Below are 63,671 nucleotides of genomic sequence, written 5' to 3'. Positions count from 1 at the left end.
CCCCTTCGATTTCGTCACCGTAGACTGTCGCACCACCGCTTGAGAGAACCATTTCTCTTGTCCTGGATTCGTCGTCACTTGTGGTTGGTTGATACAATATTATGCCCGCCATTATATTGTGATGTTATGCTCTATGTTTTCCTGTCTCCTTTCCGAGTTTTGTTTGCAGGGCTAAAGTTGAGCACAGCCCTGTTGCATTGTTGTTTTGCATCATGTGTTCTTGGCATTGCTGACTTTTTTCTAGTCTGGAACAGAGTTTTGTTTAGTTTGGTTGGATTTGATAGAGAAGTAGTCTCTACCCAGCATGCATGATGACACACATCACTTGACATGCATATGAAAACACTGGATTAAAGATCTGGTGCTGGTTACTGGTGTCCATGTGTTGTGTATGTTCATGCTCACAGTTGTTTACATTGGACTTGCCAAATTTTCTTATGAGGGCTAGGTGTGTGCTTTTGCTGGTGTGCAAATGAGATAGATATTTTCTTGTTCCTGCAAACTTCAAGTCCCACATAGTTCCAATGTAGTACTAGATCATATCTATTTGCAGATTAGTAGATGTTCCTTTGTTTGTTTCTTCAACCTGCAATTTCTCAGGGCCATGTCTTTCCTGAACCATGCATATGTAGAATCTGAACTTCCAAACCACTGATAAGAGTTGTGGCAGCAGATCTAGACACTGCTAGCAACAATGGCACAACAGAATCAGTTCTTCAGCTTGCTGGGGCAAGTCAAATAGTACAATGGGATGTATGGACTGGCTGCAGGAAACAATCCTGCTGCAAGCATCAGCCCCTTGATAGTGCACCCTTGACAGTGCAGACTACTTCTTTTCATACCTATGCAGCTTTATCTCGCCTCATAATTTGAGTTTATTTGTTTTACTGACAAGATATCCAGTTTTTGTGGTTAGATATCTGAATTGAGAAAAAACATAGCTTTTGCGGTCTCTGAGGCAAAACTTGCTTCCATGCTCTGCTTCAGATAGCACACAGACAAGATACTACTCCATATACTACTAATACTACTACTGTATTTCATTTCAAAGTTCAAAATGCTGGTACTGAGATTTTCATTTCCAATGAGTGGTATTTTTCCTCACAGTAGAAAAAACATAGCAACTTCTCTGATTTTATAAAGTTTTTCTTATATGGGTGAAACTTCACTTGTTTTTAGGCTAGTGCAGGGTGTTGCTTCTTATGTATGGGCCAACTATGTCACAAATAAATTGTTCCTTCTTCCGTATTTGACAAGTAATGACTTGCAAAGATGATGATCATCTTGCTAGTTTGCTGGGTTTTGTCTCCGACCATTGTGTCGTGATGATATTGCAGGTACCCCGAGAGGACCTTGAGTTTGCCGGAATGTCGATTAACTTCAGTTCCGGCAAATTCGGTACTCCATATGTCCTATTTTCAGCAAAGGTCATGCTGAAATTTTCCGTGAATTTTAGCATGACTTTGCTAAAAATAGGACATATGGGGTACTTGCGACTAATGCATGGGTCGGGGTATCTTAGTACTTAGTTAAGTAGGATCAACTGCCCCGCCATTCTTGCTGCATTAAACCATAGGTGGCAATAGAGCCAAGTGATTAGGCCCAACTTAGAATTCTCCTTAGCATTGATAAACCCTAGATGATAAACCCAACATAGCAGGTGGCAATAGAGCCAAGTGATTAGTGCCAAGTGATTAGGCCCAACCTAGGGTGCCTCGGCATCGATAAACCCTAAATGATGAAAACTTAACTTGGCTGCCCCGGATGCCTCGGTGTCGATGAGAACCTAAATGATGTACGCTTAGGCTTTTAGGGTGCCTCGGCGTCGACAAACCCTAAATGATAAAAGCTTAGCTTTTAGGATGCCTCGGTGTCGACAAACCCTAAATGATGAGACCATGATCTTGTTCCTTGACAATAACCAACTTTTTGACAAAACTTTTTTCCTATTTAGAGCGAAACATGGCCCACAACGATGAGGCCGGTGGTTCGGGCGGCAAGCAATTCTGGGAGCTGTCCCAGGAGTTGGAGAAAGAACATCACAGCTATGAGGACGCCGCGAAAGACACCGATCCTGACTACACAAAACCTAGTGGCGTCGGGGATGACACCACTGATGGCGCCGCCGAGGATGCCACCACTGATGATGGCAGCGCACGCACAGATGGCAGCCAACCAAAGAGGCAACGGAAGGACCGGCGCCCGAGCGTGCTCGGCACCATCAGGGAGGAATTTACTAAAGTGGACTCCGACGGGAATCCAACGACGCCCAAACAAGTAGTCAAGGGGTACTCGGTTCAGCTGGGGTGCATTCTACGGAGCACCGTCTCGATCAACACCGAGAACCTAAGGCATAAGGACCACGGGAATTTGCGCAGCCTCCTCTTCACGAAGCTGCACGAACAATACAAGTTCCCCGCTGAGTTTGCAAACACACGCCTCTCAGGGAATAAAGTGAACAGTACCGCCCTCACGAGGATGAGCACGGCCCTGTCTACTTGGAGAAGCACGGTGAAGGCAATGATTGAAAAAGGTGGTAGTTATGACAAGATCAAGGCGAAATATCCTTTGATGAGCGAAGATGAGTACAAGGAGTTCAAGATCAAGTGCGAGAGCAGCGCAACCTCCGAATCAAGTCAGTGGGGGAAAGAAATGCGGAAGTTGAACTTAGGGGTCCACCAACTCGGTCCCGGCGGTTACAGAGTGGCGGAGCCTATATGGGACAAGGAGGACGCGGAGCGTGCCGAGCAAGGCCTACCGCCCCGCTTCGAGAAATACCGTGACAAGCAGACCAGGAACTTTCTCAGGGCCCGGTACAAGGAGGACCCGGTAACAAAGGAGCTTACCACGGATCCGAAGATCAGGGCGCTCGAGCTTGTTCTTGTAAGGAATACACCCTCGCGTAATTAGCTCCATATGGTTGCATTCTAATTAATCCCCAATATTTCTAAATGGTTCACGTTCCTTCCGCAGGACACTGAAAGCAGTAGCGCGGGGTCGTCTCAGAGCTCCCCTTTTGACACCCCTTTAAATAGGGCATTGAACGTAATGAAAAACAAGGATAAGCTCAGTAAGCCGACGTCAGCTGGTCGTGTGGCTGGCAAAGGCTTGTCCACAAAATGGTCGTCATACTATACCGCTGGTGGGCAAAAGGAGAAAAAGACCAGCTCGGAAAGCCAGTCGCGCGAGGTTGAAGCACTCAAGGCACAAGTGGCGCGGTTTCCGGAGCTTGTCCAAGAGCAAGTGGAACAACAACTAGGAACGAAGCTCAACGCCATGGTGCCTACGTTGATTCATGGGCTGACGACGTGGATTGTGGGCGGCTAACAACGGCCTCCCCCGGTTCCCAGCTTCACGGCCAGCAACTCGCACAGCGCGTAGGCGGCGCCATTGGTGTCTCCGGCGGCGCCATTGGTGTCTCCGGCGGAGGCGGTATTCATGTCTCCGGCGCAGGCACAGGCATTGGAGCTTAATGCACCCGGTGTACGCCGGCCGACACCTCGCCAGCAAGCGGCCCCTCCGTCGGTTGCACGCCCGCTGTTGGCGGTGCCTCGACATTAGCCGAGCTCGACGGCATCACGGTAACTAAGCCTCTCGGCCGATGACTTCATCTCCTTGCCTTTGACTGGGTATCCTTGACGCCCTACATGTTTTCGCAGGGCGCCGTCGACGTTCCTTGCACTCTTCTGCACTTTGTGGGCGGTGAGTTGGTCGATGTCGCCAAGGGCAGAATCATTCAACCGAGCAACCCCGTGTTCCACGGTAATCCGATGCCACCCACAGTGTATAGGGTTGAAGTGGTTCGGGTGCTGCCGGACTGCGACGAGCTGTTACCTCCGATTCGACTCGCTGGGGCCGACGAAGAAGATGAGATGACCCTCAGCGCCTGCGTAAGCTGGCCCCTGCTTTGGCCGAAGAGCCAGATTCGTTGGGGGGCGGGGGACACCACCCCACAAACAAGACCGACAGTCGTGCCGGCGCCAAGCCATGGCAAGAACGCCGCAATGCTACCGGACCTGCCGGACATCCCTATGCCGGACATCCCTATGGCACAGGATCCAGACGACGACGACAACGATGACGGTACATTTACCAACGTCGATAAGTACTTTGTCGAACATGGGTACGCTGACGAGTTCTGTGGGCCTCTTTCTCAAGAACCCAACCAAGACGACCGCGATCTAGCTGGTATGGCGGAGAAATCCAATTGCAACAGGCGTCGTCTGGCATTCAGTTCTCAGGAGATGCCTCCAGCTCCCACCTTCACCGAGCCTCAGATAGCTGAGGTGCGAAATATTATCAGCCCCAACACGCTCAAGAAGGCGGTCTGTGAGCAGAACTCGGTCCCATTACAGCAGATCAAGAAGAAGGGACAGAAACGAAAGACTAACAAGGGCGCCGGTGCGAGCCAGCCGGCACCGAGTTTGATCCGTGCTCAGGACGGGCCACCTTCACCTAAGGATATCTCGAGGAGGGTGCATGTGGCGGGTAGGGAGATGCTACCGACAAATATGCTCAATGCTGCAACCGGTGCTATGCGGAGTCTGCATGACAATGTTCTTTCTTTGGAGAAGCGGCATCTCAGAGAGAATGATGTGGCATACCCGGTTTTCGTGGCGACATCGGGGGTACGATCGTCCTGCGGTTTGATGACATCTTTGCTATGTTTAACCTTCATCCGCTGCACTACACCTTTGTTCGGCTGTTTTGGCTGAGTATGGAGATGCAGATCATTAGAGACAAGACCCCGGACATCGTGATAGTCGACCCCTTCTACATGTGTGCCAAGCTCTTGAGCAGCGCTGGGGACCGCCAAGTCGCGAGTCTAAGGATAACTTCCTTATGGCTTACTTTCCCGAGTAAGTCATCCCTTAACTGCCCCGTAACATATGATTTCTTAGATTTCGATCGTTCTTTTTTTTTCTAACATTCTGTGTTCTGTGCAGTGACACACATTGCACACTCATCCTCTTAAGCCCGAAATATTCCATGGCCACGTATTTCGACCCGAACCGTGACTCCAAGATAGACTACACAAATATCAAGAAAGTTCTTGACGATGTTCTCCCCGGCTACGCCAAATCTGGAGGCACCTTCACCAGGGCAGTTCGTAAGTACGACAAGCACATATTCTCCCACAATACAAAGTTCTGCTGCGTCAAGCAGCCGCCTGGCGGTCAGAAGGATGCCTACTATGCCCTCCATCACATGTGGGCGATCGTAAGGGACCATCATCACCTTCTGCTACCAGATAATCTCAAAGATTGGGCCGCAAGCTTGTCGGCAATCCAGGACGCGGACATCAGACAAGAATTCTTTCGCATCCAGTCGGAGTTTGTGGACATCATCCATCAAGATGTCCTTCATACCTCAGGGCAGTTCTTTCTCAGATATCAACCGTCCAACAGTGAGATAGACGGAACGCTACAAATGCAGGCTGACAACGACCGCGATTTCATGACCATCATGACAGATGGCGGCTTCATCCACGCTCCTGTCCCATGAGTCGAGTCGAAAGTAGTGATGTGTAGTTCTAAAACATTGGTTGGCTCATGTTGTAATTAAACTTTAATGAATTCGTATGTCTCTTTGGTTTGGACAGTTGTTCAACTTAGATGTAATCGATGCTATTTATTAGTAGGACCATGAATCATGCTATTAATGTCTTGCTTTTCTCTTCCGATCCTTTTGTTGCATACTTACATATTGCTTATGTATTGTCTGTTGTTTGGCTTGTGCATAGAGATGCCGTCGTATGTCGTGTACAAGGGTAAGGTTCCCGGAGTCTATGACGACTGGGAGGAGTGTCAGAGACAGGTTCACCGTTTCAGCGGTTACAGTTACAAAGGGTACACCACTAGGGCGAAGGCGGAATCTAGATACGCCCGCTATCTAGCGGGAGAGAGGAGGGAGCGTTGGAGGAACCGGATGAAGACCAGTTTGATCACGATGATGCTCATCGTGATGACCGCAGCTCTTTTCTATGTGATGGTAGTTTAGATGATCGATATCGACTTGTAATGTGAAGACAAACTCGATACTCGCGGTCTTGAGACTTGTAATGTTTTATCTTTGTTCGGTCTTTTGAATTCGGAGACTAATATGATGAATTGTATTCGGAGACTAATCTTCTATTGTATTCGATGAATCTGCTGTTGCTGTGTGCTGCTGTCTATATTCTGTCCAATAATATATTTTGTAACCTGTGCAAAAATCAGAAAAGTAAAAAAAAACCTAATATTCATACTAATGGCGCATCACCTCAAGGTGCGCCATTAGTATGCCAAAGGATACTAATGGCGCATCACTACAGAGTGCGCCATTAGTATGACAAAGCACATGGTTATGTATGCCCCCCTGTGAGGCATACTAATGGCGCATGGTGTTCCATACTAATGGCGCACTACGTGGTGCGCCATTAGTATACCAGATACTAATGGCGCACCAGTGGTGCGCCATTAGTAAAATATACTAGTGGCGTGATACTAATGGCGCACCAGCAGTGCGCCATTAGTAGGCAAAACTGGTGCGCCATTAGTAGGCCTTTTCCTAGTAGTGCTTTACATTCTTGCAAGTTGCATGCTTTACTTTTCGCTGCTCATATACTCTTTCCATGCTTGCTTGTTATGTATTGTGAATGTTAAACTTGTGCCTAAACTCCATTTAAACTTAAAGAACTTAAAAACTGCAACTTTGGTACTTAGTGTCTAATCATCCCCCCTCTAGACACCTCTTCTCAAGGTCCTACACACTTCCGCGATGATAATTTTGGTAATGTCATGGAACACTTCTACGACAACACAAGTATGACTATCTTGATTCTGTCATAAAATCGTCATGGATGTACATGCATGACAAAAAACGCGACCTACTGTGACAAACACGTATCATCACGAAAGTGTATTTTTTTTTGTAGTGCTTCTAGTGAACCTGTTGTAGACACACCTGAGAGCCCCAATGATATTTCTATTTCTGATGCTGAAACACAATCTGGTGATGAACATGAACCTAGTGATAATGTTAATGATGATGTTCATGTTGATGCTCAACCTAGCAATAATAATGATGTAGAGGTTGAACCTACTGTTGATCTTGATAACCCACAATCAAAGAATCAACGTTGTGATAAGAAAGACTTCGTTGCTAGGAAGCACGGTAAAGAAAGAGAACCATGGGTTCAAAAACCCATGCCTTTCCTCCTAAACCATCCAAGAAAAAGGATAACAAGGATTTTGAGCGCTTTGCTGAAATAATTAGACCTATCTTTTTGCGTATGCGTTTGACCGATATGATTAAAATGAATCCTTATTCTAAGTACATGAAAGATATTGTTACAAATAAAAGAAAGATACCGAAAGCTGAAATTTCCACCATGCTTGCTAATTATACTTTTAAGGGTGGAATACCAAAGAAACTTGGAGATCCAGGAGTACCAACCATACCATGCTCCATTAAAAGAAACTATGTTAAAACTGCTTTATGTGATCTCGGAGCCGGTGTTAGTGTTATGCCTCTCTCTTTATATCCTAGACTTGATTTGAATAATTTGACACCTACTAAAATTATCTTTGCAAATGACCGATAAATCAATTGCTACCTGTCGGTATTTATGAGGATGTGCCTGTTGTGGTTGCAAACATTACTATTTTAATGAACTTTGTTATTCTTAATATTTCCGAGGACGATAGTATGTCGATTATCCTTGGTAGACCCTTTTTGAATACTGCAGGGGCTGTTATTGATTGCAACAAAGGCAATGTCACTTTTCATGTTAATGGTAATGAGCATACGTTACACTTTCCGAGGAAACAACCTCAAGTTAACAGTATCAATTCTACTGGAAAAATTCCATCGATTACTATTGGAGGTTTTGAATTTCCCCTTCCTACTGTCAAGAAGAAATATGATATTCTTATTATTGGGGATGTACATATTCCCATTGAGGTAACCTACTGCTACTCGAAATTTCTCCGGTTCCATGCGATTCGGAATGAGTTTGTTAACAAGACTTGATCAACCTTGTTAGTGGATTCCTTTTGATGAGCATGAGATGGATGAAATTAGAAAGCACAACCTTCTGTACCCTCCTTTTACTTTCTGTTATTTAGATTAAATAAAGCAAAAATAGTATTTTCTGTCTGTTTTCTGATTTATCCATGCAATAAAAAATACCCCAAAAATAAAAGTTCTCCAAATGCCCTGAAAATGAAATATGATTTTTTCTAGAATATTTGAGAATATCTGGCACTGAGAACACACCAGAGGGGGCAAGCACCTGGCCACGAGGGTCGAGGGCGCGCCCCTGCCTCGTGGGCCCCTGGTGCCCCCCTCCACTTATTCCTGTGCCCACACACTTCTTCTTCCTCCCAAAAAAAATCACTAACCAGCTCAAGCACGAGTTCTAGCTCATCTTGCTGCCATTTTCGATCTCCTTGCTCAAAACTCCACTCACAAAACTGCTTTGGGGGATTGTTCTTTGGTATGTGACTTCTTCAATGGTCCAATTAGTTTTTGTTCTAGTGATTTATTCATTGCAAATTTTTACTACCTAGGTGCCCATGTTCTTGAGCTTGCATGTCAAATTTATATGGTCCCAAGTAGTTCTAATGCATGATATAGTCTCTAGGCACTTGTTGGAGTAGTTGCTATCAATTTTGTTGAGTTTGGTTCATTTTTATTTTGAGTTACTAAAAATTTCAGAATTTTCAGAAAATGATGAAGAGATTTTTGTGGGGCTCTTCGAGTCGAAGCTCGAAGGATAAGCAGAGTGAAGAGAGCAAAAATCCCAAATTTAATCTTCCTCGCACCGCAGAGGTCCGACCGTGTGAATGGCCTTGTGATGAGTTCTTGAGAGCAGCCGGGATTCATGATGATTTTTATCATTTGGCTGAGAATGCAGGCCTCACCGACTTCCTCCACGACCAGCTCGATCAGTATCTCCTACTCACTGATACTTTCGTGCAAAATTTTTACTTTCATGCTAGGAAATCACCACCTTCAGTGAAGTTTCATTTATATGATGAGGTTAAGGAGATGTCACTATGTGATTTTTGTGCGGTCTGCAAGATACCCTTCGCGAGCAGTATAGGGGAACCACATCGTAGTGATGTGGATGGATTTATTGATATGGTTGCTGTAGGGGAAACGAGAAAGGTTTTCGATGCAAGAATCACTAGCATTCACTTCCCTGTTCTACGTTACTTTGCAATATTTGCTAGTAGATGCTTAATTGGTCGCGGGAACTGTGGAAACTTTAGTGCCCCTGATAGTTATTTTGTGCCATGCTTTGTTTCGCGATAACACTTTTAGTTTAGGCGCTATTATTGCTAAACGGTTAAGTCTGAATCGTACAAAGGGCCCCACCTTTGGAGGCATCTTTGCTTCACGCCTTGCTAAACACTTTAGGATACCTATTAGGCATTATGAGAAAGAGGAAAAGTTGCTACCCCCTATTTCTCTAGATTATAAGAGTATGGTAGCACATTAATTTATTGTTAAAAATAATGAGATGATGCTTAAGTATAATTTGAGATTTAATAAAACTCACAGTGCGACTATTATCTTGCCTGCACCCTCTTTGTTTGATTTATCTTCAGGCACGTACCTCATCTTGCCGGAGGTCGTTTACACATACCGGAGCCAGACACCAGCTCCAGAGCCTGAGCCGGAACCACCACTTGACCCTTATCGACAGTCCTTTTATTAGTAGGATCTGGAGGAGATCGCCAACCAGTGGCACTCGGATGACACTCCCTAGTACACCGGAGAGAGTAGCTCTAATCCATGGGGATAGACCAACTTAGACCAAAAGGCTAAGCTTGCGGGAGTACGTATTTCTCACCGACATTATATTCATGTTTACACACTCATTCTAGCTGTCGGTGCTCATACTTTTTCATTGTACTATCCATGTTAATTTATTTCCTTTTATTGCTTTCTTCTTGTGTGTCTGAAAAACCTTAAGAAAAAACAAAAAAAATAGAACAACCTCTCGATCCGCACCTGCTCCAATCGTCTAGATTTAGTTGCTGGTGAATACGTTCAACTGGTGTCCAGAACGAGAGCTCCACTACCATCTTAGTGGCTACTGATTGTCATCACTTTCGCCCATTGTGTTACTGAACAATGTTGGACCAACATTAGTGATGCTCGGCCACACATGCGACCGGAACAAGGGTATCACGACTAAAGGGCATGGCCGCTAGGTTTGTTATGGCTAGGTGCCCGTGAAACAGGGGTAGATATGTGACATTTGCTTGAGGTGAGTATTTTCTTTAAGTAATACTAGCAAAAAATGCCCGTGCGTTGCAACGGGAGAGATTTTTTTTTGCATGTGTGTACTTCATAAAGTATGGCTCAAGACCTCCGTAGGTCCACACCATCTTTCCTAACATCATGCCCACCTATGTCACCTCTTAACCTCCTGCTCTCATCGACAGTGGTCACAGTGTGCAAGACAATGCACGCGAGTAACACAAATACTGATAGAAATGAGTAGAGTGTGTTTTTTCACATAACTTCATTAAAAATAATAATAAATAGCACATAGGTAATCATAGTATATACCATCAAAATTCACAGCCTTTAATATTGTGTAACCGTTTTCTCTGGCTATCAAATCACTTTGATATTATTTTAAAAGCTACATCCTTTTGATCGATGTATGTGTACAATTGAAAACCCTTAAGAAATCCCATAAAAAAACCTTAAGAAATTATTGACATTTGTCAATGTTAATACTTTTCCCTAATAAAGAATCGAATCATTGCACGACCGGCAAATTATATGTATATAATATATGATTGAATTAATGTTTTATTACTCATACCATTATTATTTACTCTGAAATATAAAATTAAGTTATTAAATTTTGATCTATCTATAATTTTTTTGATTTTTTTATAATCAAACTGCATGGTCATGTGCAATTTTCTTTTTTGAGAAGGACCATGTGCAAATTAGTACTCTAGCAATCCAACCACGTAATTTGAATTGACCCCGTACACTTAGAATTTTTTAAGCAAACACCATACATTTGGATGTTTTTTTTAGATAAAGTACACTTGGATGTGTTACCACGGGCCAGCTACTTGGGCCTGACTAACCTCGCAGGAAGCCGAGCTAACACCCACCTATGGCCCAGCCGCCCCACCGCTTGGGTACACACGACAGCGTGCACGCCTTATCCCCTGATTCCCCCCACCGCTGAAATCTTATCCTGTCGTCCTCTCGTCTCGATTCTTCCTCTCCCTCTCACTGTCCTCATCTTCATTCGCCACCGCTGGGTCCTGCCGCGAAGCTTCCCGCCGTCCGTGCGCTTCGATGCTGCGCTGGAGGAGGCACTGTCGTGCTCGCCTGTGCAAGGTGCGGGCTTTGCCAGGCAGGGCTCGCTGCTCTCCAAGGGGCGGCAGGCGACAGCCACCGGTGACACCGTGTGTCACGCATTTTCAACTTGTACACTGGTAAATTTGTTTGAGGAGTGTGGCCGGTGATCCAAGCCGGCTAGCTTCATACTGTATTGACGGATTTTCTATTCCTCAAGGGGCCGTCGTCCTCCTGACGATTGGATTGTACTTCTTCCTGCTGTTCCCTTCCTCTGGTTGTTGATGCCTCAAAGCAGCCGCTGCTTGTGTGCTTAAGTTGTTCCTTTAGCCTTCCATTGAGTTTAATCTGTTCCCTTCTCTGCTTGTTGCTGCATCAAGCAACCGCCGTATATAAATTGATTCGATTGATTACAAAGGAGCGAGGTGGTACTATTTATTCTGATAATAAACATATTTCTTCTTCTTACAGCAAAAGCACGCAACCGCACTCGTTTCTATCCCCCCCTTCGCAAATCCCCCCTTTTTGCCACTCCAGTAGCCCGGCCTCCCTGCCTCCGACCGCGCCTGGAGAGGAGCTCCAGCTGTGCCACGAGCAGGCCAACCCAGGAGCTGTCACTTCCCCCTCTCTCCTTCTCTCTCTCGACTTTTACCTTCTTCTTCTCTCTGTTTCTAATCTTTGTTTTCTATAGGGAAGTCACCATGGAACAACCCCGCCGCCTTGGAGCTCGGCCCGCCTCCGGCCGGCCACCTCTCCGTCGGCCTCGTGCTCCTCCGCCTCGATCCGTCCGCCCCATCGCCGTATCCGCGCCGGAGCAGCCGGATCCGCTGCCCAGACCACAACCAAGAGCCGCCTCTTGCCTGTCCTACGGTCGAGAGGAGGACGACCGAGAGGAGCGCCCATTGATCCGCCGCCTGGGCCGCCTTGGAGCACGCCCTGCCTCCGGCCGCCACCTCTCCGTCAGCCTCGCGCTACTCCGACATGATCCGTCTGCCCCACCGCCGGATCCGCCGCCCAGACCACCAACCAAGCATCGGCCCTTCCCTTTCCTGCGGTCGTGGGTTGAATAATATAAACTGCAGGGTCCTTTTTTAAGAACAAATCGTTTTTTAGATTAGCCACTTTTTTGCAAAATCGCCGACGACGTACCACCAGAAGCAATCGCTGCTTTATTAGTAGGGAAAGATATGTCGCTATTATTCGTATCTGTTTTGAATCTTGTATAAACATATGATATATATTTATATTGGAGTAACACATCCGATCAGCATATGTATTTGTATTCATATTTTTTCAGGCTATTCGTATTTGTTTAGAAAAGATGAAAATTGAAGTGGTGAGAGCACTATCCAAGGCCGTTTCTGGGCCATTGTACCTTCGTGCGGACTGATCGAGCCCAACATATAAGCCCGGCCCACCCGACGAGTCCTCTGTCCTCTCCATCTCCGTCTACAACACTTCTCCGTTCGTCTCCTTTTCCGCGAGACGATTCGAGGCAGCCCGCACGCCACCTCCTCGCCGTGTCCCCCCGGAAAAAAAAAAGAACCTCCTCGCCGGCGGGACCGCTTCGCGCCCCTCGCTTCCCCACCTCCGCTCGCCGGCCGTTCCCCCGGCCGTCCATGGCGGCGGCGGCCGTCGGCATCAGCAGGACCAGCGCGGCGGGGGCGGGAAGCAGCAACAGCAGCGAGTTCCGCTTCTTCCTCTCCTGCGACATCAGCCTCCCCCTCACCTTCCGCGTCCTCCAGGCCCCCATCCCGCCTCCCGCTCAAGGCGCTCACTCTCGCTCCCTCCCCTGCCCCCTCTCCCCTCATCCCCAAATCTCTCTTGTGTTCTCTTCTGACCTTCCCTTTTCTTGCTTCCTCGCAGATGGTCTCGACAAGAAGGTCTCGGAGCTCTTCGTCGAGTGCAAGCTCTACATCGACGGCATCCAGTTCGGCCTTCCCGTCAACACAAGGTACTCTCGCTCTGTCCCGTCTCCCCATACGATCTGTATATCTACTAGACTAGATGGTCTGCAGAAACCTATGGATGAATGAACTTTGTTAAATGTGAGGTTGCAATCTAAGATAAATTCTCCTGGAATAAATTTGGTAAACTGAAATAGCCAAGGCCTGTAAAATAGCCAAGGTGTTCAGAAAGCACAAATGAAAAGTCAGTACGTTATGTCTAGATAGCACAGCTGAAGACAACCGTGTTGAAGTAAATGGAACGGGGAATAAGTTTACTTTTGCCTAATTACGATGCGAGCTCATTAAGCAAAACTTGGGCAATTCCATGTGTCAGCAATGGGAAGTGTTGATTCAGAACATCACAATTTGGAAGGAAAAGAATCTGCAAATTCAATCTTTTAAGCTAAAAAATTCGCACAAAAAAGATCTTTTAAGCTAAAAAGGGAGTTAATAAAAGATTTAACTGGGAAGTGACGAAAGCATTGGAGTGATTGCACACTGAAGCGTGCTAAAAGTACATCTAGAGGTCACTGAGGAGAGAATTTCATACCTTAACATTTTTAATCAACTTGTGATTTCTTCTTCCTAGATGTAGACATAAAAAAACATAGGTAATTATGTGAGTATGGATAAATTAATACATTTCAGGCAATGAAAGTGTTTCAATAAGAGGTGAGCAGTAAGCATTTTTAGCAAAAACAATTAAAAGGATTTGGAATGGCATATGTTTCATATAATATTGAAGAGGACAGCAGCCAGCAGGTTATGTTACTGTTGTACTGTAGCAACCCAGAAACTACAGATCTAATATGATATCGTCATTATTCCGTTACTTAACAACCAGAAGTATGCGATTAGCTCTTATTCACATCGCCACCATTAGTAACTTCTTGTAACCTTGGTGCCAGGCTCGAATCGTCAGGACCGCCGTACTGCTGGAACGAACTCATCACGCTGTGCACCAAATACAGGGACCTAACCTCGCTCGCGCAGCTCGCTTTCACGGTACACCGTCTATATCTATCACGGATTTTGAATTATAACAAAACGAAACTATCTTGACAGGTTGATATAACTCGTTAGTATGTTGTTTGACTTTTGAACTGTGCTTTTGTATTGTTGATTGATGTAGGTTTGGGATGTGTCGTCTGGTGAGGGCAAAAGTGTTGTTGGTGGGGCCACCATATTTCTGTTCAACAGCAAGAAACAGCTTAAAACAGGGAAGCAGAAGCTGCAGCTATGGCCCCAAAAGGAGGCAGACGGAAGAGTACCTACTACAACCCCTGGCAAGGTGGGCAACCTTTTTTTAGGATCATCAATCTCTGCGTCTGTTGTTTGCTTCTATCACCTCAAGGCGAGCTTAACTTTTCGTATCGGTTAGTACCTGTAGGTTCCTAAGAATGAGCGAGGGGAAATTGAGCGGTTGGAGAGGCTCGTTAACAAGTACGAGAGAGGGCAGATACAGCATGTGGATTGGCTGGACCGTCTGGCCTTCAGTGCGATCGACAAAGTTAAGGAGAAGGAGTGTGAAAGGCTGGAGAATTCTTTCCCGAGCCTAGTTGTTGAATTCTGTAGTTTTGAACACAGAGTTGTCTTCCAGGTTAACATCGATTCTCCGTTCAGTTTCTATGTGTCTTCTTTTCATTCTGCATGTTACCATTTTTTCATCTGTGTGTTCTTTCATTCTCTGGTAACTATTCATAGATAAAGGAGAAAAAAAAAATCTTTTTGAAATGTTGAGTAATCTGATATTTGTTTAAATGCAAGAAATATAGTGATGTTCACGAAAAATTCTACTCTGATTTTTTTCCTGCTCAGGAATCTGGAGCGAATTTCTATGCACCAACCCCTGTATCATTATCAAACGAGCTTGTTACCGTGTGGGATCCTGAACTTGGACGAACCAACCCATCTGAGCACAAGCAGTTAAAGCTTGCCAGGAGCTTGACTCGTGGAATAATTGATAAAGATCTGAAACCAAGCTCAAATGAGCGAAAGTGAGTGCAAACTGCAGTATGTTTTGTTGCGTTTGTTGTTTCTCCTTCACCTTATGATCTTCATGTGGTACCACCATCATGCTGTAGTAGCACTCAGAGAATAGAAAGTCCCATGATGAATGCTGCTAATTTCAATGGTTGCTAATATCTTGATTTTCTCAAATAAATTAATGAGGCAAACACATTTTTATGTTACCTGCATGAATCAGAAGTGGCAAGAAGCACGATCCAGGTGCTTAGCTTAATAGGAATATACTATTGTCGGTTTCTAGTTAAATAACTTTGTGCTTTGTGGGCAGGTCGCTTCAAAGAATCATCAAATGTCCTCCTACACGGACTATACTACCAGATGAGAAGCAATTGGTGTGGAAATTCCGTTTCTCTTTGATGTCTGAGAAGAAAGCTCTTACAAAATTTCTCCGCTCAGTGGATTGGAGCGATATCCAAGTTAGTAAAAATATCAATATCTCAATTGATTGTCATACTTCATATGTGCATCAAAGGAAACCAGGGGATGTTTCTTTGCTTGCATATGCTCTAAAGGACTTGGCAGACTGTTAAATTTTTTGGAGATACTAAATCCACATACCTCGGTCTAATTTATAAATTATCTGGCAGCTTCTTATCTTTAGTATGTTATAATGGGCAGGAAGCTAAACAAGCGGTTGAATTGATTGGAAGGTGGGAAACAATTGATGTGGCTGATGCATTAGAGCTTCTCTCATCAGATTTTAAAAGCGAGGAAGTAAGCTATCTAGGCACCTCTGTCCGTGCTTCTGTTTTTAATAAATGTATGTGAGGTTGTTTTTGTATTGCTCTTTCATTGATAGAGGCTTTTGTTTGTTGCCCTTTCTTCTTTTAACTGAATTAGTCACTAATAATTATGCAATTCCCATTCTAGATTTTTTTTTTGAAAAAAACGTGGTATGACATCTAGAAGACATGTGTTCCTTTTGTCGGGTCTGTTTATTCAGTTCTGCCATCACTTACACATACTTCTCTCATATATCGCTTGCTCTGGTGCAGTAGAGACACTGTCTGCTCATTTTATCTTGTATACTAGATTTATGTAACCGTCCTATTCTGTGTTGGGATTGGCATGTATATGAAAAATATTACCGGTGCTGCTGGCTTCTTACCTGGAGTACAAACATGAGTTTTTCTATTTTAGCCTGTGAGCTTTCATTTCTTAACCTTCTTTAAAAGAACTTTCTCCTGCACCGCTACTAGCACATTTTTCTTTCCGACCAAAAAGGTTTTCTTAAGGTTATAGATGATTCTCCCACCTCTTAGTAAGTAAAAAATGACCGAGTAACTAGTACATTTGAATCTGGATGACAGATTTTATCATCTCATGCCCTCCTAAATATTATATCCTAAGTTGTATTTTTTGTGCAAAGGTCCGTGCTTATGCTGTGAGCGTACTTGAAAGGGCTGATGATGAAGAATTGCAATGCTACTTACTCCAGTTAGTGCAAGCTCTTCGATTTGAACGATCAGACAAGTCACGTCTGGCACACTTTCTTGTAAACCGCGGTATGATCTATCCTTCTAATTAAATTCTACAATGAATGTGATCATGAGTCATTTGTCACATCTGGTTACTGGATCAGCATTTCTTTGTTATGTGACTACTGAGAAAACTCAAGCATGTGTTATGATCTTTTGTCCATTTCAGCTTTATCAAACATTGAAATTGCTAGTTTCCTTCGCTGGTATGTGGTTGTTGAGCTCCATGATCATGCATATGCAAAACGATACTACAGTACGTATGACATGCTTGAAGATGAAATGATGAAAGTATGTTCCCTTCCTTTTTGGACGCATCATGTTAGCTCTATCCTTCCTGTTCCTGATACGTAATCTTTCATTATGTATCATTGTTTCTGTTAACAGATGGTTGCTAGGGAGGATGGGGATGAAGATGGGTTTCGACTGTGGCAGAGTTTATCACGTCAAACGGAACTCACTGCTCAATTATGTTCTATTATGAAGGATGTAAGAAATACCCGTGGTAATGCAGAAAAGAAAATCGAGAAACTGAGACAGTTGTTATCAGGAGTTCACAGTGAGCTTACCCACTTTGATGAGGTAAAACTTGTTACAAATGCTCACGTTTACTGTTCTTCAATGCTAGAAAAACAAGGATTGTGTAGATTAACTTGTCTTAGTTGCTTGGATTGACTAATTCTGATAAATCCTTTCCAGCCAATTCGTTCACCATTAGCACCTACGCTTCTCCTTACTGGTGTTGTGCCTCAAGAGTCATCTATATTCAAGAGTTCCTTAATTCCATTGCGTCTTACATTTAAGACGGCAAATGGGGGAACGTCCAAGATGATTTTCAAAAAGGGTGATGACCTCCGCCAGGATCAATTGGTAATTATTCAAGTCTGATTCTCATTCAGTGGAAATCATTTTTGGCTTTTGTTATAGTCTGTATGTTGGCATGTATCACCGTCTTTACATACTGGATCTTACATTCTGAACTAGTGGTTACATTGTGATATTCCTTTGAAGCAGGCCAGTCATATCTTCAATCCTTGCTAACTTGCCACTTAAGCTATATTTTTTTTGAACATTACGCATTGCATGTGATTGCATGCTGACTTGAGTCTTCTTTCAAAGGCACATAACTGTGTCCAATCATTGTTTTTAAATCAGTGACACTTTCTGCTTAAGCATCGATCTTAGGTCGCTCTTCTGTGTTACTCAGTCATGTTGAGAATACGGTGGTTATAGTTCCTACAAGAGTACTAACCATGAGCTGCATATCACATTCCTGTTTTTGTGGTGCATGTATATGTAAATTTCAATGCATAGATAGCCTATGTTTAGCATAGGCACCATGCCATTGTATAAATAGATACATCCTTTTTACAATAGTGGAGCTGCATATGAGGCAACATGCAGCATATAGATGCTTAAAGATATGGTGACCGTTCATGTGCTATTATTTAAATATTGGTCTCAGTGTACATCTCAGTACCTACCTACTTGTTTGGAAGGTAGGGATATCATGACTAATTCGTGATTAACTTTGTAGGTCATTCAAATGGTCTCTTTAATGGACCGATTGCTCAAACTAGAAAACATGGACTTGCACCTTACTCCATACCAAGTTCTTGCAACTGGACAGGATGAAGGGATGGTTGAATTCATTCCTTCCAGCCCGCTTGCACAGGTAATTTGAGAGTATTTGAAGATCATGGAAGCCAGTAGCTAATGCCGGTTTTTGGAAGACTGGTTATGTTTTACACTGTAACAAAATTTTCTACATATTGTAGATTCATTCTGAAGTAGTTTGTTGATTTAAGTTGTTGTTTGTTCGCAGATTATATCAGAACATCGCAGTATTACAAGTTACCTGCAAAAGTTCCATCCTGATGAAGATGGTCCTTTTGGTATAACTGCCCAATGCTTGGAAACTTTTATAAAAAGTTGTGCTGGTTACTCTGTCATTACATACATTATGGGTGTTGGAGACAGGTTGGTGCCTTCTCTTTTTAAGTACTCCGTATCTGTATAAGAATTAGGATAGCTAATCCTTTATGCTTAGAAATGAATATACAGAAGCATTTGTTTCAGTTTTCTGTACATTCAGCAATCTTCAACTGTGATGCTGCATGTTCAACTCCATTCATTTTCATCTAGAGGAAACATAATTTATTCGAGTGCCCCGCTTCATTTTTATTTCTCTTGATTACTGTTCAGTGATGAAAATGGTTGTTTTTCGTGTACCATTTTGTAAGGATTATATAGCTCAACTAGGTGTTTATTAATTGTGACTGATATTCTGATTTATAGCGTCAACAAGATGGAATTCTCCTCATTCTTGTAAATCTGTCTATTGTCGGGGTATTTCTATAGAAATTTTTATCAATAGCAAGGGTCTGGTTGGCTGACAATGGCATCCAGTTCTTTTTTTCCAGTCCATTTGTCTACATGAGCTATATGCAGTTTGTGAGGAATAACAAATTGCTGATTTCCCCTCCCTCTCTATTTCTCTCTAGGCATCTAGATAATCTTCTTATAAGAGATGACGGGTGCCTTTTCCATGTGGACTTTGGTTTTATTCTGGGTCGAGATCCAAAGCCATTTCCACCTCCAATGAAACTATGTAAAGAAATGGTCGAGGCCATGGGTGGCACAGAAAGGTAATTTGTTGATCCGTTCTGTCAATACTTGAATTATTATCCATTTGCTACAGCTCTTTGAATTGCTGTAACTTGCCTTTTGGATTTCAGCCAATACTACACAAGATTCAAGTCCTACTGCTGTGAAGCATACAACATTTTAAGGAATAACAGCAGCCTTATATTGAATCTCTTCACGTTGATGGAAAGATCAAGTATTCCAGATATCTCTGCCGAGGAAAATGCAACGCTTAAGGTAATTAAATTGGTTTTATGAGTGGATTTTTTTGTTCACAAAGAGCAGAGCAGCGTATAATCACATGTCGTTTCCTCCTTTTGCGGTGTGCATCGTCAGGTTCAGGAGAAATTCCGGCTGGATCTGGACGATGAGGAGGCTATACATTTCTTCCAGGGTCTTATCAACGATAGTGTCAGCGCATTGTTCCCTCAAATGGTTGAGACCATCCATAGATGGGCTCAATATTGGCGATGACCACTTCTTGTTTGTATAGGGTGAGTTTGGTGATGGTGTCTGGCTGTTGACATGATTCCATCGCATAATAACATGCTCTTGCAATGGCCACTGCTGACCTCCATTCTTTTATTTGATCTTCACCAGCCGCAGCAGACTATTAACAACAGATGTCAAGCAGAGACTGAATGGTAAGAGGAGACGAATGCGATAGATTTACAGCATAACGTGGAAATAATGGACAAATGCCCACACGTACTTTATTTCCCCGTTGGATACTTTCTAACTTACGAACGCAAATTTGTGAATATGTCTTCTTTATGTAAATCGTCCTGTGTGTGATGTAATTAACAAGACTCTGAAGTGCAAATCTGTGAACATGCTAGCATTTATAACTTTGTCTATGTGTGATGTACTCAGCATATATGATATGTGGTGGCAATGTGTTGATAAGCCTAGGGAAAAAAATGTAGACGCGGGTGCTTTATTCTAGTTATTTACCAAACAATGGAGTGCCCATTTGTTGTCATCTGAAAAAGTTCGTGAGATATTTGTTCGCAGATAATGAAGATCTCTCATCTGAAACTGGCGTCGACTCATGGCTCATGCCACGTCATTGTTTCTTCTCCGAGAAAAAAAGTTGATGACCCGTAGGCCCTAGGCAGGTTTTGTTGATAAGAATGATTGCGGGCTATATGCAGTGTTTGGCCTCAATGGTTGCATCCACCATTTGTTATGCCTGAATGGGTCTCACCAGCCAAGATGCAAAGTCCACATAGGATCTTGAAGCAGAGAAAAAGAAGAATGATCCGGTGAAAGTGCTTGGCGTTGTTTGACTCAGGAGGATAACAAAAGCTCAGAAGAGAGAACACATTGTCCAGTTCCCTCGCGTACATAGTGCATAGAAACAAGTACTCCCTCCGTTCCGAATTATTTGTCGCACGTATGGATGTATCTAGATGTATTCTAGTTTTAGATACATCCATTCCAGAGACGAGTAATTTGGAACGGAGGGAATATAAAATCAGTGACAATTGATATAGATTGGAGCGAGTAGCAATAATCACAGCTACTAACACTACAACAAATCAGATTAACCGCCGACTTGTTTGTCTTATCACAAACAACCCGTTTCACTCAGAAGTCACATGAGGCAGGCAAATAGCTAATAATCTTTATGTGAAGAACAGCACATGAAAAAACAAATTTCACACATTTATTGCCCTGGTCTGTCGGTAGTTTGGCCTAGGATCTCAAGTTCTAAACCGTTGACTCGACCAAGGGGCGCAAAATCCTTGCACCGAGGTCATCTCTCCCTTGGAGGTCTCATTGCTGGCTCGAGATGCGGTGGCGGCATCCCTGTGGTTTTCAGGTGAAACCCTATGATCCAATTCATCAGATTGAATGATGCCGTCTTGTCCCACGTCCCTACTTTTTGGGACGTAGCTTTGGAAGACCTTCACCCCCTTTTACGAATTCCCCGTGTGATGGAATGGATATCGGCAGCGATGCCGGTTTCTATCGTTGTGACTTGTGCGGCAGTGATGCTTATGATGCACATTGTTCCGAGTCGTACCAGTACTTGGTAGTCGATACTAAACTTGATAAACCAAATACATCTCCTAAGTTTGAACGGAGTCAACGGACAAAGTAATATAAAAGAAGCTTGCAATTTGAATCCAGTTCAAAATTTGCAGCTCCATGGCTACTTGCTACCCAATGTACATTTCTTTTTTGAACATCAGTACAGACACAAGCGCTCATATACACGCGCATACACTCATCCCTATGAACGCACACACGCACACCCTACCCCTATGAGCACCTCCGAAAGACCGAACCGACATATCATCTTGAAAATTACGAAGTCACCGTAGGCACCTCGTTGTCGCCGGGAACGTCTCCTCCCACTGAATACGCATCGCCGGAAATCTTGAAATAAATCTAGAAATAAATGCGAGCACCAGTATTTGAACCCTGGCGTGCTGGAGATACCACAGTCCCTCTAACAATCCAACCACAGGTTGGTTCGCACCCAGTGTACACTTTCGATGTATGCGTGTGTATGTGTTAGAAAATGAAAAAAAGAGAGGCAAAACTAGACACGTGCTTTCTTGGCCGAGGAAAAGAAAGGAGGACCAAAAACTGAAAGAAGACGAGGAGCTCGCGACCCCAAAACCCTAACCCCTGTAACCCTCGGCGGCGGCGGCGGTGGCGATGGCGGACGGAGGCGGTGGACGGGCGGCGGAGCTGAAGGACCAGGGGAACGAGCACTTCAAGTCCGGGAACTACCTCAAGGCCGCCGCGCTCTACACGCAGGCCATCAAGCTCGACTCCGACAATCCCACCCTCTACAGGTGCCCCCTCTCCCTCCCTTCCCATCTCCGCTCGTTCAGTGCGCGAAACCCTACTGCTCTGATCGATCTCTTCGGGGGGAGATGTCTTGAGATCGTGCGTGCGCTTGTTTGGTCAGCTGGTCAGATGGAATGAGGAAATGCGCGGCGTTAGCACATATGTTGCGGTGTTGTGGATTTAGGCTTTGGGATCCATGTGCCCTGAGGTTTGATTTGTGTGTCGCCGTGTTGCCGCCTGGCGAGCATTGCAAATTTCAATCCTGTGAAATAAATGGCATCTTTTTTCCTATAGGAATTGAGACACATGCCATCTCATTTCCAATTCCTATAACATTCCTATCCTATGGACCAAAGGAGGCCTAAGTTCCAGAGCTTTAGACTTATAAATAGCTGTATTGGTGTTGAAACTACATTAACAGCTAATAAGCCTTCCGTGGTGTTGTTTCTATGCCACTGGAAATTAAGCTTGTATGCTTCCAATAATCTGATGTTAGCGATTATTCACATTTCTGCGATATAGCCCATCGATGCACAGTGTTTGCTGTGCTCTACCATGCGTCAGGTTTAGCGCACATGTGACAAGACAAACCCTTTCCAAAGTGCCTGTTATACGATCCAAGACAGAGAAAATATTATTTCTATCATTGCCTCGTGAAGATTTACTTCTGGATGCAACTAATATTCCCAAGTGTAGGAAAACCTTCTAGGCCCAGTACTTTCTGCTCGAAGCAAAAAGAGGCGACTTCTTCAGTTGTTATGTATAAGTATTCTAAGATTTCTTACTTCGCATAGCCGGTTATGATTAGGGTATACCTTACATGGTGTTGTTGTTGTGGAAGCAGTGTTGTTGATTCTATCATAAACCCACACTTTGCCTGTTTGACATAGATTGAAATATGACTATATGAGGCACATGATGACCGGTGAGAATGAGTGTGGAAGAAAGTTAAGCAACCCCACTAACTGATTTAGGCAGTCAGCACCTCAGCCCTCAGGCGAGAGACTGAATCCTAAACCATCCAATCACGAGGGGCGGGCAATGAAACTACATTGAAAGAAATGAGGATGATTTGATATTGCATATAGATTAAGGAAGCAAGCAATCATGTGATGTGATGTGTGCTAGACAAATCATTCGGTAATTCTATTTGAGAAGTTAAGTTGGAATCTATTATTGACAGAAATTCACAACATAACTCAGAAAACAAAACTAATAAATTTGGTACCAATATTGATAATAGGCCATTTTTAAAGCCTTACATTAGGTACTATTCAGAGTTGAATTTGTCAAAAGGAAATCTTGACCTGTGTTATGAATGTTGATTTGAAATTTTGTGACATGTTAGGTACCAATATTATCTATGTCATGTATATAGTTTTCAGAATTTTTTGAAACTTTAAAGGATGCCAATTGAGACTGGGTCACCTAGTGCACCAGATATTCTCCCAGCCGTCAGGTAGAGATACTGAATCCTAAACCATCCAATCATGAGGGGCAGGCAATGGAACTACATAGAGGGAAGCGAGGAGGATCTGTTATTGCGTATATAGATCAAGGAAGCAATCAATTATGCAATGTGTTCTAAACAAATCATTCGGTAAATTCTATTTGAGAAGTTAAGTTGGAATCTATTATCGACAATGTTTTTCTAGGCTTACAATAATCAAACGATTTGGGAGGCCTTATTTGCTAGCCAAAAATATAGTTAAGAATGATTGTGTTGTCTTCTTAAAGCTGTCAAAATTTGGCAACGGCAACTTGAGGGTATCTATGCTGCTAAGCAGGTGTCAAATTAATTGGTCTGAAATCTCAAAAGAAAAAGAAAATGGTCTGAGAGCCAAGCCAACTTTCAAGTAGTAAAAAGCAGGCATTAAGTTGAAGAGTTGTGATGTATTGCTTTTATTGAAATAAACTTTTTGGAAACTTCTGATATCCTTTTTATTTAAATCACTGCCAGCAACCGAGCTGCTGCATTTCTGCAGCTGGTTAAGCTTAATAAGGCACTTGCTGATGCTGAGACGACAATAAAACTGAAACCAGAGTGGGAGAAGGTATAGAAATGCCAAATTGCACTCTGCTTCACCTTCTGTCATTTATTTTGCTCCTAACTTCTTCCACAATACAGGGTTATTTCAGGAAAGGATGTGTTTTGGAGGCCATGGAGCAGTATGAGGAGGTTAGAGTAAAAGGCAAATGACTTACTACTTTTGACCGACAGGGGAGAGGGATTTGGTCACACCCTCTCTTTTTCCTTAATGTTCCGCAAAGTGTACTCTTTGACCAAGTGTCCAAGTCAACTATGTTGTAGCAAGTTGAGAAACAATCACATTAAAAAATTCGTGCTTTAAGTAGTGTTTCTATTGATTGCAAGTATGCAAAATAAAGATCTGAGGATGTAGATCAGATGACTACTCAGTTGATACTCTTTGTAGTGAAATTGATAAATAATGGGTGAACCAAGGTCTTAAGCTTTTTGAAAATGTTGTCTATTTCACTATATTACGTTATACATGCTATTGTTCCAAAAAATATAAGATGCATCTTGTTCTTGAATGTGATTATTTTGTGTTGAGGTTTTATATGAACCATACAATGGCATTCCTTTATTGTTGCTGTTTGCATGCATCCACTTACGAAGCCTGTTTTTTGTGGCCAAATTGTTTAACTATGGCCCATGTTCTCCTTATCTGACCGAAATCTGGAAAATATCTGCTCAAACTGTATATTTCTGTATTGAGATGAACCAGTGTTAATTTCATAACTAAGATTATGTTACGTTATGTTCTCATGCAGGCAATATCTGCTTTTCAAATAGCTTTGCAGCACAATCCACAAAATACAGAAGTCGCGAGAAAGATCAAGAGGCTTACTCAGTTAGCAAGGGAACAGAAGCGAGCTGTTGATGTGGAGAACCTGCGTTCCAATATTGACATTGGGAAGAACTTGCAGTCATTGAAAAAGGAGCTGGTGAGTTTTTTTATTGCAGCAATTGCTACCCTCATAAAAGTGCAGAAACAGGAACCAAGAAGTTTTATCAGCAAGGCAGCCCATGAATAGTTTTTTCAATTCCTTTTTATTTAATTTCATGTTTTTACACTTTTAGCATTCCAATTCAGATGCACTTGAATGCTCTTCTCAAAATTCGAATATGTATACAGATGCACGTTGTAGATTATATCACCTGCATAAAATATTTAATGTTATGAGTTTGATTGTCGCATAAATTACAGAAGATATTGACATCTGTTGTGTACAAAACATGGCCTGTCATGTATGTTTCATGATTTATGTATTTCCATTGCAGGTTACAAAGTATGGAGATGCAAAAATGGGACAAAATATATTCTCATTTGTTATCAGTGTGATTGAATCAGCGATAAAGGTTTGGCATGACACAGGAAAGGTGGATGCTAAGGTCGATTTTCTTCTTGATGATCAGAAGACTGACACTGAAAAATATGCCCCAGTGGTTAACATTGAGAAGGTATTATGCTGCTTCAGGACTCTTTGTTTGCTGCTTCTCAAACTTATACGGTGCATAAGCAATGGGAAATCCTTAAGTTTTATGGTACTCCCTCTGTTCATTTTTGTAAGTCGTTTAAGACAGCTGAAATTGAACTGTTTTAGGTGCTGTCTTAAATGTCTACAAGGTCTTATAAAAGTGAATGGAGGGAGTACTAAGGATCAGTTTTTTTTTTTAGATATCTATTTGTTTCTTTACCATTATAACTTATATCCCAAATTTTCGACTTATCAACACTTATGTGCTCTCTTTTCTGGTAGGCCTTTGAGTCACCCCATACCCATGGCAGTTGCTTCGCATATTTGCGGCAATACTCTGAGGAGTCTTTTTCAAAGGCTGCCTGTATGGTAGCACCTAAGAGCATCATCTCCTATCCACAGGTTCGATTCACCTCTTCTCTGTGTTGGTGTGATCTGCATTTCTATAGTGTTGATGTTGCATCCCTTGAACCGGTATTCAGTTTGTTTCATCCTTGATATCTTTGGTGCTAGAATGTACTCCCTCCGTAAAGAAATATAAGAGCGTTTAGATCACTACTTTACAGAGGGAGTACAAGATGAGACTAACATGACCCGTGTCATATGCAGGTCTGGAAAGGTCAAGGATCAAGAAAATGGAAGCTTGACCAGAGTGATGGGTTCTTTGTACAATTTGAATCACCAATTTTACGGAAGATATGGTTTGTTGCTAGCACAACAGAGAAGGGACGAGCATTGTGCAGGTAATTCTCCTTCTTCAGTCCAAAGATCCGTATATATGTTCATCTACCTGTGACTTGGCAATTTGAAAGCTGTCAAGTCAAAATCTTATCCAAATATGTCTCTATTGTAGCTCCTGTTGCCATGATTGCCTATTTATTAATGTTGCTTGTGCTAAAGTTTTGCTGATCCTTTAAGATTCCTCTTAAATTCAGGATAGCCATCGACAGCATTAGTAAGTCAACACGGCAATCAAAATAATCAACTAGTTGTACCACCGCATTATTAATTTTCCTTAGCAAGGCTCAAGCAACCCAGGATACGGACATAATGCACTCACATGGATATTCTTCTAGAAGTCTACCGGTATTTCTCCATGCTTAGAAAGGAAACTGCTAGCCTTCCATTTTAGCTGGCATGTACCCCGTTACGCATCGCAATCTTGTGATGCTCAACAACACCTTTCTTGTGAACTTTAGATGCATCTGCTGTTGCACCGCTAAGTGCTTTACAACCTTGAGTTGATGCCTTTGGGGGTTGCTTTCGCAACCTGTTGGATAACCATCACTCTTGCCTGCCCTTTATGGTAATCACAAGCTTTAATAGCGTACCATGCCTCTTCTTTGGCGCTTTTTTTTTGGCAGGAGCCCTGAGCCCTTGGACATTACCATCCACGAGATCCTTCCTCGTATATTCAAAGAGAACGAAGCTACTGCTTGATATCTTTCCAAAGCAGATGCACAGTCGACGACGTCTTCTTGATTCTACTACCCCTGACTGCGTGATCCGTATTGGCGGTTTATGGTTGAAAAGGGGGGCAGGTATTTTCTCACACAGGAAGAACTGAAATGCCATATATCTTGTAAACCGACGACCCTGTGTTGGTGTCGTGTACACCCAGGCACTCCAATTTTGTTGCTGTGTGGTTTTTCGCTGTATGCGGTGTATACAAGCTTTGGTGGGGTTATGCTGGTTGCATTTCTTTGATTTGTAGAAGGAAAAGATATGTTGGAGTATAACACTAGATGCTTGTGCTCAGATTTTATTTTGTGGTTTTGGCTGGCCCCGGTCTGGTATGATGTTGAAGCATACCGAAATTCTCTCCTGAGCAGTCTGGTCTGCATGGATAGATAATGATGAAACGGTACCCTAGAAATATGGCAAGTGATACATCGCCATCGTGTGCTTTTCAGGCGCATGATGGTGTGATGTAAAGAAAGTAGAGCCGTACCCGCATCGAGACCTAATTATAATAAACTAAACTAAACCCGTGAAAATTTGGTGATTGTACTAAACTTGAGACACTTATTTTGGGACGAAAGGAGTATATGTAAAAGATAATGCCTCCCATCTTTTCTTTTGTGGAAATCATCAGATACTCGAGTGCGTGTGTGAATTGACCAACTAAAATGTGTACAGCTGCAATGATTAGCATTTCGCATACAAACTGGAGTATATGCTATATCTTTGTACGTTATAATAAATCTGGCCCCATCTAAGAATAAGATGTACGTGGATCACTCCAGTCGACACGCAAAATACTGTACTCCTAATAATGATATAAAAAGCAGTATGTCATGTTGATATCTGGTTAATCATTTGAGCGGTAGCAAAGCATCAGCATGAGTCGCTCTCCATACAAATAAACGCTATGGGAGTAGTAGCGTTGTATACAAATAAACACTCTCACACAGCCTGAGATGTGGCACTACTGTGTGTCTGTGTCGATCAGCTGCTGCTGCAAGCGATGGGCGTCTGCTTTCGGTGGCCGCCCTCCTCTCCGTTCCCGCCATGTTCCGTTTCCGGCGAGAGCGAGAGCGACGCCGGCTGCAAGCAAGCGAGCGAGCGAGGAGCATGTGACCAAGCCAGGCTCGCTGGATCGATCGTAAGTGTAAGCGTGACGGGTATTAATGGGCGGCGTGGCGAGGCGCGTATTTACGCCGTCACACGCGACCGATGCAGCTCTGCAGGCTGCTGCAGGCCTAGGCGGAGGGGTGCTTTCGCTGTAGTAATGGATGAGATCGCTCTGTTCCGTTCAGTTCACCCAAGATCCACTCAAGATCCAATACTACATCGGATCGCTGACAGGGTCAGGACAAATCACACCTAAATAGTACACGACGCGTAGGATTGTGTGTGTGAGAGAGAGAGAGAGAGAGTTCAGTGACATAGCATGTGTGCACAAATACACGTATCTGCGTGTGCGCTGGCGCAAGCTAATCTTGCATAGTTTTGTTTCTTGAGACAAAAAAATATCAAGTGCACTGAGGGCGAATTGTGCGTAGAAAGGACTGTGCGTACGTTACGTACCATGCGTGGACGAGAAAGAAAAAGGAATGGGCAAAAGCATGAAGAGTGCCCAACGCATCATCATGAAAGAAGACGCATGAGGCATATGCATGCGCCAACGCGACGGAGGCCAAACTCACCCATGGGTTTATGGATGCCGCGACGGGCGACGTGACTGCATCTGCGCGCCGGCCAGGATGGTAGATAAAAACGAGAGAAAAAGGTGCACCGTACACATGCATGCATATATGCATATGCCGCAGCGCAAAGTACGCACGACACAAACCGAGCACTGTTCCAAAAGAAAAAGGTGCCGCACAACACAACGCAAACACATCCATCCGTGAATACCGATCCGTCGATCCATCAGAAACTCAGGATCGTTGGCATGATCATCATGACCGTCGTCGGTTTCAAATTTCGCTCCTCCTTTTGACGCAGGCCCGCTCTTTTCCCGTTCTTCGTTGCCACTGCTTTCTTGCATGTACTCCCTTCGTTCCTAAATATTTGTCTTCCTAGACATTCAAATGAACTACAATATACGGATGTATGTAAAAATATTTTAAAATGTAGATTCACTCATTTTATTTCGTATGTAGTCACTTGTTGAAATCTCTAAAAGGACAAATATTTAGAAACAGAGGGAGTAGTAAAATGGCAATGCAAAACCCCCCAAAAAACAATGGTAGTAGGGATATATATTGACACTTTTCTCTATAAATTTGTTTAAAGAATACAATTTTTGTTTTTTTAATCTTTATGCTCTACATCATGTAACTGAAGGATCATTAAGACAAATGACGTGTGGGTCCGTCTACCATTGAAAGAGAAAAAGGTAAAATAAGAGCATCTACGACCGCATATGACAAATATGACCCCTCAAACGCCCGCGGACGCGTCTACGGGCGGTGACCTGGCACTCCTCAAATTAGCACAACCACGCGGGCGATGATCGGGCACTCCTCAAATTAGCACAATTGTATCCAAACATCTCATACCAGATTCTTAAATCCATACAAAAAACATGCAAACAATAAAACCTACGTACTGCATAGAGATCTAGCTACTACTCGTCGGAGATGTCGACAATCTCCGTGCCCGACTCCGGTAGCATGGGTAGCAACTGTAGCTCCCGAGCCTCCGACGCCTCTGGCTGCTTCGTTCTGGTCTCCTCCTCCTCCTCCTCTATCTCCGCGCCGAGTTCGGCGAAGAGCGCGTCGGACGCCGCCTGCTCCTGCCGGAAAAATTGTCGGTTAGCCTCCACGTAGGCCTCATCCTGGATGGACTCCAGGATGGCTTGCTGCTCTGTCATCTCCGCGGCTTGGGTGACTGCGAACTCCGCCTTCGCCATGTTGAAGCCCTGCTCTGGTGGCTCCGCCTCGTCCTCCTCCGGATCCTCTTCCTCCATCGGGTCCGACAGCGGCTCTCCCTCCTCCTCCTTCGGCTGCTGCCCCTAGTCCTCCTCCGGCTCCGGCAAGTCCAGAGGCAACCCGACAGCGATGTGGGCGGCGCGCCTTGCCTGGATCCCCTCTACGAACTGCCTCCGGTGCTCAGGGAGTGAGCATAGCGTACGCGGTGATCATCCGCCAGACCATGGCGATGCCGGAGAGCATGGGAGAGCGTGGGAGAGGAGGCAGACGTGCTCGGGTGGTGGCGCAGAGAGAAAAGAGGTGGATGGGCTAGGGTTGGGGGACGCCGTCCGACTTAAATAGCCGGCTTTGGCCTCAGGCAGCGAGCCGGAGCGGCGCCACGCGACGTTCACACCGCAGCGACGGAGGAGGCATCCGTCGGATCGCCGGATTTCCGGACGAGTCCGCGTTGGACCCCATCGTCAGTCCTACATGGCGGACGCGCCCGGGCGCAACCATATCCGCCCCAATATTTGGGTTGGATACGAGGGATGTCAGTCAGCCCGGACGTTTAAGGCCTGTTTGAGGTGGCCGTCTGGGTCGAAAAATCGTGACCGGCCAGTGACCGGGCGGCCTGTTCGGGCGTATGAGGTGGGTTTGGGGTGCCCGACTGTAGATGCTCTAAAAGAGAGGATAAAGAATAAAGGTGCGACGGTGGTAAAAAAAGGTTTTTTATACACTCATACAAAAACTCAAGGAAAAACGAAAAAGTTATATTTCTTGTTTTTTCCTTCCGATGATAAGATGTGGCTACGGTGAACCCATCCCCTCCAAGCACAACCGACGAGTTCGTGGTTCGTTTCCCTTCTACCTACAGCTCCGGTTGCCTATGACGGAGAGGAGAATCTCGGTGCCTTGACCGAATCTAGTAGTGTAGGTTAAGGTTTTCTACTCATTGCAGAGACGACATTTCTTCATTGAGTTGGTCTTCGAGGCTACGATTTTGTTCGAGTCCGTCCGTCTATAAAGACTTAGGTGCTCGTTTTGACCCCGACAGTGGTCGTTCGATAGTTTCGGACCTTGAAATGTGCGCTTGTGACAGAAAACATCACAAATCGGGGTTTTGTCAAAATCTTACCAGTAATTTTAACATTCCTTCACATTTTAATATGTTCGAGGTCCTTTATTCTTTAATAATAATAACGGATGCAGGTCTTTTCCAAGAAAATAAAAAAGTTTATACTATTAACGAAAGAGGAATAATGCATGCGGCACGGTCGCGTACTGCGCGCCGGCCAAACTAATAACCGATGGATTTATGATGCCGCGACGCGTGACGTGACTGCCTCTGCGCGCGGCCTGGGATAGGGATAGAAACAAGAGAGGAAAAGGACGCACACATGCATATGCCGGCCGGCTCAAAGTACGCACAAAGTAAACACATCCATGAGTATGGATGGATGGATCGATCAAAACTCAGAAGCGTCGCATGACCCGTCGGCTTTAACTCACACACACACACATGTTCTCCGCTCTTTGCCCTTCTTTATTTTCCGATGTATTCTCCGTGCAAAGTTGCAGAGCACCGGCATGCATGATCCCGGAAATTCTTCGAGTTCGAGGACGGCGCTGACGTGCCATACCTGGATGGTGATGTGGCAGTGGGGTGTGGGGAGAGGTCTTGGTGTGGGGTCTCCATGCCAGTGGGCCGGGGACCGGCCGATTATATGTCATCCCATCTGTCGAGCAAAGCGAGGGCAAAATAAGTAAAGCGCACGCGGTCAAAGCTTGGGAACCAATGAATCTTCATTCGGCTTTGTGAACCCTGGTCAAAGAGAGCCAAAAAGTCCAAGCAAGAGAAAGGAGAACCAAAAAGGATAAGAGCATCTAAGGAGGGACTTGGCAAATCCGGACCCTCAAACGCCCGCGGGCACTGACCGGTTACGACTCAGATAATGCATTCACATCCGTGTACCTCATATTTGTCACTCTATATCCGTGCTACGTGCGCAACGCGATGAATTATTCTACACGATCAAACGACAGACAACGAAATCGACATCAGACGAACAACCAAATGCACATAAACCCACTCTACATCATCCAAAAGATCATCGGAGTTCATCGCCGGACAAGTTCTTAACTTAAACGACTGAAAAACGATAATAAATGGAGGAGCGTCACAGCTGTAGGCGTCCGCGGCTGGTGGAGGATCTTAGTCGTCGGAGAAGGACATGGAACTGTGGTTGTCGCCATCATTGGACGAGGACGTCCAGACCTTTCATCCGGCGGACGGCCCTGTCCTGATGCTGCTTCAACTTGGCCACCCGAGCCGCCTCACGCCCTGACTACTCAATGGCAGTTAGAGCACCTTCGCGTTCTTCTGCCGTATGCAGCGAGCGTCCGTCTCCGCCGTCGTTAGCGACCGACGGGAGACCCAGGCGAGGAGCCGCTTGTTCTCGTCAAGCTCCGCCGGCAACCCACGGTGGCGCCGCACGGACTGCTCCGTTGTGTCCCTCTCCCTTGCCCGCTGCCTCTCGTGGCAAGCGGCGTCCGTCTCCGCCGTCGTTAGCGACCGACGGGAGACCCAGGCGAGGAGCCGCTTGTTCTCGTCAAGCTCCGCCGGCAACCCACGGTGGCGCCGCACGGACTGCTCCGTTGTGTCCCTCTCCCTTGCCCGCTGCCTCTCGTGGCAAGCGGCGTCCGTCTCCGCCGTCGTTAGCGACCGACGGGAGACCCAGGCGAGGAGCCGCTTGTTCTCGTCAAGCTCCGCCGGCAACCCACGGTGGCGCCGCACGGACTGCTCCGTTGTGTCCCTCTCCCTTGCCCGCTGCCTCTCGTGGCAAGCGGCGTCCGTCTCCGCCGTCGTTAGCGACCGACGGGAGACCCAGGCGAGGAGCCGCTTGTTCTCGTCAAGCTCCGCCGGCAACCCACGGTGGCGCCGCACGGACTGCTCCGTTGTGTCCCTCTCCCTTGCCCGCTGCCTCTCGTGGCAAGCGGCGCGCGCCTCCGATTCCGGAGTGCGCGTGTGGGCCAACGAAGCGGGCACTAGCACCAACCACTGCCCGCACGGAGCAGCGGCTGGCGGTGGAAGGTGACGGCGCGGGGCGAAGCGGATTGCGCTTCTCTGGTGGAGCTGCGTGCGGGCCGAGAGGGCCCAGCTCCGGTGTCCGCTCTGCGCCGACGTGGGAGCAGCGACGGTGCAGATCCAGAGTTGCCCCCGGTATCCACCTTCGACCGCTCCAACGCAATGCGGAGGGCCACCTCCTCCTCGACGTCGAGATCGGAGCCGGAGTGGCTGCCATAGCTCGACATGTCACCAATTTGGATCGAAATCGGAGAGGGAGAGAAAGGGACGAAGCAAGAGAGAATAGTGAGTAAGCTAGGTTCGGAGAGGTGACAGATTCGGGGTTTTGGTGGGACTGCTAGCGGTCGGTGGTGGGCCGAGCGGACGCGCTCGGGCGTGCTTGGGCCGCCCCATCCCATATCCGCTTCATTTGGGCTGGATATGAGGGGCATCGAACAACCCGGGCGTTTGAGGCATGTTTGAGGCACCCGGGTGGGTTGTTTTTTTGTGACCGGTCAGTGACCAGTCCACCTGGGCATTTGAGACTGATTTGAGATGCCCGACTGTAGATGCTCTAAGGCTTTCTTTGTAAGGGCATCTCCAACGTCGATCCTCAAACCGCCCGCAACTGTTTAGATTGGGCTCCAACGCTGATCCTCAAACCGCCCGCAATAGTCTAGACTGGGCCGTCCGGACGTGTTTTGTCATTCAACGTGATCCTCTATCGGTCCGCTCGGTGGTTCGGACGTCCTTTTTTCGCAAACCGGAAGCAAACTGGGGTAGCTATGCGGGTGTCCGAACCGCTACCATGCAAGCGTATGACAAATCTGGCCCACCCCAAAACTCTCCCTTGCTCGCTCCCTTTCCCGCTCAAAGCGGTCAGCGACGCTCAGTGCCGCATTCATGTTGGCTCAGAGTGGACGCGACCTCTCACATTGGTCCGGCCGAGAGCTCTGCCCGCACCGCTTTCTGATGCATGCGACTATTTCGTGTTCAAACGACGACCCTTCCGTTCGCCTACCTGCATTAAACATGTGCGGATGCCGAGGAACCTGCTCCGGTGCCACCTATCCATCCGTCTGCGACCCGCCATTAACTACCTCGTAGGTTGTCCTGCCATCCGCCCGTTATTTAAACCTCAGGCCAAGTCATAACAACATCCACAACATCCTATGCTCCATTTCTCCTTTCGGCACCAGAACCGGCATGTCCTCCTTAGGCTCAAAAGCTGTCTGGGACAACCTCTCGTCCAAGTAGAAGCAGGAGATCGCCGCCATTGCAGTCGGCTGGCAGGACGACAGGCAGATGGAGGCCAACACTGCAGACGCGCCAATGGAAGAGGCGCCCGAAGATGAGCCGATACCCCCATCCTTGTCGGCAAATGTCGGCATCACCATGGGTGTCGTGGTTTTGTCACGACAGATGCCCTAGTGAAAGGACTTAGGTGTGGAGCCATCGCAGCTAAGTTAGCTTGAAGGGGTTGAAAGGGTCAAAGGACACAAAGAGTTTACCTAGGTTTGGCCCCTCTCAACGAGGTAAAAGCCTACGTCCTGCTTCTAGTTGTATTGCTTGAGATTCGATTACAAGGGAGCGAATACGCCTGACCTAGCTATCAATCAATTGTTTCCTGAGTGAACCCGCCGCCGGGTCTCACCTTTATATACACAGGTTGAGACCCAGAGGCTTGCAAAGTCCCGACCGGCTCACACAACGTGACCGGCTAGGTTTCTAACTAGCTATACCTTACAGGGCAAGTCATCATACGGCGGTTCATAGGCCCGAGTCTTGGGCTTTTACCAGGCCTGCTTCTATGAGCCGTCGTCTTCACACTTTGGGCCTCCTTGGACCTTCTTCATATTAAGCCGCCAACGGTGTAACCCAGCCCCTCCTGGGCGGGTCACACCTTGGAGCTATATCCCCAACATTAGACCCCAGGTTGATTTGAACTTGTTCATGTCAATCTTCACTGTTCTAACTTAACAGACTGCATCGATGGCGAACTTCATGCAGACCACTATAACCCGCCATGATGTCATATAAACAGAACCATTGTAACCCGCCATGATCTCACATGCATTAATCCCGCACAGGACCCAAAGTATCTCAACGGATCTTTATCCTTAATAACTTCCCGAAAAACAAGGCGCCCGCATTGTTAGCATAATTATTTTGCCTCCTCGATCTTCACGCATGCCATCTAACCACTTCCTTATAAATAGGGATAGGGGCCCTCTTCATCGCTTTTACCCCTGCCTCTGCCTCTTCTTCTTCCTCCTTGCGACGACCAATGCTACCGGAGCTCCGCCAACCCAGTCAACTGCATCAACTTGGCCGCCGCATCAACCTGATCTCGACCAAAAAAAGGCGGCGCCCCTCCGCTGTTCATCAGCATCACTAGGTACCCATCTCCCCTTGCACCAAATCTGCATTAGGGTTCCTGTCGTTCTTCGATGTTCATCGCTGTTCATCGTACTTGCCCGTAGTTCATCTGCTATGTCACTTAGTTGAACCAAAACGCAATGCTAAAGCCATGCTTTAATCATCTTAGTATCCGCTATCAATTATAGATCCATTCCCTTCTGTTCAGATTCACTCCCCAACATAGTAGTTCTTCCACAATGTTTTAGGGCTAGTAATTTCCTTCTATTTTTGAGCTGTCGTTGATCCAATATTACAGAACTTGATTTGTGAAACCTGTTTTGTTGAGCACTTGGTGAGTTTTTTCGCTCAACTCCGGATCTATAGATACCTGCTTGATCACTGTTGTACGGGCGGCTTAATTGATATTTTGTAACCCGCCAAATGCCAACCGGCTTACTTATGATCTTTTTAAATCGTCAGTATTTATCCAATGTCGATATGACTCGTGTATGCTCCGCCGATTTAGTCATGCCTTTTATTTTCCTCTTACATAGCAATCAATCCTTGCACATAACCAATTCTGCGTAATGAACTTGCTTTCTTTAACCATTGGGCGGCTTACCATCATGAATTTAACCCACCAATATTTCCTTCTTAGGATTTACGTGATAAAAGATGACTAAGACTATCACCTCGTGCAATTGGGTTGCTTCAACTGTTCCGGAGCAAACTCTCAATGAATATGTTCAAACGGGCGTTCTAGCAGCCAAGGATGTCGTCCACTGGTGAGTTCCAGGGACAAAAATTAGACCTCAGCCAAAGGAAGGCGAAGTCATAGTCTTTGCCGACCATATAAACCATGGTTTCTCACCGTCTGGATCAAAATTCTTTTGCGATGTATTAAACTTCTTTCAACTTCACCCTCAAGACATTGGACCCAACTCTGTTTCCAACATCTGCAACTTTCAAGTCTTTTGTGAAGTATACCTTCAAGAAGAGCCCAGTGTTGACCTTTTCAGAGAGTATTATTATTTGAACCGCTAGACTGAATTTACAAACGGACCCAGCTTAGAACTTGGTGGAATCTCAATGCAAAGACGAAGAGATGCTATCTTCCCTGCAGCCGCACTTCCCAGTCACCCTAAAGACTGGAATCAGACCTGGTTCTATTGCCAAGATACATCTCCATCTGATGAAAATCCTCTATCGGGTTTCAGCGACTGTCGTCTTAACCCAAAACATCAACTTCCGGACCGGATCAACACCACTGAACGAGCTAAGTATATGCCCACCTTTTCAAAGGTATGAGCCTTGCTGGCTAAAGGGCTAACCGGAGTTGATTTGCTCTGATGCTAGGTCGCTTGGAGGATCATACCTTTGAGCCGCCGACCCGGCTTAATGCGCGAATACACTTGCGATGTCAAAGATCCTCAACGTCATTGCCAAGTGCGTCTGGATGATAAAGCGGTCAATGAGATGACTAAAACACTACTCGGGGAAAGCTTAGAAAGCTATAGCAAGACGGGGTTGAATCCCTTTTGTGCTCTTAACCTGGCTCCAGATGTAAGTGAAAGGATCAAGAAGAGGTGTCTGGAGGGGGGGGGGTGATTAGACACTCAACAAGTATAGGTGGAAGTTTTTAAGTTCTTCAAGTTGAGGCTGTAGATTAGCACAATTTTAAGCATTCCAAACACATTTAAAGCAAGCATGTCAAGAGTATAGGAGCAGCGGAAAGTAAAGCATGCAAAGTTGCAAGAAAGTAAAGGAATGGGATTGGAGTGTGCAAACACAATTGGAGACACGGAGATTTTTGGCGTGGTTCCGATAGGTGGTGCTATCGTACATCCACGTTAATGGAGACTTCAACCCACGAAGGGTAACGGTTACGCGAGTCAACAGAGGGCTCCAACCATGAAGGGTCCAGAAAGAAGCAACCTTGTCTATTCCACCATGGCCTTCGCCCACGAAGGACTTGCCTCACTCGGGTAGATCTTCATGAAGTAGGCGATCTCCTTGCCCTTATAAACTCCTTGGTTCAACTCCACAATCTTGACGCAGGCTCCCAAGTGACACCTAACCAATCTAGGAGACACCAGTCTCCAAAAAGTAATAGAAGGTGTGTTGATGATGAACTCCTTCTCTTGTGCTTCAAATGATAGTCTCCTCAACACTCAACTCTCTCTCACAGATTTGGATATGGTGGAAAGATGATTTGAGTGGAAAGCAACTTGGGGAAGGCTAGAGATCAAGATTCTTGTGGTTGGATTGGAATGTCTTGGTCTCAACACATGAGTAGGTGGTTCTCTCTTAGAAAATGAGTAGTGGAAGTGTAGGCACATTCTGATGGCTCTCTCACAAATGGAGAAGGGGGTGGAGGGGTATATATTGCCTCCACACGAATTCTAGCCGTTACACACATTTTACCAAACTCAGCCAGTCAGACCAAATAGAGAAACTCGGTGAGACCGATCTAGTTCAAAATGTCAATATTAGGAATCTCGGTGGGACTGACAAGAACAACTCGGTGTGACGAATGTGCTAGGGCTAGGGCAAAATCTCATCTCGGTGAGACCAGTCACATGAACTGGTGAGACCGATTTCAGTAATTGATCAAACAGAGAGTTGGTCAGGCAAACTCGATGGGACCGATTGCACATTTCGGTGAGACCGAAATAATTGCAGTAGGCAACAGAGAGTTTACAAGGCCATCTTGGTGAGACCGAGATCCATATCGGTGTGACCGAATTGATTAGGGTTTCTGGCAGTGGCTATGTCAAGTGAACTCGGTGGCGCCGGATAGATCAAATCGGTGGGGCCGAGTTTGACTTTAGGTTTTGGACATATGTGGAAATGAGAAAGTGGTTGGTTTTTTTGGAGCAATATCACTAAGCACTTGAGCAAGCAATCCATTAAGCAACACCTCATCCCCTTTTAATAGTATTGGTTTTCCTATGGATTCAATGTGATCTTGGATCAAAAAAATGAAAATGCAGAGTCTTGAGCCTTTGCCAATCTTTATCCTTAGCATTTTGAAGGGATTCCACATCCTCTTGTCCTGCCACTCCATTGTTGAACTCATCTGAAATGTAATAGATAAAAACAATAGTCCAACAAGAGATATGTTGACATTAATTACCAAAATCACCCAGGGAGCACTTGTGCTTTCAAATTCCCCCCCTTTTGGTAATTGATGACAACATACATCAAAGCTTTAGATAAAGATATGAATAGCAACAGGTAAAGCTTTGGAAAGACATGTAACATGCATAGGCTCCTCATACACAAAAACAGAAACACAAACAAAACAACAAGCAGAAACACTAGAGAACTTCATCTAGAGGGGGTCGGCGACAAAGTCACCTATGTTGGAGTATATTGACTTAGGAGTCAAGTGAAGTCACTTGATCATAGGTCATACTCATCGTTTAAGCTCAAAATGGGGTTACCATTTTTCGTTTAAGCACTTTGATGTATTCACCTCTTGTTGAGTTGCTTTAACTCATGACTTGGGTCAAAGCTTCTCTAAGATGGAATGACATACCTTGGGTTGTGTTGATCTTGGTCATGTAGTTGAACTTGTGTTGGAGGCCCAAGGTTGATGTAGTCCATCAATAGTTGAGAGCTTCACTTGAAGTTTGAGTTCATCTTCCTACATGGGTTAGTCTTGCAAGGAAGAGAACTTGTGTATCCAAAAATGACAAACATGTAACTTGATACCAAATGAAATTTGATATATAGAAATTGTCAAAGGATATGTTGAGTGAGTTCATCCTTCCTTGTATTCCACAACCAAAAAGTAGAAACTTGGTGATGTAGAGATTGCTTAAGATTTGAGTGACTTGAAATCTCATGGATTTGAGCTCATCCAAGTACCTACAAGGGTTAGATAACATGCAAGGGTACAAGTAGATCCAAGACATATGATCATCATCTTAAGAGAAATATCAAGGATTAGTCATAGAAAGGCTCATGCCTTGCATGCATCTCGATGGAGTTCCTACTACAAATTTGAAGCATCAATGATGTTCAATTCACCTCTCAAACGACAAAACACTTTCTCATCAAGTGGTTTGGTGAAAATATCTGGCAATTGCTTATCAGTACTAACATGCTTAAGATTGATGTCACCTTTAGCAACATGATCTCGAATGAAATGATGTCGAACTTCAATATGCTTAGTCCGAGAATGTTGCACAGGATTATGAGCAATCTTAATAGCACTTCCATTTTCACAAAGCAATGGAACATGTTTCACATGTATCCCATAATCTTTAAGGGTTTGGGTCATCCAAAGTAATTGAGCACAACATGATCTAGCGGCAACGTATTCCGCTTCGGCAGTGGATAAGGATACCGAGTTTTGTTTCTTGGAGCACAAAGATACAAGAGATCTACCAAGAAATTGACAAGTACCCGAAGTGGACTTTCTATCAACCTTGTCTCTGGCATAGTCCGAGTCTGAGTAGCCAACAAGAAAGAAGACCTCTTAGGATACCAAATGCCAAAGTTTGGTGTATGAATTACGTATCTCACTTTCCTTTTCACAGCCTTAAGAGGACATTCTTTGGGGGCCGATTGATATCGTGCATACATGCACACACTTAGCATAATATTGGGATGGGAGGCATATAGATATAACAATGAACCAATCATAGAGCGGTAAACCTTTTGGTCAACCGGTTTGCCATCCTTAGTCAAGTCAAGAGGTCCACTAGTAGGCATGGGTGTTTTCATACCTTTGCTTTCTTGCATGTTGGACTTCTTGAATAAGTCCTTGGTATACTTTGTTTGGGAAACAAAGGTAACTTCCTTAGTTTGCTTGATTTGCAAACCAAGAAAGAATTTGAGTTCACACGTCATAGACATCTCAAACTTCTCCGACATTAGCCTTCCAAACTTTTCACTAAAATGAGGGTTAGTTGAACCAAATATGATATCATCCACATGAATTTGGCACACAAATAATTCACCATCAACCCTTTTAGTAAAAAGTGTAGAATCAATTTTCCCATCTCAAAGCCTTTTTCAGTAAGAAACTTAGTCAAGCATTTATACCATGCTCTAGGAGCTTGTTTAAGACCATAAAGAGCTTTGTAAAGTTTGTATACACGATCAGATTTCTTAGGATTAACAAAGCTGTGAGGTTGTTTAACATAAACTTCCTCCTCAATTTCACCATTTAGAAAAACACTTTTTATGTCCATTTGATATAAAGTAATTTCATGATGATTGGCATAAGCAAGTAAAATGCATATGGACTCAAGTCTAGCAACGGGGGCATATGTCTCACCATAGTCCATACCTTCGACTTGAGTGTAGCCTTGAGCAATGAGACAAGACTTGTTGCACAAAACTTTTCCATCTTCATCTTGCTTATTCCTAAACACCCATTTGGTTCCAATGACATTGTGCTTCTCATAAGGCTTTTAAACCAACTTCCATACTTGGTTCCTCTCGAAATTGTGTAGCTCTTCAAGAGCCTCTTCAACCTTCATAGCTCAATACTAGAAATAAATTAGTAATGTTCACAAAAGTTAGCCAAATGAGTTTTAGAGCGAGTAATTCTCCCGGTTTGAATATCATCGAAGATTTGTTCGATGGGATGATCTCTTGAGACTCTTGCTCGAACTCGTGAGAGCTTTTGTTTGGGTCGGGGTGGAACATCCTCTTCATTGTCTTGTTCTTCCTCTTGTCTTTCTTCATTGTCGTTGGCATTCTTGTTGTCTTGTGGAGGTGGAGAAGGAGGTCGATGAGGTTCATCTTGTTGTACATCCTCGTTTCCATCATCTTGATGTGTTCCACTTGTGGATGCCTCCAAGTCAACTTGTGGTTCACCTTGGCGTGAAGTTGAGGCTTCCACTTGAACGGACGAGGTACTCTCCTTCACCCCCGTTGGGCGAATCTTGCCAATATACAAGTCTTGAATTACTTCCGAGGAATCTTTATATCCTACATCAATCAACAATTGCTCTACCTGCGAGCCATTAGGTTCATCAAACTTCACATCTACCGTCTCTTCAACCTTTCGAGTGAAATTGTTGTAGACATGGTAAGTGTGAGAGTTTGAGCCGTAACCGAGTAGAAAACCTTCATGAGATTTAGCGGAAAATTTAGAATGATGATGCTTATCAAGAATGTAACATTTTGAGCCAAACACTCTAAAGTAACCAACTTGGGGTTTGTTACCGGCGAGAAGCTCGTATGCTGTCTTCCCAAGAAGCTTGTGAAGATATAGTTGATTTGTTGCATGACAAGCTGCCTCAACCGCTTCTGCTCAAAAATGTCTTGGCATCTTGTATTCATCAAGCATCATTCTTGCCGTCTCAATGAGCGCCCGGTTCTTCCTCTCAACAACTCCATTTTGTTGAGGCATGTACGTAGCCGAGAACTCATGTGAAATCCCTTCCTCGTGAAGAATGGTACCCACATTGGCATTCTTGAACTCCGTTTCGTTGTCGCTCCGAACCTTCTTGATCTTCACTTCAAATTGATTTTGGGCTTTCCCAGCAAAGTTTTTGAACATCTTTTGGACCTGCGATTTATCATCGAGAAAGAACACCCATGCAAATCTGGAAAAATCATCAACAATGACCAAACCAAATGAGTTACCACCGAGACCCTTGCAGGCGTTGGGACCAAAGATATCCATACGAAGCAGCTCGAGTGGTCTTCTCGTGGTCATGATGTTCTTCACAGGATGACTTCCTCCAACTTGTTTTCCTGCTTGACAAGCACTGCAAAGTCTATCCTTGTCAAATACAACATCTTTAATTCCAAGGATATGATCACCTTTAATAAGCTTATCAAGATTTCGCGTGCCCACGTGACCTAACCTTCTATGCCACAACCAACCTTTAGAAGATTTAGCAATTAAGCAAGTTCTAGGTTGAGCCTTTTTAAAGACCATATTATGATTATCTCTTCGAAACACTTGGCAATCTACTTCAGTAAATAGGACATTGAAACCGAAATCGGCTAGTCTCGATACGAAAAGCAAACTGTAGCCAAGAGGTTCAACGAGCATAACATTTCGAATGGAGATGTCATGTGAGATGGCCACCTTACCGAGGCTAACCACCTTACCCTTTGAGTTATCACCAAAAGTGACATACTTTCGGGGACCATTATTTTCAGCAAGCTCACGAAACATATGCTTGTCACCGGTCATGTGATTGGTACATCCACTATCAAGAACCCATTCCTTTCCTCCGGCCATTTAACTGCGAATGTTAGCCATAAGACCAAAGTGTCTCATAGACTCATTGAGATCAAAGTCACTGTCATCATCCTCATCATAATATCCATGTTCAAAATCGTCTTGGGATTGATCATCACCTAGAGAAGGTGATTCATTAGATTTATGTTCATGACAATGTGCATCTTTATGAATTCTAATGACTTGAGAGATGATGCTACTAATGACTCCAACATCTCCTTTGGCACGCATGGGATCACGAAGCTCAAATAGGAAATCATCAAAATTAGGATCACTAGGTTTCTGTAAGTGCATCTAGTGCCCCTTAGTGATTTTGGTGTATTGAAGACTTATAGGTTAAGGGACTAATATGTTTGTGAGTGTACACATGCTCTATAAGTCGATGAGGACTTTGATATTTACGATGAAAGTCGACCCCTAAAAATGTATGTCTTCAGCTGAAGACTTTGGTTCCTTTGAAGATTTTGAAAGTGAAGAAATTGGTGTGACCTTGAAGACTTGGATATTCATGTGAGGATTATGAAGCGTGAAGATTTTTGTTTTCGTAGTTTCATTTTCTCTTTCTTGATTCATAGGAAACACCGTACTGTGAAAGGGGGTCGAGGTAATACTAAGGAAACTGATTTCGAAGTGATGCTCATCTCAAAATCCTACACCTATATATCCAATCCTTTCAAGTGAAGCCATTGGAAATCTCATCTCAGTTCAGTCAATTTCTTCAGTGACAGAGACGAAGATCTTCTGGTCTCTGAGGAATTTGTTATGACTGAGGAGTTAGGAATTCGCCAGTGCGGATTGCCTACACAGTGAGGAACATGATAGCCTTGAGGAATTCGAACCTCAAATATCCGACTAACGGTCATATCTTTGAAGAGCATTTATGTCTTATCATGTCGGGCTGCTCCCTAGGCTATAAATAGCCGCCCCTACAACCACTAGCTGGTTGGCTGCTCCGGAGAAACTGACACTTGTCATTGAGAGCATCCCATCCTTCGAGGACTTTGAGCGAAAATCATCAAGTGAGGAAAACCCAAATCCAAACCCAAACACCTACAAACCCAAAGTGATTGAGCATCACTGAAGAGATTGTTCCTGTGTGGAACCGACGCTTGTTACCTTTGAGGACTGTCGTCGGTGTACAAAAGTATGGGTGCTTCTGTACACCTTACTTGTGCACGGGCGGTCAATGCCACCCCCATAACAAGGCTTGGCGAGGCAGAGGAGGAAAGAAGAAGGCAAGACAAGAACAAAGATCATCAAGACTGCTGCCTGGAGTAGCAAGCAGCAAGAGGCAAGCAAGGCCAGCCGAGGCGACCTGCGCGCCCCCTCCCGGCAAGCCCCTTGCCGGGGCAGCTTGTGAAGAGACCAGCAAGGCCATAGCCCTTGGGGTTGAGAGCTCTGACACCATCAACAATGTTCAAGATCAAGGCTTGGAGAGCACATGCTTGGTAGCATGCGGCTCCTCACGAAGATCGACAGCCCACGAGTCCACGTGGGGCCAAATTATAAAGACCCCCGGCAAGACCCTTGCCGAGGACGACTCCAAGGCTTGCCGGGACGACAGCTGGGCCGCAGCCAGGCCCGCGCTCGGCAGGGTTCTGCCACCTCACCACCACTCCAACACGACGATAAGCATGCCAGCTAAATAGGTGCCTGCATGGTGGCATGCAGATCTTCATGGAAGCTTACCGCTTTGCCAACACAACAGCTGGTTGGCCAGCATGGCGCTGCAGGCCTCGTCATCCCAGACGCGTGGCAAGGCGAGGGATAGTGGCGAAGGACGGGATGACCTCCATTGCCGTCCCCAATAAAGCGAGAGGACACGTAGGCATCACATTAAATGCGCTTGTCCTACATTGATCAGGCGATAAGCTTGGATTGCTGTAGCTTGACACCTCCTGTGTGCCACTGTGGCAACCCTTTTGTGTATAAAAGGAGGCCCAAAGCGCACACAGAGAGGATTCAGACTTTTGGACAAGGCATGCATCGTAGCTAGTTCAAAAGCTCAAGAACACTCATAAACCAGAAAAAACAGGACTAGGGTATTACGCATTCTCACGGCCCGAACCTGGATAAAAATCCCCTGTGTGCTAACGACTCGACCTGCTCTTCATGCAACTAATCCCCCGCCGAACATAGAAGGGATCCTTGTGACCCCATAGGTGATCGTTTTCCCCGACATCTTTGGCGCGCAAGGTAGGGGGCATTGGTTGTGAGAATCTGGTCAGTAGCTAGTACAGTAGCTCTTTCATCACCATGGCTCCGAAGAAGAAGACAGCCGCGACGGTCGGCCCGTTCGGGGCCGCTCCGCCTGCACTCGCGCGAACGGGTGACAGGGCGGGCTCCAGTGGTGGAGGAGATCGAGGTCGTCCACACCATCCGACTACAAGAAGTCAGGCCGCCGACGTCCTCTGCATTGGCGACAGGGGACGGCGCGCCGCCGCGCCCAAGGGCGGAGCTGTGCCACCTGCGGGTGGTGAGGGGACCTCCAAGGGCAGATGATCGACATTGCCAACGCGTGTGCCACAGTCTCCTCAACTCGTGCACGACAAACCGCGTCGCGACGTTGAGGACCCCGGACGTCGCCATGACAAGAGCCCTCAGTGTTACTCTCAAGACACACAGGTGAAAGGATCGAGATGGACCTAGAGGGGGGGTGAATAGGCACAATTACAAATTTTAATTATTACTTAGCAATTTTAGGCAATAATGCGGAATATGAAGGTGAGCCTAACAATTTGAAGTGTAGTACTAAGTGCTAAGCAAGTAACAAGAGTATGTAAGTAAGCAAGCACAATATGATATGAGTAAGTGCTAAGAGACAAGTAACCACAAGTAGAGATTTAGGGTTAGGAATAACCACAACTCTGGGAGACAAGGATGTATGCCGATGTTCACTTCCTTGGAGGGAAGCTAGTCACCGTTAGAGAGGTGGATGTTACCATGAAGGCACACCAATGCTATGAAGGCTCACCCTATTCTCCCTTTGAGACAACACCACGGAGGCGTTTCTCAACCACTAGTGGTAGACCTTGGGGTGGTCCCCAAACCCTCACAAACTTTTCCAGGGGTAATCACAAAGATCGATTCCTCTCTGAAAGACTCCTACCGCCTAGGAGTCTCCAACCTCCAAGAGTAATAAGAACGATGGGGAAAATCTCAAGACTTGCTCAAGTCACGAATTCCTTTGGTGCAAAGAAGGGGAAGGAGTGGATCTATCACTTTATTGGAGAACTTCTCTCAAATGTTCCCAAATCACTTGAGGATCTAGGATTTGATGTAGAGGATTGAGAGAGAGAGAGTGAAAAGTGTTCTTGGCAAGCTCAAAGTGAATGGTCAACAACATCCTGTGGAAGGGAGAAGCCTATATATAGTGGGTGTGGAAAAAGTAACCGTTTGAGCCACTTAAGTGTACAGAAGAGGTCGGACGTCTGGACAACATCAGACGTCCGGTGGCACAAATATGTCTGGACGTCCGACAGTTATCGGTCATCTGGCCGCTGGGAACACGTAAGCCACGAATCAGCATACAGCACACGGACGTCCGAGACATGCCGGTCGTCCGGAGAGGCTCGGAAATCCGTAAATGTTGTTCTGTGGAGGAAATACCAGGCGTCCTAGACGTGCCGGTCGTCCGGAGACCGGACGTCCGGAGAGGTTCGGAAATCCATGAATATCGTTCTGTAACAGAACCACCAGACAACCATAGAGAGCCGGACGTCCGGATAGCTGAGAGGGATCGAACGTCCGGAGAGAAAAACTGGAGTTGGTGGATTTGAGCAAATCTTTCACTAGATCCAACGATCCCCTCTTAATAGTGCAGGATCCCTATACTCAAGAACAAACCGTAAATAAAGCCAAGGCTAATGTCTTGTATCTCCGATCTTGAGTTATATGCATTTGTCCCTAGTCATGATCCACACACGGCCTTTGAGACATAATCCTGAGATATACTTGATAAACATGATTAGTCCCAACATGCATGTTGTCATCAACATCAAAATATGATTAAGGGCATGATTGCACTTTCAGCAGGGCCGACGTGCACACCATGGTGCAGGCGAAAAGAGCGCGTGGTCGCGGTATCGAGATGGCACTCCTTCTAACATCGTTAGAGGTTCGAGTTCCTCCCATTCCTCGCGCCTACGCTGCCACCCACGCGAGCGGAAGCGCTGTCACGAGCACAGCTGCTCCTTGACTTTCCTCCTGCCTTGGAGAAGCAAGAGGAGTGGAGGGCTACTATCCAAAGCCTTCTTGGTCATGCCAACAGAGATGGCCACCAGGGGGCAAGCCCCTCGCGGCACCGAAATGATGAGCCGACGCGTGCAGGTAGTGACAGGGTCGAGGGCGCCGCAACCATGGTGCACTCCCCTCTGCCACGGCCGGCCCGTTGGGGCGACGCCCGGGACAACGTGTCCACGACATCGTCAGACCCACAGACGCGGCGTGACCAGCGCCAAGTTCTTCAAGAGCGCCTCAAGGAGGACGCCCGGACTACCATCGAGCAGCGACGGGAAGCGCGCCACTAGTCCGATAGGCGTGTTGGGCCCGCTGAGTACAAGCCCACGTCGGGGGATGCTAGTGACTTGCCGTATGCAATCACTTGTCCAGCATTCACCCGCGGGCTGCGGTAGTTCCTGTGGCCCAACACCCACATGTTCAAACCAGAAGTCCCGGAGAAGTATGACGGCAAGACTCACCCGTCTGAGTTCTTGAGCGTTTACACCATTGCGATGCAAGATACCAGGGCACAGGACGACAAGATACTCGCCAACTATTTTCTATTGGCACTTAAGCCCAACATCAGGTCATGGTTGATGCATCTGCCGATAGATTCCATTGCCTCTTGGTCCGACCTGTGCCACGAGTTTGTTGGTGCCTTCACAGGCGGCCACGTGGCTCCTGGGCAGGCAAGTGACTTGCACGTGATCCCTCAGAGAGATGGCGAACCCTTGCGCAAGTACATACAGAGGTTTAGCCGCGTGCAGTACAACATCCCTGATGTTCATCATGCCGCCGTCATCAGCGCGTTTCACCAAAACGTGCGCAATTGAAAGATGCGTGAGGAGTTGGCCATGAACAAGGTCGCGGATGTTGCCGAGCTGTACGTTCTGGCTGATAGATGTGCTCGAGTGGAGGAAGGAAGGAAGTACCCCGGTGAAAACGCCAACATGGGAAGTGATTCAGAAGATGAAGACATCGTCGTCCCAGCGAAGAAAGGCCGGCAACATAACAGGAAGCGCAAGGGCAAGACCGTGCTTGCTGTTGAGGAATCTGGTGACCCCGACACCGCCAAGAAGGCCAAGGTCGACGACCCCGGCAAGAAGGTTGTCGGGTGCGAAGCTTGCCTGGCCTTGGCGGCTGCCGGCAAGACAGAAGGCTCCGACAAGTAGTACTGCAAGATTCACCGCACCAAGGGCCACGACCTCCAGAACTGCCGCCAAGTGGAGTTGCTGATGGAGAAGCAAAGGGCTGAGTACGAGAGATGGGACAAGGAAAAGGGCCAGGGAGGCGCTGAAGGGTCCGGCAAGAAGCGTGGCGACCAAGGAGGACGTGGAAACAAGGAAAATCAGCAAGAGAGGCCTGCCTGAGGCCGCGACAAGAAGGAGGAGGATGACGATTGTGATGATGACGATGAATCCACCGAGCATGAGTTCCAGAAGGCAACATAAGTCATTTGTGTCGCTGGAGGTGCTTCGCTGCATTCTTCACACCGCCAAATGAAATAGTGGGCGCGTGAGATTAATGCAACGGAGCCAATGGTCGATGCCCAGAAGTCGTTGAGGTGGTCCCACATGCCTATCGTTTTTGACGCCTTGATCATCCTGATCACACTACTGCGGTCGGGTGCTTGCCGTTGTTGGTATCCCCAACAATACGCAACCTCAAGGGGACGAAGTTGCTAGTTGACGGTGGGGACGGCCTTAACCTGATCTCACTCAACGTGGTCAAGAGGCTGCAGATCCCCGATGAGGACCTCAAGGAGACAGGCACGTTCCAAGGGATCAATCCGGGAAGGAGTCAGCCCAAGGGAAAGGTCATGCTACCAGTCACATTTGGCGGCGACCTCAACTATAGGACGGAGAGGATCATTTTCGTTGTCGTTGAGATCCCGTTGCCCTACAACGGGATCCTTGGCCGCCCTGCGCTGGCCAAGTTCATGGCGGCATCACACTATGCCTATAACAAGTTGAAGATGCCTGGCCCGATGAGCATCATCACCGTCGGCTGTGATAGGAAGGACACACTCATCTGTGCCGATCAGCTCTACCGATAGGCGGTTGCAGCATCTGCCGCCAAGGCACCTGCTCCTGCCACGGGGAAGAGGACCAGTAAGGCTTCGGTCACCGACAAGACCCCCGGCTCTGACAAGGGCTCATGTACCTTTTCCAGCGAGTGCGCCTCCTTGGAGTGCTGTGTCTCCACCGAAGACGTACCAGAGAGCTCTACCGGTAAGAGAAAAAAGCCCAAGGCGGCCCCACTAGAAACCAAGAAGGTGTCCGTCAATGAGGACGGCATAGGCGGAGGTATCGTCATAAGCTCCACCCTTGATAGTAAATAGGAACGCGCGCTCGTCGCCTTCCCGCGGCCGAATGTCGACGTGTTTGCATGGCAAGCATCCAACATCCCCTGCGTTCCCAGGGAGGTGATTGAGCACCATCTTGCTGTCCGCCCCCATGCACGGCCCAGAAAGCAGAAGGTCAGGAAGCAAGCTTTGGAGCGGCAAGAGTTTATCGTCGAGGAGATCAGGAAGTTGGAGGCAGCAGGTTTGGTCAAGGGAGTTCTCCACCCGACGTGGTTGGTCAATCCGGTCGTAGTACGTAAGGAAAATGGGAAGTGGAGGCTATGTATCGACTATACTGATATCAATAAAGCTTGTCCTAAGGATCCTTTCCCATTGCCGTGTATTGATCAGATAGTGGACTCCACTCCTCGGTGCGACTTGCTGTCGTTCCTTGATGCTTATTCAGGGTATCATCAGATCTTCATGGTGAAGGAAGATGAAGAGAAAACCGCGTTCATCACCACATGTGGTACATACTGTTTTGTACGAATGCCTTTCGGGTTGAAGAGCACTGGTTCAACATTCGCTCGGGCGGTCCAAATTGGTTTTGATCCCCAACTCCACAGAAATATGGAAGCTTACATGGACGACATAGTGGTCAAAACAAAGATAAGGCTACGCTCGTGCAAGACCTGGAGGAAACTTTTGCAAACTTGCGCAGGATCAACCTCAAGCTCAACCCAGAGAAGTGCGTGTTCGGTGTTCTGTCCGGCATGCTTCTTGCTTTCTTTGTGTCTCAACGGGGGATCGAAGCCAATCCCGACAAGATCAAAGCAATCGAGCAAATTGAGGCGCCAAGGCAGGTCAAAGATGTCCGAAGGCTTGCCGGCTGTGTCGCTGCCCTGAGCATGTTCATCTCTAAGTCTGCTGAGCGTGCCCTCCCCTTTTTCAAGATTTTGAAGAAGGCGTGTCCAGTGAAAGGGACCCCGGAGGCAGAGGCAGCACTACAAGATTTAAAGAGATACCTCTCCTCTACGCTAATACTGGCCGCACCCAAGCCGTGAGAGCCATTGCAGCTATACCTGGCGGCAACGAATCATGTGGTCAGTGCCACGCTAGTAGCGCAGAGAGAAGTCGAGGAAGAAGCGACAGTGGCGACAAGGCCCTTAGGAAAAAAGCTGGACCCGGTGGGCTCCGATCCCGGCAAGGGTGAGCCCCCGGCAGGACCCGATCCCGGCAAGACAGCGCCCGCGTAGGCAAGCGAGGTAGAGCAGAGGAAGAAGGTGGCGCAAGACCTAGTCTACTTTGTCAGCTCCCTTTTGCAGGGGTCTAGTCAAGGTACTCCAGGATACATAAGTTGCTTTTTGGCCTCCTTATGGCCTCGAGAAAGCTGCGCCATTATTTTCAGGCACACGAGATCACTGTCATCACTCGCCTCCCGTTTCAACGGCTTTTCCACAATCCAGACGCAACAGGGAGAATTGTGGAGTGGGCAGTGGGGCTGTCAAGCTTCGGGCTCAGGTTTGAAAGTACCTCGACAATCAAAAGCAGAGCCTTGGAAGAATTCATAGCAGAATGGACGTCCACGCCCGACGAAGAAGTTCAAGAGACGACCCTTCCCGGCAAAGAGTCAAGTAGTCATTGGATTATGTACTTCGATGGAGCCTTCTCGTTACAAGGTGCAGGTGCCGGCGTGTTGCTTGTCGCGCCCACCGGAGAACGCCTCAAGTACGTGATCCAGATGCACTTCCCCCGGGAGACGTCAATAAACAACACCGCAGAATATGAGGGGCTGCTCGCTGCTACCTCTTGAGCATTGCGTTTGTTTTCCCTTGAAGAGGAAAGGGTGATGCAACAAAGTAGCGTAAGTATTTCCCTTAGTTTTTGAGAACCAAGGTATCAATCCAGTAGGAGGCTACATGAAAATACCTTGTACCTACACAAACAAATAAGAACCTTGCAACCAACGCGATAAAGGGGTTGTCAATCCCTTCACGGCCACTTGCAAAAGTGAGATTTGATAGAGATAATAAGATAAGATAAATATTTTTGGTATTTTTATGATATAGATTGGAAAGTAAAGATTGCAAAATAAAATAGATCAGAAACTTATATGATGGAAAATAGACCCGGGGGCCATAGGTTTAACTAGTGGCTTCTCTCAAGATAGCATAAGTATTACGGTGGGTGAACAAATTATTGTCGAGCAATTGATAGAAAAGTGCATAGTTATGAGAATATCTAGGCATGATCACGTATATAGGCATCACATCCGTGACAAGTAGATTGAAACGATTCTACATCTACTACTATTACTCCACACATCGACTGCTATCGAGCATGCATCTATAGTATTAAGTTCATAAGAACAGAGTAACGCATTAGGAAAATGACATGATGTAGAGGGATAAACTCAAGCAATATGATATAAACCCCATCTTTTTATCCTTGATGGCAACAATACAATACGTGCCTTGCTGCCCCTGCTGTCACTGGGAAAGGACACTTCAAGATTGAACCCAAAGCTAAGCACTTCTCCCATTGCAAGAAAGATCAATCTAGTAGGCCAAACCAGACTGATAATTCGAAGAGACTTCCAAAGATAACCAATCATAAAAAGAATTCAGAGGATATTCAAATATTGTTCATAGATAATCTTGATCATAAACCCACAATTCATCGGATCTCGACAAACACACCGCAAAAAGAGTTACGTCAAATAGATCTCCAAGAAGATCAAGGAGAACTTTGTATTGAGATTCAAAAAGAGAGAAGAAGCCATCTAGCTAATAATTATGGACCCGAAGGTCTGTGGTAAACTACTCACACTTCATCGGAGAGGCTATGGTGTTGATGTAGAAGCCCTCCGTGATTGATTCCCCCTCCGGCGGAGCGCCGGAAAAGGCCCCAAGATGGGATCTCACGGGTACAGAAGGTTGCGGCGGTGGAAATAGGGTTGCATGGTGCTCCTGGATGTTTTCAGGGTATATGAGTATATATAGGCAAAGGAAGTCGGTCAGGGGAGCCACGAGGGGCCCACGAGGGTGGGGCGCGCCTACCCCCCTGGGCGCGCCTCCCTGCCTCGTGGCCGCCTCGTTTGTTTCTTGAAGTCCACTCCAAGTCTCCTGAATTGCGTTTGTTCCAAAAATAACTCTCCCAAAGGTTTCATTCTGTTTGGACTCCGTTTGATATACCTTTTCTGCGTAACACTGAAATAGGCAAAAAACAACAATTTGGGTTGGGCCTCTGGTTAATAGGTTAGTCCCAAAAATTAGGGGTGGAAACGGATCGGATGCGGATCGGATAGTGCTCTTACCACTTCTGTTTTCATATTTTCGAAACGAATACAAATCCGAATGCTGATGTTATCGGATACGAATGCGGCTCGGATGTTATTCGAATACGGATACATATCAGATGTTTTCTTGATTCGGAATGGATACGAATAATATCAACTTATTGCTTAAGTAAATTAGTCAATAGCTATGTGACATGAAATAATCAACTTGTGCCATACAATAAGTCAATGATAAGTAGGTTTATGAATAAATACTATTGTAGTGCATAATAATTTCTAAGTTTAATCATACAAAGAGTTAAATTTGACCACTAATTTGGCTTTTATGTTGGATAATTGGAATATTGGGGCTAGAATTTTGAAAATTACCTCCCATAATCTTATCCGGATACGGATATATCCACTTCCATATCCATATTTGTGTCAAAATGTCCTACCATATTTTATTTCATATTTGTTTAATAAATTCGGATACGGATAATTTTCATTTCCATTTTAGTTCGGATGGGGATGTTTCGGATACGAATAGGTATTTTCTCGGATACGAATATCGGATATTTCGGATTATCCGCTACCACTTTCCACCCCTACCAAAAATAATATAAGAGTGTATAGTAAAGATCATTAAACATCCAAAACAAGTAATATAATAGCATGGAACAATCAAAAATTATAGATACGTTGGAGACGTATCACTGCTGGTCTTAGGATTGCGACAGACCTCGGGATCAGGAAGCTTATTATCAGAGGAGACTCACAACTTGTCGTTTGGCAAGTCAACAAGGATTATCAGAGCCCGCTGATGGAGGCTTACGTGGATGAGGTGAGGAAGTTGGAAGAGTGCTTTGACGGTCTACAAGCAGAGCATGTTCCTCGAGCAGAGAACAACATTGCCGATGACCTGTCGAAGCGCGTTACCCTCAAGCTGCCTCTGGAACTAGGTACCTTTGTGCTTCAATTAACTCAACCATCTGTCAAGCTGTTAGCAGAACAAAACAAGGAAAGGAAAGCGGGGCCCGGCAAGTACTTTCCCGCAGAGCTCCCAGGAGCCGCCGACAAGGAAGTTGTCGGGTACCCCAAGCTTGCCGAGGAACAACAGCCTCTGACGGGGCCCCATGCCTTTGCCGTCGAGGCGGCTGCCCCCGCAGCAGAAGACATGCCTTTAGTCCTTGCTGTTGAGCCCCAAGCTCCAGTATGGGCACACCATATGGTCTATTTCCTCCAAACAGGAGAGCTCTAGAGGAGCAGGAAGAAGCAGAAAAGGTAGCCCGTCGGTCCAGCATGTACTAGTTTGTGGATGATGGCCTTTATAGAAGAAGGCCGAACGGTGTGAAACTGAAGTGTATTCCTCAGGAGGACGGACTGGAGCTATTGGCAGAGATACACAGAGGCATATGTGGTTCCCACATAGGGTCAAGAGCCCTTGCTGACAAAGTGTTCCGGCAAGGTTTCTTCTGGCCCACTGCCCTCCAGGATGCAATGACACTAGTAACCAAGTGTGAAGCATGCTAGTTTCATTCGAAGAAGCTTCATCAACCAGCTCAAGCCCTTCAAACAATCCCTCTCTCCTGGCCTTTTTCAGTCTAGGGGCTCAAGATACTGGGCCCCTTTCCCCGTGCTGTCGGGGGCTTTGAGTACTTGTACGTCGTGATTGACAAGTTCACAAAGTGGCCGGAAGTGGAGACAGTGAGGAAGGTGACAGCACAATCAGCCGTCAAGTTCTTTAAGGGACTCGTCTGCCGTTTCGGTGTGCCAAACAGATTCATCACTGACAATGACACGCAGTTCACAAGTCGCACCTCATGCAGTATATCCAAGACCTTGGCAGCAAGGTATGTTTTCCTTCTGTTGCTCATCCAAGAAGCAATGGCCAAGCAAAAAGAGAAAATGCTGAAGTGTTGCGAGGCCTCAAAACAAGGACTTTTGACAAGCTGCGCAAGTGTGGAAGGCGCTAGATTGATGAGTTGCCAACGGTTCTTTGGTCAATCAGAACGACACCAAATCGAGCCACTGGCCATACACCCTTTGCCTTGGTCTACGGGGCAGAAGCAGTTCTCCCCACTGAAGTCATATACAGGTCACCTCGTGTGCTCGCTTATGATGAGCTTGAGCAAGAGCAGTTGCACCAAGTTGATGCGACGCTCCTTGAGGAAGATCATCTTTGAGCTATTGTGTGAGCTGCTCACTACCAGCAAGCCTTGCGCCGCTACCATAGCCGCAAGGTTCACGCCCGAAGCCTTGAGGAAGGTGACCTTGTTCTTCGGCGCGTTCAGTCCGCCAAAAATTCCAACAAGTTGACACCAAAGTGGGAAGGCCCCTATCGGGTAATACGAGTCACCAGGCCCGGCGCAGTCCGTTTGGAGACCAAAGATGGCATTCTAGGGAGCAACTCCTGGAACATCAAACATCTTCGCAAGTTTTACCCATAGGGCGCAGTTGCCGGGAGCCCCGGCAACCCCCTTTTGTACTAGCCTTGCCAGCAAGGCATATAACCCTATGTACAGAGCCAGGCGCAGACCCTGCGCGCAGCGAGATTGTTTTTAGCTTGTACACTTTCCTGCTAGTTTCCATGTTCATATATATGTATGCATGTGTACTTGTCCAGGATGTTGTGCTACCTTAGAATCTAACAGGTATTGGGAAACCGCCAAGATTCCATAACCCTGTCCTCTCTTCCCTCCGGTCGCAGTCACAACACCCCGGCAAGAAATTTGAGAAGACTGCTTGGCGCACCGTCTCCATCAACAACTTAATCAGATAAAGTTCCTCCCCTGCCCATTCATGTTCGTAATTTGTGACTTGCTCATTAGAAAACCTTGCCACTCTATCTAGACCTGGGTGCTCCCATCCCCGACTCGAACGCTGCTTTAGTCGGGGTAATTGTAGTAACCATGGGTGAAAGGATAGTTTAGCAGGGGGCTGGACCCTGCGCCTGTAACCAGGCAGATGCGATTCTCCGGCAGGCACAGGAGCGCCGGCAAGGTAGCTTGCCGGGGAGACTCATTTATTTTTCACTAAAGGGGCTTTTTGCCTCCGCACAAGCGTACACGTGCATGAGTTCCCAGCAAAAAGCTCATCTTTTTCATTGATATGCTGATGCAAGTACATATATTACAAAACATAAACATGGGCTCGGTAGAGTACATTCCGTAGAAAGTTAAGATTTGGCAAGTGCCTACGAATTGAGAAAAAAAGATAAGTGTCCGGTAATCCCTGTTCTTGCCCCATTCCTCTCCAGGCACGGCAGGCCGCGCAAGGTGACGGGCATGGGAAACTGGGCGATAGAGAGCTTGACGAGGAAGCCTGCCAACCACCGTCGCTAGGGACATCAGGACTAGGCCCCGGGCAACACGCGTTGCCGGGGGAGGTAGCATGCCAGACGATGGTGCGGCCACTGGCGGTCAGCCGGAGTCGGAGTCGTCGTCCTCCCGCCCGCTGTCGTCATCGTCGCTGGCGCTGTCCTCCTCACCACTGTCGCTCGAGGAAGAGCTTTCGTCATCAGTGGAGCTCTCCACGCAGCACCCCAGGCGAATTCCGGAGTCCCCGAAGACCTTGATGGAGAGCAGGCCGCTCTCCATTATCTTGAAGTAGATAACATGCCCCTTCGCCAAGCAGTGGGCGCGTGCGAAGGTCTTCCACCCTTGACAAATATACATGACGTGAGGGCGGGGAAAGTCGACGTCAGCCCACATGCTGCCGTTCCCACAGTCCCTCATATGAAGCCTCAGGGCCCGCGGGGCCTCCTCCTCCATCACCCGAGCAAACAGAGTCGGAAGCTGGAGGCGACTGCACACATGCTTATGCAGCCTGATGAAGAACTCATAGGGTTGATCCCTAATGTGGCCGCCCATCCGAGGAGGAGCCGCCGGAGGGAGCGCAGCGGGTACGCCGCCCCATCCGCCGCCTCCCCGAGCACCGCGACGACCTTGGTCCCGTCCTCTTCCTCTCCCCCTCGCAGCGGGCTTCGTCGCCGGAGGCTCCGAGGAAGGAGGGACGCATTGTCAAGCAGAAGCCCTCGTCGTCACTGTCGGGGCGCTAGCGCGCCATTTCGCCATGGAGACTTGTAAGAAGATGGCAAGCAAAAAAGGGGAAAGAAGGGCGAGTGGGGAGAAGCACCGTCCCTCTCCCCCATTTATAGAGGAGTGAGGCCGGGGCCTGGCCACCCAGCCTAGGGGCGGCCACCCCGCACGACCAATATGGCCTCTTGAAGCTTGGGGAATCAGAACCGACCCGCTCCCCCAATCCACAAGCGCCTGATTTTCCGCCTCGACATTAATGCCTGCGTTCTCTGCGCCTGCCCTTCCCAACACATGGAGGATACGTGGTGAAGCAGAAGGGGGCGCGAAGACGGGTGGGACAACCGATTGCCACCCCATGATCGTGGGAAGCGGCGCCATGCATGCTGCGGCCCGAGTCCACTTAGCAAATGAGTAGCGCCCCTGCAGATTCCTTTCTTTTTTGATAAAGGAAGCACAATCCGCCTGTTTGCTACTAACTGCGAGATGATGCAAGCATACTTAGGCCATCCCACGCATGACCCCCGTGTCACGCACTTGATGCAGGATATGGGGAAGCGCAACTGCCAAGAAGATCGTGGCGGTTCGTCTCTACCACACCCGCTCGCGCACCGTTTTGGGCCTGTCCCAACTACGGCTTGCGCTTATATGTGGCCCAGGACTGGGGGCTCTTGTCGGTGTACAAAAGTATGGGTGCTTCTGTACCCCTTACTTGTTCATGGGCGGTCGCAGCCACCCCCACAGCAAGGCTTGGCGAGGCAGAGGAGGAAAGCAGAAGGCAAGACAAGAATGAATAACATCAAGAGAGCTGCCTGGGGTAGCAAGCAGCAAGAGGCAAGCAAGGCCACGCCTGGCAACAAGCCTTGTCAAGGCGACCTGCACACCCCTTCCCAGCAAGCCCCTTGCTGGGGCGGCTTGCGAAGAGACCAGCAAGGCCACAACCCTTGGGGTTGAGAGCTCTGACACCATCGACAATGTTCAAGATCAAGGCTTGGAGAGCACATGCCTGGTAGCATGCGGCTCCTCATGAAGATCGACAACCCACGAGTCCATGTGGGGCCAAATGATAAAGACCGCTGGCAAGACCCTTGCCAAGGACGACTCCAAGGCCCCCGGCAAGCCTTGCCGGGGATGACCGCTGGGCCGCGGCCAGGCCCGCGCTTGGCAGGGTTCCGCCACCTCACTACCACTCCAACACGACGGTAAGCATGCCAACTAAACAGGTGCCTGCGTGGCGGCATGCAGATCTTCGTGGAAGCTTACCACTTTGCCAACACAACAACTAGTTGGCCAGCGTGGCGCTGCATGCCTCGTCGGCCTAGACGCATGGCAAGGCGAGGGAGAGTGGCGAAGTACGGGATGACCTCTGTTGCCGTTCCCAATAAAGCGTGAGGACACGTAGGCATCGCATTAAATGCACTTGTCCTATGTTGATCAGGCGATAAGCTTGGATCGCTGTAGCTTGACACCACCTGTGTGCCACTGTGGCAACCCCTTTGTGTATAAAACGAGGTCCAAAGCGCACAGAAAGAGGATTCGGACTTTTGGACAAGGCACGCATCGCAGCTAGTTCAAAAGCTCAAGAACACTCATAAACCAGAAAAAGCAGGACTGAGTATTACGCATTCTCGCGGCCCGAACCTGGATAAAAATCCCCTGTGTGCTAATGACTCGACCTGCTCTTCGTGCAACTAATCCCCCACCGAACATATAAGGGATCCTTGTGACCCCATAGGTGATCGGTTTCCCCGACAACTGTGTATCCTCCAAATGGTTAGGCGTCATGATGTGAGCATCCAAGAGGAATTGTGGATCGCCGAGTGACCAAGTCTGTGAAGGTTTGGAAGTCACCTGTGAAGACTTACCGCGAGTGTTGGGCGAGGTCTGTGTGACTTTAACTCAAGGAGAATACGGTGAGGACTGTGTGTTTGGGACTGTGTGTCCTCGAGTTTAAATACCCAGCCGCTCCAACCAGGCGTACAACTGTCACAACAGTTGGAACTGGTCTACCAAATCATTGTCTTCACCAAGCCAACTGGTTCTAGTTCCTTATCCCATTCATTTCCTCATTCATATGTTGATGAACCTAATAATTACTATTTGAAGACTTTGACTGAAGACTTTCTCTATTCCCTCAATCCAATTTCTTCAGTCTCATAGTCTTCAGCCCACTTATCCTGTTATCATGCTATCTGTACTTTGTGCTTGTTTTCATTTCATCATGATGACTATGCTATTGCTCTGTTATGCTTATACCTGAGTACTTATTCCGCAGCTAGTGTGTCGTTTCATAGGAATTTCTTCACCTAGAAATTCCTCAGTGAAGAATTTGTAAAAATCGCCTATTCACCCCCCTCTAGTCGATATAACGCACTTTCAATTTCACCTTATGAAAAGCTATGGACTTTCGAAGAATCTCATATAGGTTTTTCAAAGAGTAGTTTGGAAAGCATTCCTGAAGATATCTCCAAATAGTATAAGCACAATCAGAGGTAGGCAAGCAAGCAAGCAAATTTCTAGGCAATCCTCTTATGATAAGACTGATAGTTCTAAGATTGTAGGTCATGTCAAGATAATCATCAGGGGTAGGATACAAGGGATTAACAGGAGGCACACAAGGGCTAGTAATTCATGTCTACTACACAACTTTATTCTTGTAGACACGTGTTGGGCCTCCAAGCGCAGAGTTTTGTAGGACAATAGCAATTTTCCCTCAAGTGGATGACCTAAGGTTTATTAATCCGTGAGAGGTGTAGGATGAAGATGGTCTCTCTCAAACGACCCGGCAACCAAATACAAGAAATCTCTTGTGTCCCCAACACACCCAATACAATGACAAATTGTATAGGTGCACTAGTTCAGCGAAGAGATGGTGATAAAAGTGTAATATGGATGGTAGAAATATACTTTTATAATCTGAATAAATAAAAGCAGCAAGGTAGCAAATAGTAAACGGGCACAAAAACGGTGTTGCAATGCTTAAAAATGAGGCCTAGGGTCCGTACTTTCGCTAGTGCAACCTCCCAACAATGCTAACATAGTTGGATCATATGATTACCCCTCAAAGTGCAATAAAGAATCACTCCCGAGTTCCTATTAGCAGAGAACAAAAGATAGGAATTGTTTGTAGGTCATGAAACCACCTCAAAGCTATTCTTTCCGTTCGATCTATTCAAGAGTTCATACTAAAATAACACAAAGCTATTTTTTCTGCTCGATCTATCCTAGAGTTCATACTAGAATAATACCAAAGCAAATTCATATTCATAATACTCAATCCACACAAAGAACTATAAAGAGACCCCAAAGTTTCCATCGGAGAAAAACGTGCATCAACCCCTATGCATAGATTACCCCAATATCACTGCGGGAATCCGCGAGTTGAATGCCATAACACATATCAAGTGAATCAATAAGATACCTCATTGTCACCTCAAGTATTCATATTGCAAGCCATATATGACGTGTTCTCATCTCTGAATATTTAATCCGACAAGACAAAACTTTGAAGGATAAAGATTCAATTCATCATAACAAGAGTATAGAGGGGAGAAACATCATATGATCCGACTATATTAACAAAGCCCATGATACAGATCACGAGAGAGAGAGAGATCAAACACATAGGTACTGGTACAAACCCTCAGCCCCAAGGGTGGACTACTCCCTCCTCATCGTGGTGGCCGCCGGGATGATGAAGATGGCCACCGAATATGATTCCCCCCTTCGGCGGGGTACGAAAACGAGGTCTAGATTGTATCTCGTGGATACAGAGGCCTTGCAGCGGCGGAACTTCTGATCTAGGGCTACCTCAAAGGGTTTCGGAATATTTGGGAATTTATATAGTGCAAAGAGGGGGTGCGGGAGGCCACCGAGGTGGGCACAACCCACCTAGGCACGCTAGGGGGCCCTGGCCCGCCCTGGTGGGTTGTGCCCCCCTTGGGGCGCCCCCCCAAGTGCAGCTGAGGCCCATTGGGTTCCTTCTGGTCTAGAAAAAATCTCCAAAAAGTTACGCGGTGTTTGAACTCCATTTAATATTGATTTCCTGCGAAGTAAAAAACAAGCAAAAAACAACAACTGGCACTGGGCACTGGGTCAATAGGTTAATCCCAAAAAATCCACCAAAGAATCCGTCCTCTAGCACTGACCAGATCGCAAGGCAAACATATCTTGTACAATCCCTACTCATAGGATTGAGAGACATGTCATCTCTTTCCCTACAACTTCCATGTATACATCTTCTTTATTCCTAAATAGCTAGTACAACCCACTAGTAGATTATTTTCATGGACATGCATGCAAGTCATAAATCACATTGTTTTTGTACTCTATGCATGCAAGCACCACATCATCAATTCGTGCATGGTACTCATAAGTTATTTCTTGCATTAGATTTTGTATTGACAATGTATGTGTTGGTCACGTGCACACATATGTAGTTCACATTCACATTTTTGTTAGAAATGTCATTCTTGTAACTGCAATTCATTTTTTCTCTTTGTATTACATATTCATTTTAAGCATACATTCACTCCCATTAGTTATAGTTGTTTTGGAGGAACTTTTATGCATTATTTTGAGTAGCAAATTTTACACGGCCGTGGGAATATCAAAATGCGGGGCCCATGCGTCATTGCCTTTCGGTCGAACCTACGTCCACAATTTTTTGTACTACGTATATCTCCACTGGTCCCCAAACCCAAAATGCTGCTTCCTTCCTGTAAAACCAAGTGGCCCACCCGTGTTAAGGCGTCGACTCAAACTCAATCCCTCTCCCGTTTACTACACCGTGGCCCCGCACATCGTAGTACTCCTACAAACCCTACCCACCGCATGCATGATCTATTTTCTTCAAGAGGACGAGGGAGAAGCGAATTTGTAGTGGAGGCTCCTACCCTAGGGTGCCCTAGGTAGCTGCCGCACACATCATTGGTTTTCTCTTTTCTTTATGCTCTTGCGCCCTAGAGTGAAATGATGGTTGCTTCGTCCGTCCAGCTTAATGCGGGAAAGGTGGGGCTTTGTGATTTGACCCCTCATCGCTCATTTACTACTACTGCGGTGCTACGACCGGGGTGCCTCAGAGTCCAACCGCTGCTCCGAACTGTAATTTGGTGCATCGCACGTGGAACAAGATGGTGGACGAGCCACATGTCGGCCAAAGGGGCCCTGTTAAGTGTGTCACCATCTCGTGTGCGGACTGACCTTGCTTGAGTTGCTACGTCAACACGACAGGAGCAGCCTACAACTTGGTTTTGCTCCTTGGTGAATCCCGACTATATTGATCTAAAAAGGTGCTACTCCCTCCGTCTCGGTTTATTGGGCGTGCATGTAGTTCCAGGTCATCCATTTGACTAAGTAAATACGAGTTACTATGTCACAAAAAGTATGTCATTGGATTCTTAAGCGGATGTAGTTTCTAAACATATTATTGTTCATCACATAGTACTATATAGCTAGTTAAATTCTCAACCTAGAATGACGTGCATGCCCTGTAAACTGAGACGGAGGAAGTAGTAAAAATGAGGTGATTTTACTAAGCGGTGGGCGAGGGAGCATGGCCTGGCATGCGGTCCCATGTGTCGTGATGTACCAAGGTGATGCGCGTCCCTCTTGAGATAGAACAATGACAGAAGCAATACGAGGTTTTCTTGAAGGAAGGAGATGTTAAACAGTGGTTGCTTCGTCCGTCTGGGAAGGTGCGACATTGTGATTTGATGTCTCATTGCTCATTACTACTACGGGGCGCTACGACTGGGGTGCGTCCTCTCTACTGTTCTGCACTGTTATTGGGTGCATGACACGTCGACCCGGTTGCTATACGTCCCACATGTCGGCAAGAGGAAGTACTGAGTTCATGAAAGCGAGCGTCTCTACTCTTTTAGTACGACGCAGGAGTATAAGACACAGATTGGTTTTTGCTGCTTCGTGCGATCCATCGATACAAACCCGGACTAAAAAATGCGAGGGCGGGTCTTCTCCCGCACGGCAGGCAGGGGAGTTTGGCATAGTATGTTCAAGGTAACGAGGCAGTAAGGGGAACAAGCAAATAAAGGTTGAGCAACTTAGTTTTGGGAAAATCTGATTTTACGGAGTACGTACCCACTATGGAGGTAGTACTACTGTACTACATACTAGTCCCTCCTTTCCGGTTTATAGGGCTCATCTAAAAAAATTTGTTTGGATTTTGAGGTGCATTAAATCACCCGATGCAAGCAGTATTAAGAGAAAACTCACCAATGCATGTAGAAGTTCATGAAAATTTAGTGGTCGTGCATGCATTCGTTGTAATTAATGCATCGGTAAACATAACTTCTTGAGAAAAATGAGGGTACTAATTACTTGGGCAAACTAAGAAATTAATTCCACCATTCACTGTCTACCTTGGTTGGAGAGATTTTGAAATTGAGCCATAAACCAGAAAGGAGGGAGTAGTAACATAGCCTAGGGTAGCTTGCTGCACCACGGACTCCAAGGAAATTGCTGTAGTACTACCACTCCTACTACTAAAAGACATAGTATAATTCAAACAATATGATAATCTCTCTAATTAATGTAGGGACGAGGAGTAACAGAGGGAGTAGTAAAATTTTCTCCTCGTCCTACGAGCCACCGCACGCATGGGGGAGGGAGCGGGCGTAGGCATTGTAAGCAAGCTTCTCGTCGTCCTGCGACTCTGAGAGCCACCGCGCCCATGGGCTGGGGAGACGACGTACTAAGAAAGCTTCTCCTCATTCTGCGAGTTGATGAGAAACATCAAAAGTAATACGGACAGAGCATCTCCAGTGTATAGAGCCTTGCCTCTAAGGTAGGCCCCACATGGTTTGCCTCTTATCAAATGAAAAAACCACAATGTATAGAGACTCTAACCAGCCTCTAAGGTGGGCCCTAGAAATTTTTTAAAAAGTATTGATTAGCAACACATTTGTCCAATCAGTAGTATTTCTCTTGTACAACTACTTTCTTATGCTTCCTAAGACTAGCCACAATGCATAGTAACATACACTAGTAACTTACACATATCCCTAGCTATGTTACTACCTTCATAGTGGGTAGTAACATAAGTGTGGTGTCATGCAAAGCTTCATTTATTAGGTTATAGACTCATAGTGCATTGGGAC

General features: G+C 46.2%; 2 protein-coding genes across 2 annotated transcripts; both read left to right on the top strand.

Moving 5' to 3' along the window:
- The first annotated feature begins 11,045 nt into the window (after nucleotides 1–11,045).
- Nucleotides 11,046–20,268, top strand: LOC123110461 (phosphatidylinositol 3-kinase, root isoform). The gene is made up of 19 exons (XM_044530986.1): nucleotides 11,046–11,462; nucleotides 12,620–13,092; nucleotides 13,189–13,276; nucleotides 14,180–14,276; nucleotides 14,404–14,562; nucleotides 14,662–14,871; nucleotides 15,090–15,268; nucleotides 15,568–15,715; nucleotides 15,918–16,013; nucleotides 16,669–16,804; nucleotides 16,947–17,068; nucleotides 17,165–17,359; nucleotides 17,477–17,647; nucleotides 18,315–18,452; nucleotides 18,603–18,757; nucleotides 19,282–19,425; nucleotides 19,516–19,660; nucleotides 19,760–19,917; nucleotides 20,024–20,268. Exons 2-18 carry the CDS (start codon nucleotides 12,942–12,944, stop codon nucleotides 19,895–19,897), a joined length of 2,472 nt encoding a protein of 823 aa, XP_044386921.1. The 5' UTR covers nucleotides 11,046–11,462; nucleotides 12,620–12,941; the 3' UTR covers nucleotides 19,898–19,917; nucleotides 20,024–20,268.
- A 1,683-nt stretch (nucleotides 20,269–21,951) lies between these two features.
- Nucleotides 21,952–27,507, top strand: LOC123110460 (serine/threonine-protein phosphatase 5). The gene is made up of 8 exons (XM_044530985.1): nucleotides 21,952–22,233; nucleotides 24,189–24,282; nucleotides 24,357–24,407; nucleotides 25,025–25,198; nucleotides 25,536–25,715; nucleotides 26,015–26,134; nucleotides 26,342–26,475; nucleotides 27,097–27,507. The coding sequence occupies exons 1-8, from the start codon at nucleotides 22,094–22,096 to the stop codon at nucleotides 27,170–27,172; spliced, it is 969 nt and encodes a 322-aa protein (XP_044386920.1). The 5' UTR covers nucleotides 21,952–22,093; the 3' UTR covers nucleotides 27,173–27,507.
- Nucleotides 27,508–63,671: the final 36,164 nt, after the last annotated feature.

This window comes from Triticum aestivum, chromosome 5B (assembly GCF_018294505.1).
Source record: "Triticum aestivum cultivar Chinese Spring chromosome 5B, IWGSC CS RefSeq v2.1, whole genome shotgun sequence".
Lineage (NCBI taxonomy): Eukaryota > Viridiplantae > Streptophyta > Magnoliopsida > Poales > Poaceae > Triticum > Triticum aestivum.
The sequence above is the reverse complement of the archived record's forward strand: the minus strand, read 5'-3'. Positions and strand labels throughout refer to the sequence as shown.

Excerpts from the sequence above, each read along its gene's own strand:
- LOC123110461 (XM_044530986.1), top strand. The coding sequence starts at position 12,942 with ATGGCGGCGGCGGCCGTCGGCATCAGCAGGACCAGCGCGGCGGGGGCG. Across the intron at positions 15,716-15,917 it reads TGGATTGGAGCGATATCCAA|GAAGCTAAACAAGCGGTTGA; the intron begins GTTAGTAAAAAT and ends TATAATGGGCAG. Across the intron at positions 17,648-18,314 it reads ACCTCCGCCAGGATCAATTG|GTCATTCAAATGGTCTCTTT; the intron begins GTAATTATTCAA and ends TTAACTTTGTAG.
- LOC123110460 (XM_044530985.1), top strand. The coding sequence starts at position 22,094 with ATGGCGGACGGAGGCGGTGGACGGGCGGCGGAGCTGAAGGACCAGGGG. Across the intron at positions 24,283-24,356 it reads TGAAACCAGAGTGGGAGAAG|GGTTATTTCAGGAAAGGATG; the intron begins GTATAGAAATGC and ends TCCACAATACAG. Across the intron at positions 26,476-27,096 it reads AAGGGACGAGCATTGTGCAG|GAGCCCTGAGCCCTTGGACA; the intron begins GTAATTCTCCTT and ends TTTTTTTGGCAG.